The sequence below is a fragment of the Anoplopoma fimbria genome, chromosome 11, assembly GCF_027596085.1.
Source record: "Anoplopoma fimbria isolate UVic2021 breed Golden Eagle Sablefish chromosome 11, Afim_UVic_2022, whole genome shotgun sequence".
Classification (NCBI taxonomy): Eukaryota; Metazoa; Chordata; class Actinopteri; order Perciformes; family Anoplopomatidae; genus Anoplopoma; species Anoplopoma fimbria.
In genome coordinates, this window is record NC_072459.1 from 8,171,106 (window position 1) to 8,243,040 (window position 71,935).

General features: G+C 39.5%; 1 protein-coding gene across 1 annotated transcript; it reads left to right on the forward strand.

The window, feature by feature from the left end:
• The first annotated feature begins 11,342 nt into the window (after positions 1-11,342).
• On the forward strand, positions 11,343-60,320 carry grin2ca (glutamate receptor, ionotropic, N-methyl D-aspartate 2Ca). The gene is made up of 12 exons (XM_054607855.1): positions 11,343-11,777; positions 25,226-25,827; positions 29,865-29,979; positions 37,075-37,286; positions 46,619-46,787; positions 49,111-49,264; positions 49,747-49,872; positions 51,498-51,727; positions 54,410-54,570; positions 54,679-54,866; positions 56,922-57,154; positions 58,704-60,320. Exons 1-12 carry the CDS (start codon positions 11,343-11,345, stop codon positions 60,318-60,320), a joined length of 4,242 nt encoding a protein of 1,413 aa, XP_054463830.1.
• Positions 60,321-71,935: the final 11,615 nt, after the last annotated feature.

Sequence of the window (71,935 nt, forward strand, 5' to 3'; positions counted from 1 at the left end):
ATAAAGCACAAACGACACAGCTTTCCATCTGCTGTGGCATTTAAAACCCGCTGATCGCAGCCCCTCTGCTATGGCGCAGTCGGGAAAATCCAACTGCTCAGTTCGGCTCCGCTTCTCGGCTGAATATTTAAATCCTTTAATGCATACACAGAGACACCAGCCAAAGCCTGAATACCCTTCAATTGATTCCTGTTGCAGTATGTGACATTTTACAAGACATTTGAGGCCCGCTTCACTTCTAAACCCCCTATAGTGCAGCCGTCATCCAGAGAGCAGTTACAATCCGATCAGATTTATTGGGATTTCCCTCGCAGAGGTTTTCCTCCTGTGGCAGATTAACTACATTTTGTGTGTAGGTAATGTAGAGGCATGCATGCTTTAAAATATGTCTGCAGTGTGGAGGCCAGAAGTGAAGGCAGGGGGTTTGTGACAGAAACCAATATCACTGAGTGAATCTGTTAGATGTGCCTGTGTGTCAGAGGTCAGCATATATCACATGGTGGTTTGGAGTGAGGAAACGCTGCAGGACACTAGCTCGCCCTTATATATTTTTTTTTATGACAGCGGAAGGCGACAATTTATCATGCGGCCATGATACAGAAACCATACCATAAAGAATAGAGCATTAAATCAACGGACAGGTTTAGAGATGGCCAACGGGAGGAACTTTCTCAGGCTCACTGCAGGAAGTAGGAATCCTGACACCTCGACCTTCAGAAAAATGGAGCAACCAAAGATGTTTTGTCCAAAATGAGTCCAAAAAACGGAGACAAGTGATCCATGTTAGTGATAGCTGGCGTGTTAGCGTGATGGGTGGGCTACATGCCGAGCCACCACTTCACACTACACCCTTTACTTTCCACCCCGTCGCATCACAGCCACATTACCTCGTGCAGAGGCATTAAATGTTGGAATTCAACGTTCTCAACTCCCAGTTTTACTCGGTTGTTCTAAATTAAGCAGATTTTATTCGGTGTATAACATGAATCACGTTTAACTACAAGAATAAATAATAAGACTGATCTCATCCAGCATTCCTTGCAAAAGATATAAAAGAAAGTGCGCCGTAATTAGTAGATATCTCACGAAATCTTTTTTCTATGTAATTAACGTAGTCATGAACAAGGAACTAAAAAGATCGCTGAGGCACAAACAGAGTGGGCGGGAGTGGAGTTGGATTGGTTCAACAAAGAGTGATCTTTCAGTCATTAGACCGCAGTTTGTTCCCTGTGTAAAACGAGAAGCCAACATTGATGTTTTTGTCATGTAACTGTAATGTGTACTTCAGTTACGGCACGTAGGTATTTTAGCCCAAACAACGATCTTTTCTAAACCTAACTAAGTAGTTTTTGTAGACTAAACCTAACGGAGTTTCCTGTGAAGACAGAAGTTTATTTGAAAAGACTGTAGGCATGTTACGAGTAGAAATTGACATGTGTTGCTGGAAAACGCATGGAAAGAGGGAGAAACTTTATGTGAGAATACGTTGTCCTGAGAGAACGCGCTCAAAAGAATAGGATGGACATAAGGTCACAATTTATCAGTTGATCATTGAGTCTAGATGGACGTTTGTGCCAAAAAAAGCTTTGTTATACCAATAATGACAGAGGTGTGATATTTTATAAATAAGTTTTATTGTACAAAGGTTTAAAAGTTGATTAAGATATTCAACAGCATTTTCCTTGAAACATCTGTCCACCACCATCTAAAGATAAATATCTTACCAGCTGTTACTTGCTCGTCTATTTGACTACTTGTTTTAGAATGTTGCCAACAGAAGTTTATGTTTTATACCTAGTGAATGACGGAAAATGAAGAGAACCATCCCAGAACTCAAACAGCTTGATTGATCTATATGAAGGTCAGTACAAGACTTTAAAAGCAGAAGAACCTGTCCCAACCGCTATCAGATTAAGACTAAAATAAACATCACTTGCGAGGTTCTGGGATTATAAACAGCATATACAGAGGAGTGCCATTTTTCATTCATTGATATTTGATTAGATATTTGCAAACGTAATGGCATGAATGCAGGAGTTGTTTTTGCACTCAGCTGTCCCGTAGAGGTTTGCTAAATTCAGCTTTGGCCTCAGTATTTGTTTCCTAAATGTCTCGTCATCAGAATGAGTTGCTGACATGCAACTTTATGTCACGTACATGCCAAGGCCGGATGAAAAATGTGAAGGTTAATCATTGTTTACCTACGAAAACATACAGATTATCTATGAATTGCGTAGCATTACTTTTGCTGGATGAGACCAGTCTGCATTAATACATGAAACAAAAATATATTGCTTTTAACTGTTTGAGGTTCAACTGGCGTTCTTAAAATTACTTGCGCCCTCTCCTTCTGTAGAGATCTAATGGTTCTACTACTCAAGAATTGGCACCATCGACTGATTATCTCCATCAACCAACTCCTAATAATCACATGACGGTATTGGATGGGAACGGGCATTCATTTTTGTATGGAAACCTTGCTTCTGTCTCCAGTATCTTATGTCTATAGGTGAATGTTTATCTGCCTTTCTTAATATTACCATTACATTTATTCAATCATTATTTTACGTGGTATGTTGTCACCCGTCAAAGTGTAGGATGTAGAAATGTTGCCCTATTTGTTGCAATAGATAAAAAGTCAAGGTCAAAGGACCCCATGACACTTATCTGGATTTTTCACTGCTATTTTAGGTGTTAAACTGAAAGAATTGACCTTGGACTGACCTCGAACCAACCAAACGACAGACATAAGTGTCACACAAGTGGTTAGAAAATCCAAAGTATTGTAATAGCATTTAGTTCTTGTTATGTAACTTTAAACCAACATTGTTTTGGCCGTTTGTCTCTGTGACTTGTATAATTGTGGTGTAATGTTTGTTATCTGGACTACTGAGAAACTGCTCTTGCCCTGTTAATTAACTCCATTTCCATTACTCAGCGCCAAGCCATGTGGAGCTGAGCCAGACTCATGAATATAAAGACCCGTTATTGTCTTAATGTGTTTGAATAGAACACTAACAAAGCCAACAGGATGCTTGATGCGTTTCTGTGATCCTTTAGTGGCCTATAACTAATGTTAGAAGCTGTTCAAATGTTTTAGAGGAGCAGCCAAACCAATCACAGAGACATTATACACCGAGGACTAGACTTGGCGTTTCAATTTGTCTTGTGGCTTTTGCATTCTGAACAAATGTCCAAAGATCAGGTGGAGATAACAGCGACAGCAGGAGAGGTGGCTTTATTTATGATGATCTGGATTAAGATCCAGTCAGGACCTGCAGGGGAGGGTCAGAGATATCCATGATTTTGGCTCCAGATATTGTTTTTGTTTATCGGAGATGAGTCACGAGATACGCAAGAGAAATCACATTTAGCTGAGAAAAGCTTTGGGTGAACTACAGAGCGAATACACAAAATACTTTTGATTTTACATTGACTCAAACCTGTGGCGACACGCCAACTATGTCAAACTGTGGGTATTTTTGGCTCGTCACCTCTCTCTGCTGTCACTGTACTTATTCAGCTGATGAATCTACAGATTAGTTAAACGGCTGTGGATTTAAGGAGATTAGCATGGCTATATTTTTTTTTCCATCAGAGCCGAGCTAAACATATTCATACAGGTGGAAGCAAAGAGAGACATGACGGTTTTAATTATGTGGTGATGAATGAGTCCTCACTTTGTAATAGTGGAGGTTAAATATCCATCAAGCTCAGAAAGCATTAATTCTAATTCCGAGGTAACTTTCGCTGAGGTAAAATATTCATACACAGTCCGGGGTTCAACAGTAAAGGTTGCCGTGTTGCCATTGTCAATTATGGTGAGAAGTTGGCAACCAATTGATGGTGTTTGGTTGCCATCAGTGGCATCATCATTATCATAAAAAGAGAGACAAGAAACAGCCAAACATGCACCTTAAAATAAATACATTTTTAATATCTATAGCAATTGTAAAAGTCAAGTAGAATCAGAAACAGACAAGGCAGGATGTGCGTTGGTGCGTTTACAAACAAGCAAATTGATTAAATTGACAAATAACCAGATTAATCTGAACGCAAAAAAAGGAAATAGATCAAAGCAAAGCAAAGTGTCCAGCAAACTTTGAGTTGGATGGAAAATTATACTGCGGAGCATGTACAACATACACATGACTCGTCACAGTTTCATTATTAAAGGTATACATCACCCACAAAATGACCATTTGTATATAATTTACTCGGTAATTGATATACTCACGTTTTTCTCTCATGCCCCCACGGGGTATAAAGAATAAAAAAAACAAAAGACGATGGCAATCATATTATAAGTTTTGGAAACCAGAAGCTGATTCCTGTTTGCCAACAACCACTTTTAAAAGTTGCAGTCAAACACCCAATGCATGCTGGGATATGTTACAGCCCCCTAAAACCCTGAACTGTCCCACTGAACTGCGGGCAACAGGAGAAGGACCCAAAAGGCCTACAATGCAGGCAGATTGTAGAGTAGAACAATTTAATGAAGGTTGAACTTACAACTCCAAGAGTCCAATAAGAGGCAGGAAAAACAAATCTACATCCAAAGGAGGGGGACAGGTAGAAAACGATTCTTTGAAAATGTGACCCATCCCCAGGTTTGGTTATGTTAAGGTAAAAAACAACTTAGGGTTAGAGAAAGAGTGTTGACGATCAGTTGACGGTTGATATGAGACAGAAAGAAGCAACGACCATCCATCCACATGAACTGCTTCTGTTAAGTTATAGAGGATATGGAGTCTCTGGAGTCTTTTTTTGTTTAGTATTTTCAAGGGATGTTGTTGTTTATCTTAGAAAGACGGCCATGAAGCAGGACAGAGTCACGACACGCTTCAATTCACAAGTCAAGTTAATATTGATGAAGCATTATCATGGAATAATTCGGTATGATGATGCAGCAGACGGAGGTCCCTGTTGGTTCTATGCTCTAATTAGCTGCCTTACTTATTTATATACTCTCTTGTGACTGTGCTTTTATAGAAGTGGATGGGAGATATATGTTGAGGTGGTAGGCTGGTTTATGGAAAAGTTTATAACAGTTTTCCAATAGAGGTCAATAAAAGTGATAAATGACTAAATGGCTCTCGGAGCGTGGCGTAATATTGTCCTTGAAGGAGCTGCCGTTTGAATGGTCAGCAGTTTAACTGACTGCGTCCACAGAGGAGGACGAGTTTATCGGCAGGTGAAGCCGCAGACGCAGCGGGCTGCAGATGCACGGCTGAGCGTATTGATCATATAGCAGAAGACGCGACAGGTGCACGTTGTATAACAGCTGCAGCAGAGGCGTCATGCCCAGAATATAAAAGATTGTCATTAAGCACCGCCGCTGACGAGACCTCACTTCTCAGCCAGATATATTTACCGTTGCGTCCTCGCGTTAATGAGCTGGATCAGAAATCAGTTGGATGACTCCGCAGCTCAGCGGAAACACATACATTTTTATCTGACTTCACGATTCATATGGTCAATATCAGGAAATAGAGTGGAACTTTAGTTTACATGATATAATAAGATGAGATTGGAAAAAAGCATTGTGAGAAATTCACAATGGCAGTTATTGACACAGCAAAGAAGTGTGAAATAATAAATAACAACCCACAGTTAACACAAATAATGTGCAGGATTTCTTTGACAGAAACCAAAAAATGCAGTAGGAAATCAAAAAAATAAATGAAAGGTAATTATACTATGGAGAAAAACCAATATGTGAGAACACAATACACGTAACGCGCTGTACCAGGTGTGTATCAAACCGTGCTCATATTCTCATCACTGCGTCTGCGAAGGCCATACATATTGAGCAGGAAGTGTTAACGTGTGCAGAAAATTCTATTCACCCTTATCAACAAATATTCAACATATAGGGAGAGATAACATATGTGCAGGCTTAACATGCAGATGTACTATTTGCATTATTGCCAGAGCAGTGTGAAGGCACCGCGGGATGAACCACAAGGAAAGGAAACTATGTGATAATGTGATAAAGCCTCAGAGAATTATTTTGAATTCACTTCTTGAATGGCAGATGAAAGAAAAACTGAGTCACCCACTAGAGGGGGATAAGCACTTCTTAAATGTTTGTTAGTCCAACAACCCTGAAGATAGAAAATACAAAGGTAGTCAGTGAGGAACCACTGCAGGTTTTTCTTTGAAAATGAAATCTCACATTAAGTATTGTTGAATCAAATGGCTTATTAGAATAATCTTACATCATCAGAGGAACAGGCAATAGGAGAGCGGTTGAAATATTTAGTTACATTTCTAAATCTTTTGTTCTAATACTGATTTTGGCAAGAGCACACCAAGAGAGGTTGTAAAAACAACTTCAGCTAAAATAATTTGCCATTGTGGGATAGGACTATGCTGTGTGTGTGTGTGTGTGTGTGTGTGTGTGTGTGTGTGTGTGTGTGTGTGTGTGTGTGTGTGTGTGTGTGTGTGTGTGTGTGTGTGTGTGTGTGTGTGTTTGTGTGTGTTTATATTAATTACCTTGCGGGGACATATATCTGTTCAGTGACATTATGGGGACTGACCTCCAGACCTGTCAAACGAGGCGAAGACTGAGCGACTACCTGCTATCTCCGCTATCTCTTTTCTTCAATGCCTATAAATAACCCAAATAATTTGTACACATTTACTTGGTGAATGTTTGTGGTTCAATTTAGGAGACAAATGGACGCTCCCCACCATTAAATGTTTAAAACTTGGCTTGGACAGCAAACTAATGTCCCATGCCTCCTACAACAGGTGTGGATGACTCGTAAATTGTGTCCATAAATAAAAAAAATATATAAAAAATTTGGTGAAAGATTTTAACTGCTCCTAAATCAACCCGACAAGCAACTTAAGAATGAATCCGCCTTACGAGTGGTTCTTGCATGATGTCCAATGTCTGACAGTTGATTTTTCACACATGTAGCACACACCGACTAGAAATACTCCAATTGGTTTAGATGAGATGTGGCACCTTGTGTGAGTGTGCAAAACAATGCAGCCACATAATCGGTTTGTAATTTTGCCAGAAACAGCTAAGTCTCTTCCCGTTCCTGAATTTGTCAGATGATTTCGACATTGGCCCTTATCGACAGGAGTTACCAAATGTCATCGTCTCTCCAGTTAGACATTTTTGTTGGCGTCGTTGTGAAGTGTAAATTCCTCCCGTTTCACGTCAAGCCACATTAAAAATGGCATCAACACGCCCACTCGCTTGTGGTAAATTATTTTGACAATGGCCCTTCACACATGGGCTCAGTCGGATATGACACAGACTTTGTAACAGGGAGCTGGCATGGTAAAGTCCATTTAATGCACAGTCCAACTGATTTTAACATTTGGTATTCTCAGATACAGCTCCTCCAGGTCATGTCTAGATATGGTCAGGGTTGCAATGCATGTGTGAAAGTCATGAATGTTTTTCATTCAATTCCGTTTTCCTTATTTGTCTTTTCGCAGTTTTAAACATTCACACAGGAGTTTTCCAGTACAATCACACTAATACTATATATACACATAGCCACTTAAATATCAGACGCTCAGTAAAAGTGCAAATGCTTGCATAAAGGATTTCAGATGGATCGTTATCTGAGTGCTCACCACTTGTGCAGCTGGTCTGATGATTTCTAGCCATGTTAAAAATGCATCTTTACAGTTACCAGCAGTTATGTTGAAATAGCCATTTCCAGTTGTGCACCTATGTGATTAAGGCAATTGATGACAGTGAAATGATCTAAATCACTAGAATTATTGCCACATCATTTTCCAGTCCTACAATGAGAGTTTTTTGAGTGAATTTCTGAAGACATACGGATAGTCTAAGATGCTGTATTAATCTGTATAGATGTATAAGCCCTGTCAATACTTGAAGAAAAACACAACATACAAAAATACATACTGTGCAGAATATCAGTAGGTAAGTGTCCATTCACTCCATTTTTTTTACGAGAGTTTGTTTAAGTCATCTCAGTGAGGGGAAACAGCGCTGAAGTGGCCCAGAAAGAAAAACAACAGAGAAAACGGAAAAGTCTCTGGTTGCAATTAGGTGAACGTGTGTACTGAAGACAAATTAGTGGCTTTATATTTGTTGAAGATAAGCTGGCAAAAATAATTGACAACTCTGAAAGTCTCTGTACATTTGTAATATAGCATGTTATTCTATCATGAACAATGTCTTGAACAGGCAGACATTTCCGGTTCTGCGGAGTGAAGTCAATGCGGAAAACTTGCCTTCTCTCTACTGACCATCAGGGGGCGACTTCTCTGGTAGAAAAAGAAGTCAGATTGTATAGAAGTCTATGAGAAAATGACTCTACTTCTCACTTGATTTATTCCCTCAGTAAACATTGTAAACATTCGTTTATGGTCTCAATCACTAGTTTCAAGTATTCTTCAATACAGCATGATGTTCATTTAGTAAATGATGGTCCATTTAGAGTCAACTAGACCATAAAGCAGGGTATGCTTTAGGGCAGGGCTACACAGTGATTGACAGGTCTCTACCAGAGCTGTATACGGCGTCTCTAAGTAACTCCGCATTCCAAATATAGTCACTTCTGTTCATTGGTTGCACAAGATGGCGATGACCGTGTTCCAAGATGGCGGCGGCAAAATCCCCAGACTAGAGGCTTCATTACGGCAGTCCACAAACCAATGGGTGACATCACAATGATTACGTCCACTTTGTATATACAGTCTATGGTCTTTAATTGATATTATGTAACATCATGATTAATTAATTACATAACAAAAAAACAGCTTTTTAACTACATGTTTAGGATCTGTTATAATAGATAATGCCTACTTCATACCAGCATGTCCATATGTAACATAAGGATATCAGGGTTTTAGTAGTAAATAATATCACTCCCACTGTCACTAGGTACAGTATGACTCATGATGAATCCAGTTAGTAGCAGCGTCATGACGCAAACAGCAACCTGTTCACCGCTCAGACTACAGTATGTATCTGTTACAACTAGGCTTCAGAGCCAAATAGACTGCGTGTCATAATAATTCACGTTGGATGTACCGAGTCATGCATTCTCCACACACCGTGACTTTTGATCCCCGACATCAGAGTGAAGCCTTCAGCTCTTGTAAACACACAGGAACGTTGTGTCGGAGGATTTAGCCAAAGCACAGATGAAAAGCCTCTTTCTGTATCTGTGCAGTTTACAGGTTCGACCGACTTTTAGTTTCAGGGGTCTAAGACTAGAAAATCTACAGAAACAATCTGTAATTCAGCTGCATCACAAAGCTTAGCTGAAATGTCAAAGGGATATTTTTGGAGGGTTTGAAGTGGGGTTGTATGAGGTACTTTTCCATAGTCAGTGTATTACTACAGTAGATGAAGTTTGGAGAAACAGAGTACCAGCACGGGAGCAAAGCAATGTTCATCTGACATATATCTATATATATGTATATTCTATACATCGTACACTTACTGATATTGATTCATTTAGGTGTTTAATACTTCTACGGCAGTACATTGCTTCGCTCCCGTGTTGGTACTCATGTCTGTTTCTCCAAACTCCACCTACTGTAAGTAATAAACTAACTATGAAGAAGAACCTCACACCACCACACTTCAAAATATCCGTACAATCCCTTTAAATACGTTCCATTGGAAGTTCCTCTTTGCCAAAGTAGGTCCCTGTTGATATTTCCTTGCCTTGGTATTAGAAAGCATGTTGACAATTCAAAGCCCTGTCACAAAGTTATTGATGTTTCATTTCCCGTTTGCTTTAATTCTACATCCACCACAACCGGGATTCGACCTTCATATATCTGCCTCAGCTGTTTCCCTGCCTTGATTAAAAACATGGGAGGTCGAAGCTCTTAAGCATTTTGAACACGTACGTTTCTCCCCATCAAAGACATTAACCCTAAACTATCCTGCTGCTGTCATTGAAAGGAATGTGGCAGATACCCTCTGCACAGTGGGGACTAATCAATTTATAACGTGATTTATGAGCCAACTCCTAGCTGTAGAATTACATGTAGGACATAGCATGTACGCATCTGTACGCATCTGTGATGTCATTGATGTGGATTTCAGCACAAGACATGACTGGAAAAACAATCCAATGATAACTATTCTGGAGATGGACCAAGCTCCTCCAAAGCCCATCTGTTTATCTGCCAGTTTACAATGTTTTCTAGGGGGAACTCTCGGCTCCAAACAGGAAGCAGAACATGGGGAGAACTGCGCCACACAGGCTCATGCAGTCGCCAAATCTCTTGATAAATTTATACACTACAATCAAGCCGAAAGGCCATGACGCCTGGCAGGGATTACCAAGGGATTACAATATATTCACCCCACTGGGATTCCATCACATGGTGGATCAGATCTCTGTGACAGGGGACCAGTGTGCAGCGATCCCTCAGGGCCACAAACACAACTGTGACAGATTTGACAAAGAGCCTAAGTCTGTCTGACAGCTCAACACAAACCGCTGTCTGGCTACAATGTGAATGTTAAACCAACAGGGTTTTGACGTCGTGGAGCTCTGCCACCGCGTTTCTCTCCTATTTATACCTTCCAGAGGGCAGGAAGCAAAGCAATTAGGGTTTTGGATGAAATTAAGACAGTTTGGCCAAGAGTTACTGGTTGCAATCCAGTCCATTATATCACACAGAGAAACTTTTTCTTCAAAAGCTGACTTGGGACTTTCAATCCCTGTGTAAATATAGACTTTTGCTGTTTGAATAATTCATATGTCAGTTTCAAAATTAGAAAAAGAAAAACTCTCTGAAAAAGCTTACAAATCCTAATAATGACACTCTGGACATCAGTTCATCAGCATAGACAAACGCATACATGCAGAACTTTGGCAGATTAAGTGCAACAGCTTCAAAAAGCAACAGCTTCAAAAGCAATGTCATGAGAGGGAAAGAAAAAGATAAATCCTCTTGTTCTCCATTTGTTGCATTAAACACTGGACACCATCTGTTGGGTTGGACGGCGGTATACAACAGCAGCAGGGTGGCAGCTGCCTCCCTAAGACGCAACAGCCTGGCCACAACCTCATGTTGCACGCCGACACACTCTAAAAACACTATTCTGGGCTCCGTTAATGGGCTCTTTCACTGTCTTAGTTACGGCGGGCAGACCGGTACACTGAGCAGAGATGAAGCTAAAAGGTCATTAATCAAAAAGTGAGCCAACTCCAAACAAGAGGCAGTTTTGGTTGCCTGGCCAGCGTGGATTACTGCGTATTATCACAACATTTCAGGAAGAAAGACAGCAACTGGTCCTGTGTATCTGACATGTCAATCCCTCTGCTGACCCCTCCCTAAACTCTGACCCCTCCCCCAGGCAGTAGGTGACTGAGATGGGCGTTCGTCTAGGCTGCTTGAGCGACTCCCCCTGGTGGCCGCCGCCGCTGCTGCTGCTGCTGTTGCTGATCTGCGCCGTCCCCTCTTGCTCAGGCCGGCCCTTTGGGGTCCCCACGCCCTCCGTGAACGTGGCGGTGGTGTTCAGCGGCTCGGCCTACCAGACGGAGATCAAGGGGCGGTTGAGCCGGGAGAACTTCATGGACCTGCCTCTGGAGGTGAACCCCATCACCGTGCTGGTCAACAACACCAACCCACGGGCGCTGCTCACCCGCATCTGCGACACCCTCTCCACCAACCGCGTCCATGGCGTGGTGTTCGAGGACAACGTCGGCTCGGAGGCCGTGGCGCAGATCTTGGACTTCATCTCCACTCAGACGGCCGTGCCCATCGTGGGCATCAGTGGGGGATCCGCGGTAGTCCTGCCATACAAGGTCAGTGTGGGGGTCGAATCAGGGTTGGGGAAGGGACCAGTACAGATCTGGTCGAGGCTTTACTTGTGGGACATTTGCAGAACACAGCAAACCATAGCATTTTAATGAATTTCAACAACTATTTCAGGCGCTCATGCAGCACTGAAGTCTAAATCCCCAAAATTGCACATCGCTACTTATAAGTCTGAGGAGCCTCACTTAGTCTTCAGGCAATTTCTTGATTGATATCATTCACAGTCAGCAACTAAGATAAGATACCGCTGAAAGCTGAATAAAGTAATGAACACAATAAGTGACAGGATGAATACTGATAATCAGGGTAATGAATAGCAGCAGTAGAGATGCCACCAGCAGCAGTCCACCTCTAGGTTGTAAAGTTCAATTATTCACATGCTAACGGGGGGAAACAATGGCTTTTCATCATTTATTGCCATCATCCTGGTTTGTAACTGCTATAAATTCCCAGCTTTAGGAGATGCAGGACGGTGTGGCTCAACAGAGGCAGGTTATAGAATTACCAGACGGATCAATCTGAGTGAAAGTATTGTTATACAGATACATTAATCACACATCCATGATGAAGCAGGTCCCTCTCTTAGTCTTAACCAGTCTTGTGTAAAAATTATTCAGATCTTTCAAGATATTAACCGATCCAACCTTTTCAGTACAGATACCATTACAGATACCAGTGCTTGGGTTATCGGCCGATACTGAGTACCGATCAGATACCAGTGTTTGATCAATTAGCCTCACTGAGTGCAAGAGACTGGGATCATTATTATGTGTTTCAGTGTAACATTACCTTACTTTATAAAACAAAATGTAACAAATAAAAAAAGAATGTAAATTTACTGAATTGCAACTTTCTGCAATTTCTTCTATATGATGCTTCTGAAGGTCCTTGATTAAGTTGGTTGAGTTATATTTTGCAGTGCTACTGCCATCACCTAGAAACATTGGTGTTGGAGAACCTGCAATCAGCCTACGAAGTTGTTGGTTAAGCTTACGTAAAAAAAAATTAAAACAATTGACATGTTTGCTATTAGCTCCCTGAACTATGCGGTCTACCCGCAAGCTGCTGATGCATGACGTGAGAATCACAAGATCTGATTTTTACTTGTTCTTTTAACTAGAGCAACCATAATACTAAGTTGCCCATTTGTCGTCAGTTGTCTAGTGCTCCATACTATTACTGAAGTTGGATGGATTGGTCTATATTTTAGATATTCAATCATTCGGTTGAAAGACAGCCTGCAGCAGAGTCTTTGGAAATTTCAAAACCTCCGAGCAAAAATGAAACCATTTTAATTACAATTCCACTCAAGGTACAGATTTATTTTCCAGAGAGCAGTCAAATAATCACACAGAGGGCCACACATACAGTCACTTTAGTGCTAATTACATCAGCCATTATCAGCATTAGATTGATGGACAGCCACAATATATGACTTGATGATTAATAAATATCAGAAATACCAATTTGCGCAGGAATGCATTACACTTGCACTATGATCAAGAAGCAAGAAATATATTAGGAAACTTTCTCAAGGTCAAACACAAAACAGGAATCCCCACAATTCCCGTTCATTGTAACGGATACAGTGAGGTTTGAATCGGTCACTGTATATAATCAGTGGCCTCCAAAGACTGATGAATCATTATAAGTACTGTATTAGAACTGTTTGCAGCTACTGTAACTCTCAGGTGAGCTAAACAGCTTGTGGGACGCTTCTGACACATACAAGCTATTAAACTACTTTTAGAATTGAAGCTGGACAGTTTAGCAGCAATGATCCATCTATAGGAGCACGATCAGCCACCACAATGGGCTCAGCCACAGAGACCAACTGTAATCCTTTCAGAATGGTTTTTTTTCTGTTGGCATTTTAGAGCCTTCTGCGGAAGACGTCACAGAGGTTGACGTCACAAAAATCACATGGAGAAAAAATACAGTTTGAAGCCCTGCTACAAGATTCTGCCAATTTATGATCTTAAAATATTCATGGCAAAGTAAACTTTCCACATTATATTAATTAAACTATTAAAATAAATTATTCAAATGCTTAATGTTGCACTTGGAAGACATTACACAAACAGAAGACCACCTACAAAGTATATCTAATTCAAAAAGTGCTGGAGAAATAAGTGTGACTGAAACAAGCTAGTATTGTCAGTTAAAAGGTATGAAACAGAAGGGGTCCAAGAATAGATCCCTGTGGGACACCACAAGAATCTCACATCCCACCAGATGTCAACTCACTTATTCTACAAATTAAATTTGTGATTTAATTGTATCACCATTCGTACTTAAGTTCATTGAGGCCATAATGATATAAATCAATAAGCAAATCCTTACGATGAAACTACAACACAGTCATTCATTTTTTTTCAAAGCAGTTGAACAAGATTGATTATCTTAATAACATAATCAATCTTAAATGATCTTAATAAGGCTATGTGTATTGAATAAGAATATAGCTATATCTTTTCTTGCTTTTTGAATCTTGAGGTATTTTCTGTTTTGTGAGTAAAACAAGGAGACAAAAGTAAGACTCCTGTAATTCCCTTAATTCATAAGGCTTTGTAGACAGCTCCCCTGCATCTATTTCCATAAAACATGGGTAATCTTTCCATCAGCATGGCTTCTCCAGGGTAATCAAAAACATGTCACTCAGCAGTTAATGCCGCCTGCCGCTCATCTACAGCAACTCAATCATACTAAATCACAAAATAAACACATTTAATAAGAAATACGCGTAATGACGGAAAAAGTCAGCTGCTAAAATAAATGACTGCTTTTCATTGACAAACATTGAGATTATTAACATATGCTGCATAGAGGATTCTTAAAGGTGCCTTACAGAATAGCGAGTACATGCATTATTAATATTGATTGTCCCAATCGTAATTTTCTGCTACCCACTGAGACACCAGGCCTCTGACTGACACGAACGCCTCCCTGCCTCACCTGATGATTTGATACTTTTTAGGTAAATAACAATTTCTCATGGTCTTGGGTCCCCATACAATCGATGTTCCATAATTTGTCATCACCTTTAATATAATCCTTTATTTTGAAATTCTCACAGCGCTTCTGTGTCACCATTTCCCTCCAAGCCATCCCTCTTTCCTACAGAGCCGAGTAATGAAATTGTCAAATCATACTTTTAGTTGTTTTTAGACAGTGATGAAACTGAAACTGATTTTGTTAAATAGACGTATGATACCCTCTCATGTTGATTTCAGGCCACTGAATTTAATCAAAACGAAAATTATATAATGGCAGACCTGTAAAATAAGAAAATAACGTATCGTCAAAAGAATCTATACTTTATCATATCGTGATGAAACTTGTGATTTGAACCCCTTTTTAGAAAGTCACCTTTTATTCTTTAAGTTGTCCTTCATCCATATTGAATTGCTTTGAATGTATCAATGTGCACATGACAGTTACCTTATTTACCAGGTACTCAGAGATGAGTTTGTTCCAACCCTCTTTGAGTAGTCTTCTAAAACAATCAGTGACGCCGCCCCGTCGATTGATTTATGGGACGCTGTCAAAGGTAGTCAACAAGGCAAAGGAGCTGATTCATTTTCCATCTGCTCTGCGTGAGAGCCCAGGGGTTTGATCTTTCTGAAAGTGACAGCATAAAATTAGGTGATAAACTGATTCCTGTCCTCGGGACATTTTAACAAACCAGCTTGATGATCGGCAGCTTCATCCTGTTTATTTTCTATCCCAATGAGGACAGAAAGGAACTAATGTGAAGATGAAGACATGAAGTATTAAGCAAAGTTAACTCTACTAAGAACATTATTTATTAATGCATCTATAGCGTTAGAACTCAAGTGGCCATAATGTCAGATGGACATAAAATCAAAGTTACATTAACTATTGCCAGCAGATCAATCTGTTCTCACAGTCTGCTCAATGTGCAAACAGTGGATAAATCAAAATCTGTAATCACGGCTGACAGAAATTACTGAAACGACCGTGAAGCCCAAAAAACTGGAGCTTCACCTGCTTTAAAAGTGAAAATATAGCTGCTTCTTTGCCAGCAACACAAGAGCACAGAGCTCCAACAAATCCTCCAACTCAATGACAACGTAGACAGTTTGTCATTGCTTTCCAAAACAAGCCATAATATTTACAACAAAGATTAATTTAATCTGCTACCTACTATATGGTAAACATTTGACTAGGTTTAGCCGTTTAAAACTATTTTGGGAAATATTGGAGAGAAGTTATTTTATTAAAGAAGCTGAAGGTGCTGGAACTGACATTAAACTAAGTTTTGATTAATCACTCACTGCAGCATGAAAAAGGGGACACCAAAATGGACTATTAGGGTGATTACATAGCATATCTGTAAGACAAAGGGCTGAAGTTTTAACTGAAAACCCTATCTGCTGTAGTCCACATCAGTACTTTTGTGATAGTGTGATTAAAAAAAACTCTGAACAAATAAACTCATGTAGTGATGTCCTTCAGGAGTAGTCACACACTGTGACCGCTTCATTCCTGAACAACCATAGATAAAAAAAATCTACTTGTTCTATCATTATGCATTTAGCTCACAATCCTGACCTAAAATTCAAAGCATCCTTTGAAGCCTTCATCGTGCGGTCTGACAGATCACATCCTCCGAGCCACAGCCCTGTACAGTGGATAGAAAATGTAAAATGTAAGTCAGACAGCAGCAGAACCCTGATTGTCTTTGCAGGAACATGAGCCCAAGGCTTTTTACTCAAAACTAGAGCAGCTCGTTTTTTTCCTCTGTCTGCCATCACTGACGTCCTGAACTCGCTTGTCTCTTCCTCCACCTCCCGCTGCATTTTAAAACCACTGGCACAGTTATAGTTTAACCTGTCTAGAACGAAGCAGAGCAGACAGAGCAGAAATATAAAGCAGCCAGAGGCGAGCGGGGAGTCACAGCATATGTATATGCAGCGCGAGTTAAACCACTCAGATGTCAGGTGTTAAAGTGCAGTGTTAAAGGGGCAAGCAGCAATTTTGAGTGGTTTCAAGTGAGGCAAGTGGAGGAAGTCCTTGACTTAACTGAGTGAAGTGAGTGCCTAAATATGTCAATTAAATCGTTTTCTCACTGGTTGATTAAAAAAAAACGTATCTTGGCAGCATTACGTTTCCTCAAAATTGTATTTGTTGTTGTGAATTAGTTGTATATAAATGTAATATCTAGAAGTAGACCCAGAAATCAGTCTCTAAATGCTTAGCTCAACTGGAAACTGAAGACAATCTCCCTGGTTTTGTTGCGGGAATTAGGATAAAACAAAAAACAAATCCAAAGGCTTTAGGGCGGCCGTTCATACAGGAGGGTTGACGTGCAGAAGTTGTGTGCTTGTCATCACTGTTTTACCAGAAACAACTGCACAGAACTGTTGTTGCTACAGCTGCTCTGCTAACATGCTCCCACGGTGCTGCGTCCTGGATGACCTCGACCAATAACAGCAGGTCATCAACATGTTGCAACCCCAAAAGTCCTGAAACATGTATCGAAAAAGTTGTGATTGTCCTCTGCGAATCCAAGACTGAGGGTGGGTTTGTTAGTCGTCATTCTAGCAACATTCAGTAATCTACAGATGATCAGTATGTCGAGGTCGTCTGGTATCAAGAGGTTAGTTTAGGTGCAACACTGGACAGCTAGAAGATTCTATTATCAATGTTAAGAGTAAACCTAGTCTGAATCTCAGATGTCAAATGTTTTCATATTAGCCAGAAGGATTTGTCTTGTTTTAGGTCATGCAGTTGGACTTTGGAGAACCATTTATCAGATTCTTACAACTAAAGCTGAAAACAATAATAATAAAAGTACTAATGTGATTACATTCAGAAGGTTTAGCAGCTCCAGAGTTCCAAAAAATACTAATCATATGAAGGCCTGCATGGGAAAAAGAAGTTCTCTATTGTTTGTCATGATAATCATGTGAGAGTACCACCTTTTTGGGGAAACATCTACTGAAATATAGCAGATGTCCATCTTTGTTAATACTGTTTTCACAGTTAGATTAGCCAAAGCGTAGCTGTTAATTGTTGCAATTGTTTTGTCATTACTGATTTTTTTTTTCTACATCATTTAATCATGGTGATTAAAATAAAAATATGCGTAAGAAACAAGATATTTTAATTACTTGGACCATGATGATTAACTAAAAGTGGCTCAATATTCAGTGAGTTTTCTTAATTTCTTGTGTCAAATACAGACAGAACTCTCATGTTCATTTGCCTTCTATTTCAGTCTTGCTTTGGACCATCTACATGGTGTCATGATGTTGTTGTTTTTTTTAAAGAGGCAAATGGCCAGCTAGTTGTGTGTCTGTTCCTGGTTGCCGTGCAGGATCTGTGTGACGTCAGCAGCACAGGAAGGCGACGCCGGGGCGTTTCCTGCTGCGCGGCGGAGGCAGACATATGTCACTGCAAAGAGCAAAGCCAGAGAGAGAGAGAGAGAGAGAGAGATGGCTGCAGTTCAGTCATGTGACCTGGGGGAACCATACACCTCTTTGTCTTCCATATCTTCAGTTCTGATTTCACCCACTTCCACAACACATTTACCTCAATACATCATCTCACTGTGGCTTCAGCCCCTTTAGAGACAGGTGGCTTCAGTCTCTTTGTGTCCTCCAGATGTTTTGATGCATTACACGTCTATCGTTAGGCATTCACATACTATTTACACTATTTACATGTCAAGGGATTATACAAATATGCTGATTCGTTTTTAAATGCTTTAGAAACAGGAGGTCTTAAAATCTTCACTTAAGTAAATATTTTGCAGCCAATTCAAATTGTTTACAGGATATTTTTTTGTTTCTTTCATTTCATATTTGAATTTTTTTCTTTACAGGGCTTGTAGAAAGGCTATAAAGTAGTGCATGAATATGAGATATGAGTTTACAGATTCAACAATCCCTCCTCAGCATTGTGGAGGTTAATTTATGGCCTTTTGCTGGTTACAACCACGTATCTATGGGTTACACTTGTTGTCTTTTTGATTCCTCACAGTTCATTTTGTTTGTACGCCCTCTCGCGTTTCGGAGAATAATGCAGTTCACAGCGCACAGAGTATAAACGTGTCAATACAGGACTTATTAACAAAGCTTTAGTCCTGTGTTGGTTGAAGTGAAGTACAAACAGCTGTGGTTCAGAGATAATCACTCTCATCTTCCTCCAACTCAGACCGGCTCCAAAGAAACAAAAAACGAATCTTCTGGCTCCAAAGCTGGTCCAATATTTTGAGCTTGACAAAATGTTTAAAGGGTTAAAAAAGTAAAAGTTGACTGCGAAGATAAAATGTGGCGTTTCTTCATCTGTGTGTGTAAACAGATATGCGTTCTTGTGTATATTTTACTCTGCTGGATGTAATCTCAGCCGTGAGGAGCTAAGCTCTCCACTCAATGGCTGTAATCTTCTTTGGGACTGTGGACTATTACTGTGAGCTTCTGTGGACAACGCTGTGGAAGTACAGCTTACTGAACAGAGTCATGGTTGATACCCATTTACATCTACCCGGGTCATAATCTAACACACATTATCCATAGTATTGGGCAATATGATCATACATCGTGTGATTACAGAGAGATTTCACTTAACTGTTTCTCTCATCTGCTATGTTTGGATTAGATCCGTGGTCATTTTGGATTGCATTATTGTGGTGCAGTACCTTGAGTTTTTAGTATCTATTGTGATATGAAATTACAAATATCATAGACAATTTCATCATGATCGCCCACCCGTTGACATATGAATCATCTTTCTGTGTTTCCTGCAGCAATTTGAAGTTCAGGCTCGCTACCTAACCAGTAATAAGGAGTACTTTCACTTACGTCAGGATTAATTATTACATTTTTATAAACACAATAGGCTTATTATGTACTCCATCACAGTTTTAATAAGTAAGGCAAATATTTAAAACATAATTTAGTAACGACAGATCCTGACAAATTATAGACCAAAGACCAAAATCTTCTTGGACGACACATCTGCAAGAATCTAAAGTGAAGTCGCCTTTGACTAAGCACGTCTAGATTTAATGTGCATCTTTGTTTCCACTGTCCAACGGTGAGGAACCGGCTGAAGATGGCACCTGAACGCTAAAACACATTCTAGAATTGATCATCAAATTATTTGCATACATAGAAAAAACTTGAGTACATTTAGCCGACTTAAGGCCTTCAGACACTGGGAGCGTGACGAATAAATGACACAAAAATACTAACTAGCCAAGTTTTTGAATCAAAACTATTCCATAGTCATATTAATCCATAATCCAAAATCTTCTGAGTGAATTTGAGTTCTCTCTGGTAAACTGTTATGCATTGTATATGTCTAGAGCTTTTATTGTGAAATGTAAGAACAGATGGAGTTGATCTTGTCTGTGTAACCTTCGTCAAGGTTGAAAGGGAGGAATAAAGTTTGCTATATTGGTCCGGGCTACGTGTCCTTTTTACACAACATGATTGATTGATGCCTTTATTTGCGGTGCAAATCTAAAAAAAATCCACCTCATTCAAGAAAAAGAATTACGTTGTAAGTTGTTGTAAGTACTCGTGACTAAATCAACAGTTCTGTCAAAAATAATTGACGTGTGAATTAATCACACAGATAAAACACCTTTCACACAGTTTACACACCTGGGTGGACACGGTCTGAAGACTGGACTGTGTAAAATATATATATTTTTTTATTTAATACCCTCTACGGTTGACGTCTGTTGCACCTTTAACCAATACCAACAGTGATGTCACAGTGCACTTACACACCCTGCAGTACACCATGACATTTTACAAGTATGTAGACCACTGGAGTTCAGCAAAAACAAGAGATTCCGCTGCTTAGTGTTTCTTTAAGTACATGGAGGTTTGTGACTTAAGCATGTGAAAGGTTCATCATGTTGATTCTACAAAGACAGGAAGCAGACAGAACTCTTGGATGGAGATCAGGGAAGAAGTGGGATGCGGCCCGGAGGAGGCTCTGATTGAAGGCTCTTTTGCCCCACTTTTCCAGTGTGGCGGTTGGAACGGGTACAAACATGTCTGCCTTCAGATGTGTCTGGATCAAACATCACAGAAGCCTACTGGACTCTTTAGTTCTGCGTTTGGCTCCTAAAAAAGTACTGGTGGGGAATTCACATTACATTCTGCGTAACCGACTGTGGCAGTTTCATTTCCTTCCAGCATATGCTCTGGACAGTAACCGCACATGCTCTGCACACTGACAGGGCAGTCGTGACTCTGGGCTTTGAGCCTCAGCTGAGCCGGCGGTAATGCCCCGGGCTCATTTGGACCTCGCTATCAGTCTGCTCTCCGCTAATTGAGCTGTTGAGATTGTGGTTTCGCAGGGCGCTTCACTCTTACCGAGCCTTGGGCTGCTAAGTATGTACGAGGTATAAACACACTCTCACATCGGCACATGCACATTCTGACACCTCGGCACCTGTCGGGGGACAACGAACTTGATGTGAACCGTTGCAGACGCAGGAATGAGGCAATAACGCTGACAGATTTGCTGTGGGACAGTGAGGGGAAGGAGAAAATGAGTAGATTTATAGGATCTTCTCAAGCTGCTCTGTGACTAACCTGCATAAGAGTCCTGCAACTAGTGAGGATGTATGCAGCTGGCCGGCCTCCTCTGCAGACTAATCCATCTTAGTCCACAGCAGGTCCCTAACACTGAGCTGAAACCAACTTCTAGTAAAGACGCTGATGACTGTATGTCTTTAATGTGAATATTAACAGTAACATATGAGACCAGGCGTTTTGAAAGGAAAGTTAGGAACACTGTTTTTTAATTTAATGAATTCAAAAGGCCAACTATATCATAACAACTGTCCCACTTACAGTGTTTTTACAATATACTATTTCTTTATTGTTTTCATAATAGTTGACACTAAAACCCAAAGTGTTTTTTTGCTCGTGTCCCATTTAAATCTCTGTGGCCTCTTTTTTTTAACTGCAATATAAAAGTCCTGCTCCTCTATGGAAACAGGGCAATCATGACTAGAAGTAGAGAGAACTCAAACATGTTTTTTGTGCAGAATAACGTTCTCTTATAAGTTATAATGCTATAAATCATAAAAAAGAAAAAGACCCAAGTTGATTTTATTTGACAAAAGTTGGAACCCAGTGGAAACTTTACATTCAACATCTTTCCAAGTACCAACAAGTGTTACGAATTTTGAAAAAAAAGGAGGATCCACATAATATATATATTGAAGAATCTACATTTTTACAGCCTCTCCTCTCCTCTCTGCTCTGTGTTCAGCAGCCTGCAGTTCAGTCAAAGTTTAACAGAATTTTTGTGACGTCACTGTTGGTCTCAGACGAGTCAGTAATGGCTTCCTAGTTGCGTTGAGGAGCTCAGAATTTAATTAATTTTTTTACAGGATCTTGTTAACGTAAATGGTTTATTTGGGACAAACGGTTTTAAGCTTTAATTTGGTTGCCTTTTTCTGACAGAATAGTTGGTCACACATGATGTGTTCGAGGACCTGAAATTGGCTACTGTTTAAATAAACCACACTTCCCAATCCCTGCATGACAAAACCCCTATCATATAAAGCTCCCTAACTGTTTGAGGATTTGAGAAGAGAAACAAGAGCAAACAAGAGCTGAGACAAGTGAAACGAGGCAAGAGGAAAAAGAAAATGTTTTCAGGGGCACAAAGTCAGTGGATTCAGCTGTGACGTCTGAAATGGTAAGATGCTCATACATCACAGGACCACTAAGCTTCCTTCAAGGACAGAAAGGAGACAGGCTGAATGAGATCACAGGCCGGTTGGCAGTCTCTGGATACCTGAACCCTCCAGTCCTCGTCTAAGAGAGCCCCGGCGCTCAGGGTGGAGTGGTTTTTCCACAGAGACGGAGAAAGGTCAGGAGGGGGCCAAGGAACATATCAGTCCGACTGAGCAAGAGAAAGAGCTTCTACAACAACATCCCCCAGAGTCAAAACATATATCTCTACTTAAGAAAGATCAGAGGCATGTTACAAAGCATAAAGTCCTCTTATAGAATAACAAACCCCAAGTCCGCAACGTAATCTAACATTAATGTCGTGCTACTACAAACGAGTCAGGGTTTAATGGTGATGTTTGTTTTGCAGAGCAACAGTGATGATGAGGCATAGTAATTGGAATCTGCTGAATGATCAATAATCTCTGCTGAAACTAATGGCTGCACATGTAGAGTCGCAATCAATCCATCACTTCACATTAATTGCGATACCTTTGTGTAATTAGTGTAAAGAGACGAGACAGACGGCTGGACGGCGTCATAAGATAAAATAATCCTTTATTAGTCCACACTGCTATGAATATGTATATATGATTTTAAATGAAAGGCTAACAACTGATCCTAATTAGTGACCTGACCGTCACTAATTAGGATCGTTTGTTTTTTGGCTTTATTAAAGCTTTACAGCTCAGTCAAAAGGAATCAATAAGACATTCTGCCTCCCATGAAAAATCCTTTAGATGTTATTTTTATGGTTTGATTTGATGTAGAAAATTAAAAAAAAAATAACTTTTGCTGATGGCTTGTTAAAAAGAAGGAAACACATAATCCATCATTGAAGTAAACGAATATCAAAATATCAAAATAGTTTAATAATTTAATAAGATTTATTATTGTTTATCTGGCATTAAACAACTTTACTTTTTACTACCTTGACGTTAAAGAAAGCACCCTATAATAGGCCAACTACTATTTGTGGATGAAAGCATAACATTGTTCATAAGACAAATATTTATGATAATAAATGTTATGTCTCTTATCCATCAGCACATCTCGGAGCTTTGGCTTCATTTAATCTAAAAGAACGACAATTTCTGTATTTTTGTGCTTTAAGTCTCCGTGCTTGAGGGGATTCAGCTTTTTTCCCATCAAATGTAAAGGTATCACAAGAGGCAAAGTAAAGTGCACTGGCCAGGTTTTCTTGCCTTTTCGATTCAGTGGTGATTCATTGATTTTAAAATGTTACAGACGGCACCTTTAAAGGTTAACTCAATACTAAATCACAGGCGAGAAAACTGCTGCTGCACCGTTTTTCCTCCTGGGATCTTTCAGGCACCTTTGACCACACCCCCAATCAGTGATGTCGCAGCAGGTGTAAAGTCTCTGAAAAAAGGAAAAAAACTCTACAACTGAGTCTAAATTTGAGCTTAACTGCTGTTTTGAAAGAAGCATCACACACTATAGATGCTACTAAGTATTTTTTCCCCCCTCTACACATAAAAACATCATTCCTCTCTCAAGGTCATTGCATTTGCAGAAAAGACAGATGAAACGCAGAGTGCAGCGCTGTCCACAGTGATGGCACCATCCCTCTGAATTTGCAAGTGTGGATGACGGCCAGTGTTTGCGAGGCAAAAGTAAGACATGTGAGTTTAAGTGATGAATGGGTCTGCAGCTCCTGGACGAGCAAAATAAAGCAGAGCCACTTAACTCCTGTCAAAACCGCACTGGTTGGGCAACCCGCTTCTCTCTGTGTGGTTTGTATGAATTCTTTGTGCCCTCGGGAAAAAACAGGGCCCTCCAAAGCTCCATCATACAAATGGAATTAAGATGCGTTAACTCTTTTGCAGTTTTGTGGCATTCTTTGCTCCTTACTGTCCGTGTCTTTGAAATTCACTGTAATATAAAAGTCCTTCACCTCTGTGGAAAAAGCACAATCGTGGCAAGAAGTAGAGGGAACTCAAAAATGTCTCGTGTAGAATAACGTAGCAATAATGCCATAAATCATAAAGTTGAATTTCTTTGATAACTTATTTTACAAAAATTGGAAAACGCTGGAATCTAAATAAAATACAACATCGTTCCAGATGCCTACAAGCGTAACCGATGTTGGGAAACATATTGGAGGCTTTATGTGCTATATGTTTGAAATATTTACATTTTAAAAGACCTTCCGGCCTCCTCCTCTCTGCTCTGCTCTGTGTTATGCAGCTTGCAGTTCAGTCAAAGTTTCTCAGAATTCTTTTCACGAGACTATTTGTCTCAGACATCAATCTTGGCTTCCTATTTGAGAAGAAAAGCTCGCAATTTAATGTTTTTACAGGATCTTGTAAAAGCAAAAGGTTTATTTGGGACAAGATTTTAAACAACACATGTAGAATAAAATGTTTTTAATAAAATATCAACATTTTAGGCTTCGTTTTAGCTGTATTTTCTGACAGAAGCATTCGTCACACCTTATGTGTTCGGAGACCATCCGAAAGATGAAAATCTGACAATAATAACGTTTTTTACAAACGTCTGGCTTTGTTAAACGGTGTAGTTTTGGTGTTTAAAAAACAAACATGCTTTTCAATCCTGCCAGTGGGTTTTGGTTTTTTATGCTTGTTGGTCCGGAGCCAATTGCGTGCAGATGGTTAAGTAGCCGTAAAGGTCTTCACATATTTTAATCTCCTCATGATGATGTTTTCCTCTTCATACAGGGTGAGGGCTCCAACTTCCTCCAGCTGGGCTCCTCCATCGAGCAGCAGATCAACGGCATGTTCAAGGTGATGGAGGAGTACAACTGGGACAGCTTCGTGGTCATAACCAGCCTGTACCCCGGATACGAGACCTACGTGGATTACGTTAAGTCCTTCACCGACACCAGCTACTTCATATGGGATCTGCAGGACGTGCTGACCTTTGACATGTCCGCCGATGGCATGAACGACGTCCGGGCGCGGAGGCTGCTGCAGCAGATCGACGCCCAGGTGCTGTTGGTCTACTGCTCCCACGAGGAGGCTCAGTACCTGTTCAGCATGGCGGCCGAGTCCAGACTGGTGGGGCCGGGCTACATCTGGATTATCCCCAGCCTGGCGGTGGGGAACCCGGACATCCCCCCACCTGAGAGCTTCCCCGTGGGGCTCATCAGCATCATCACGGACCGATGGAGGATGAGCCTGAGGAAGCGGGTGCGGGACGGCGTGGCCATCGTGGTGAAAGGCGTGCAGAGCTTCAGGAAACAGAGGGGCTTTGTTCCCGAGGGCCAGAGTGACTGTCACAACCCCGTCAAGCCAGCTGCTACTAACGACTCTCTGTTCAGGTAGGCTTTATTTATGATAATCATTGTTTTCATAAATTTATTTCATTATATTTTAGTAGGAAGCTAACTTGTTTCCTGTTGCTGTTGATTCTGATTGTTGTAAAATGTAAATTACCCATTAAATTGATGAATTCAGTATTATTTCCACAGCACAAATTTGCCCCCCAAAAAATGAGTGCTTTGGAAATGAGCATTAAAAAAATAAAATTTGCAAACAATTTCCAGTCTCTTCCACTTTGATAATTTTCCAATCGTTGTTCAGCACAACAGCTTCCCCTAAGCCTGTCATAACAATTCATTATTGACTAATTGTACGATTATATGAACACAAACTCGATAACCTTTTAAGTTATAGGTTTATCATATATTATATAGACATGACCATGATCATTTTTACATTATAAACTCATCGCACGATATATATAGACATGACCTTGATAATTCTAACATTATAAACTCAACGTACGATAAATGATCAAGATGTCCATCACTTTAATGTTATCGACTTATCGTACGATACATGGACAAGACATTGATCCTCTTAAAATAGGAGACATATCGTTTTATATATGAGACCTCAATCATTTTTAAGTTATCAACTTATCGTACGATATATGGTCAAGACGATGATATTTCCCATTGTGTTCACATGTGTGTTTGTTTACATTAGAATGTCACCAACATTTTGGTTAACATGATGCCAGAATAAACAGCAGGGTTTTCCCGACCATTAGAAGACTTGGACGTTTGTCAAACAATGCACATTCTTGTTCATGGATCCCGAAAGTCCAGCAACAAAGGAACATTTGGAACAACTAACTTAATCAGACACGTAGACGTATTATATTGTTATTCATTCTCATGCATGTTGCTCAGAGTACTCGCATGGACAGGCTCCTCATTTTTAAAGGCCTACATTTTCCATTTTAGACAACTAAATTAAAAGCTATCGGGCAAGTGGCTAAAAAAAGACTTATGTGAAACCCTTCAACATGTTGTCCAATGAAAGTAGTAATATCGTGACAGGACAGCACAGATGTTTCATATTTAAAGCCATCAGGCAGCTCCAAGGGCACCATCCCTCTCTTTCCTACTAAGCTTTTTATTTAGAAATAGAAAAAGCATTGGAAAAAAAATCACTTCATTATAATAGTTTAGTATAAAAAATAGAAAATTAAATCACTTTGGTAGTAAAGAGAAAAAAAATGGCGAGTTTGACTGAGTACTGTCAGCTATTACAATAGACATAATTCCACCGCTTCAATACATTTTCCCCAGCATTTTCAGAGATTGGCCTTTATTTATATTGCTTTTAATTTTGAATACCACTGTTTATTCAGGGATTCACGATACATTGTTCCTGTGGAATTCTTCAAAGTATTTTGATTGTGTGAATGCCTGTCTTTATAAAGGGTTTTCCATGTTTGATAGCAGAGAGGGACATTCATTTATTTGTATTTCTACATGCATCGGCACACACAGGAACACAATGCATGATGTATGTTAAAAGAAGAGAAGAAGAGCTAGTGGCCAGTGATGGTTCTCTTGGCAAAGACTCACACACATTTAGAAAAATGGCCGCTGGGGCCACTTGAAGTCATTGCTCATAAATGACAGGAGTGAGTTACAGAGTGGAGGCTCCTACCACAGAGACAACTCTGCAGTGACTTGCTGTTAATGGTGCTAATGGTGAACATGAGATATGAACCCCTCTGGCTTTAGACTTTCTCATGTGTACTTTATGGTGCCTCGTTTGTGGTGTTTAAAGATAAACTAGACACTAAGGATAATACTTTCATTTTAAATTGAACCCCCAAGTATAATTAGAAAGCACTCAATGTGACCGACTGTTACTGCAGCTGTTAAAGATGATACGATTCCAACAAAAGATGATATTTTAGAGCTGATCCATTATGGCAAAAATCAAAGCATGATTATTCTGGTCATTATTAAGACCATGATTATTTAACTTGTTACTAAGTGACTTTGGAAACATCATGCAGTTACTGAACCCTAATCTAAAACTTTAGATTTGTTTGAAATTTAAACAAAGTCTCTCTCAGACAGACATCAGTTGAACATCTACTAGAGGTAATTTCTCCGAAAAACATAATCAAAGATTGTTTGAAGTGTTTGAGTCTTCTTTTAGTGTCTCGATTTATATATTTTATTTGCATAACTTTGTTTGGGACAAGTAGACTTTTGTATGATGGTCAGGTATCATACGGGAATAGCTATTTACATCTGTGGAAGCTGCACAAAGAGGTCAAGAGATGATTATTTATGCATGACTTCCCATCTGTTTGGTGATGTGAAAACGTTTTATAGCGACTGTCACACTTTCCCAAACTGTGTCCTCTGGCATCCTCCTCCTCGTGTCCTCAGCACTGTATCTCTTGGAAACCGCGATGTAATTTAGCGGTGGGGGTCGGCTGGTATGTGACGACGGATGAGGGCGGGGCTTCTCCTGGCTCAAAACATGCCCAAAAGAGCAATCTGACACCATCTGTGCCACTGAGCAAATCCTATTTTGTTAGAAAAATGTTTTAATCAGCAAAGGGAAGAGCCAGAAAAAGAAAAGAAAACTGCTTATATGAACCAAGGTCATTCAGGGAGATTGGGTTGGTGTTGTGTGTAAATGTGTGTTGCCGGACACAAGCATCGTCGGACACTTATCTTGCATTATGAAACATCACTCTCTCCCTCTCCTGTCAGAAGTAATTTCTCTTTCGGAGTCTTCAGAGCCGTAGGGGAGACAACTTTTCCTTTTGTAAACCCGAACAAACCATGAAAAAGTGGAAATGGCGAACATTATCTCGGGCTTTGATACTGTACAACCCCCTTTCCTCTTGGACTTTCTAAAACCCAGCAGGCATGATTTGAGCAGCAGCGGCGTTCGTCGGCAACATGAATGTCGGCAAGATAGAACAAAGCACTTTCCATTAACTTTATAGTCAGTCGTTTCTTCTCTTTCCAGATCAAACGTTAACATCCTCCGCGGTTCTCAGATTTGTCCTCATTTGATTGGAGACTTTTTTCTTTCTTTTTTTTCAAACGAGCTTCTGATAATGAGTCAGCTCACCTGTTAATGGGATTATTGCAGATTACAAGATTAAATAGGCTTTTCACACAGACAGATCCGAAGGCTATTCTCCTCCCAGCGGGCTTTCATCACCTCAACTGGAGTGTCGGCTGAGGTGAGAGAGGAAGCGCTGCAGGTCTGATATAACAGGATGTGAGTGATGACACGGTGGGATCAGAGGAAATAGCTGGTCTCTCACACTGCAGGAGCTGTCAGCAAACCTTGTGTCTCTGTTGCAGCTTTCTGTCCGATGACGAGGCATTTTGTAACATGAGCCAATCTGTTTAAATGGTTTCATATGACTCAGACATAATTAATTAATACAACACATCAGAAATGGAAAAATGAAAAAAAAAAAAGCCTTGTTTTCCTAAAGATTTGCAAGTTGTAAATGAGGTTAAAATGGAAAGACACATAGGGAGATCCAGGTAAAATAGGGCAATTTGGTGCATTCTGGCAATAATTGTTATCCCTGCTTATGGCACCAATTTATGCATGAAAAGTATACCGTTTGAGTTTGAATTTTTGAGCATTTTTTTGTTCTATTTTCATAGTATAACTTACACACTGCCATGTGCATAAAATCTGAGACACAATTGTTGTATGCGGTCAGAACAGTTGGATCTGCATCTGCATTCATCACAATCCCTTTAACATCCAACACCTTTTGTGCAATCTGAGCCACTATGTGAATCTAGGCATGTGAATTATTAATTAGTAAGTGAAAGTGTATTGATATTTTCTTACACTTCTATTATGTGATAGTAAGGTAAAAATGACGACTTTTGCATTGTTGTTCACACAAAACAAACACTTTATGCCTTTGTGATGGGCATTTTTTAATGATTTTGGACAGAACTTCAGTAAAGAGTGGTTTGATTACACTGCAAATATGTTTTTATTTTCAAGTTAAAGTCACTGATGATCTTTCTTTTTTGACTTTCTTTCTCTGCAGGCACATGTTGAATGTAACCTGGGAACACAACGACTTCTCCTTCAACAGCAACGGCTACCTGGTGAATCCAGCTATGATCATTATCACTCTGGACCGAGAGAGGCAGTGGGACAAGGTGAGCTTTTCACAACATGGGGAACCCAAGTTTCACTAGACAAAATCAGTTTTTTTACACACCAAGGCTTCATCCACACTACGACGTCTCCATTTTGAAACCCATAGATTTTGCTACGTTCAGGCCTTGGGTCCACACTATTACGGAGTTTCGGAGCACCTGAAACAAAGGAGATTGAAAACGCTAACAATGTCGCGTAATTTTGGAAACTGTGGGTTACCTTGTAGTGTGGACAAATGCTGACATGGAGACCTACGAAAACAATGACGTAGACAACTGCGTTCGCTACTTGATTGGGTCTTAGCATTCATGACGTGTCCTTCCCTGATTCGTCACGCCGCCGGTCAAAAACAAACAACAGCTTAACAACCAGGTTGATTCAACATAGATAACAGATTGCAGGCTTGCCTGATCTTGTTGTCGATACAAGCAGCTGTTGTGCAGTTAAATCCTGCATTTTATAATTCTACTACTGTCAACATGGAGAAAGCAGCTGTTATTGAAGCAATATGCGAGCGGCATGTCCAGCGGCATTATTAGACCTAGTCTGCAGTCACGTTTTGTGGCTTTGAGGAGGGCGATGGATACAAGGACTTTCCTTTTCTTATCAATGCTTATTTTGTTCTGCACAACTATTGTGAAGTTCACAAAGAAACTGTAAACGAACAAAAGAATAAATGCTCTCCAGAATGACAGCAACTTAAGCCACACAGCAGAGCTACAAGTGAGAGAACAGAAACCAAGCAGAAAGAAGGGAGAGACATGTGTTGACTAAAATTACTAACCCATAATCTAGTAAACTTGGATTTGTAAGTGTTCATATTAAAGTAAATTTGGTGTGTGGTGAGAAAGGTAAATAAAGACCTGCTGCCTTGTAACTAAGTTTGAAAAATAAAACTTAAAACTTGTTTTTCACAAAATTTGTCCGTTTGAGTTTATAGTGGAAGATTATAGAGGAAGATCTTCAGTATCAACCACAACCTTTTATTATTTATGTGTACTATAATAGTATGTCATATTTTGTGTAACTAAGCAGCCAATCTTTTTCCTGTTTACAACAGCATCGCATGCCCAGTGTACGTGAAAAGTTATGTGATATTCGTTTTTAAGCGTGAAAGTATTGACGGAAATCCTTTCAATAACGATGCTGAATTGCCCATGTGGACAGAGATCATTTTCGTTTTAAAACCCAGTTTTCAAATGGAAGACGTATTAGTGTGAATGTAGATTAAATCTATTTAGTGAAAGCATAACACCATGATGTACCTTGTAGAATGAGAAAACAGAAGAGCTTTTCTTCAGTAACAGCGGGTATTCCTCTGCATAAAGTGATTTCATACATCACTGGTCTCTTTGTAAAGAGTCCACCGATACCAGGTGAACTATTTAATGAAGTATCGTTTCCTGATCACACCCACAGTACTACCTTTCAAAAATACCTCTGTCACTTACTCCCCCATCTCTTCAAAAATATATTAAAAGAAAGCCCACGCACACACATTTATCTGGTTACTTTGCTGCAGCAGTGTGCCACCTCATTGAATTGTCTGGAGATTGAAACATTAATTTAACCACAGGAAGCAAATGTTGTGGACTTCAGACTGGAGGGAGTTGACTTCCTCCACTGGTTTGATAAAAGGTGTTTAGTAAAACATCACGCTCAAAGTAAACAGCCCGAGGCGTTTCAAAGCTAATTATGTTATATTTATGTTTACGGGTGCGACTCTCTAAATTTCCAATATACTGTCAAGGCTATGAGCTAATGGGAAGTTATTTGGTTATGGAAGCAGCCAGAAGCCATTGTGTGTATGAATTAATACAGCAGCTGGTCCAATTGTACTGGTATTTTGGTACATTTATTTGCAGTCAATGTTATGCCAGTTTGTCATATTTTTGTAAAATATAATTTTATGCTGAATCGGACCGATTTGAACTTTGTCCCACCATTTGTAGAACAGGGATCACAAAGCCACCGTGGTTTCCATCAAAATGTAGTTTAAAAGTTAATTTCAAGCTAAATAAAGGGTGAATCGGTGTGTTTCCTGTTTACACATCATGTCACTCTGTCTTTCAGTATCAACATTCACTCTCTTCAGTAAACCCAGCTGTCATTGCCAAACTCTGCTGTTTCAACAAAGCTGCTCAGCTACTGTTGTTTTTGGCTGACTTTGTAATACGACAGCTACCTGTGTTCTGCACTGAAGGCTGTTTTGTAGCCCGGCGTTTCGTTTGCGAGTGTTAGCAGGAACGTTATCGCGGTGATCATAGTGTTTGTTCAGTTTATTTGTCTGTAAATTAATGCTGCAACTCCCAAAAACCCAAACTAAGTTCCTGTTTCTTGCTTGTCACTTTCTAAATTAAGTGGCTCTCTTAATTAAGGTGGGCTGACCTTTAAGGTGGACCAGCTATTCTTCTTCAAGTGACACTCCATTCCTCTGATTTATTATAACTGTTTAACTGATTAATCAGTACAAATTATTACGTCAGTTAACAGCTAAATGATTAATTATTAACATTCCTAAATAAAATGGATGAGAAGAAAGATGAAGAGCAACATGTCGAGCAACTAAATCAACTACTGATGAGGATTTCGGTTTAACTTAACCATGATTCTGCAGATGTAAGACCTTTCACAAAAGAGTAATTAGTTCATTTGACTGTTCATTAGTCTTTCATACAATCGTTTAGTTTTTACTGACAAAAATTGCATTGCATGATTATACATCAAATCATGGTTTCTGTTTCCAAAGGTAACTTCTTATCTAATCTTGTTTTTTTTTTTAATTTTTTATATGTTGTCTATCTATCACTTGAAAAAAATAATTGGTTAGTCCATAAAAAATGTCACAGAAAAGAGTGTCTTGTTTTGTCAGACCAAAAGTCCAAAAACCAAATATATTTTAGCTTGCAATACTAAACAGAGAAAAGTAGCACACTTGAACCAGAAACTGCTAAAAATGAATAATTCCTGTTTTACAAATTAAAAATTTTGGAGAAACTATCGACATTTTTTTCTTTCTGCCAACGATAGTGCAGTGTCCTTCTGGGTGATGCTTTGCATACATCAGCAGCAACGACGTGGCATCAACAATGGAGACAATTTTGAATCAATCAATCAACTGCAACAACAGGTTCTTTCTCCGATCTTTGTATCCCTGATGAGCTGCTTTTTCTTTTATAACACAGACAAAAGCAGCCGTATCTATTCGCTTTTCTGTTGGACGACGTAGTAGTTGAAGGGCATTTTCCTCAAACGCAACACTCCCAGTGGATTAGGGAGGTTTCTAACTATCTTAATATCCTCAGTAGCTTCAAATACAAACAGGGCCGTTGGCTCTGGACACACGGTAGAAGTTTAACACAGTCTCCTCCAAAGGGCTGAAATTAAATTCAGTGACGGTAACATGGACTGGATTCGTCAATGTCTAATAAAAAGGTTTACTTATACAGCCAAAGGCTTTGGTTGAGGTTAGCGTTAGGCAAACCCGGTTCTAAACGGGAACCGATTCTAAATTAGTAAAACCTGGAGAATATATAAGGTCTGGAGTTAACGGTTTTCTTTTTGTACTTTTGAAGTTCTGGAGCGAGATGTCCTCGTCTCAAACGTCCTCTCTCTGTCTCTTTGTCTTTGTGCTTTACTCTGACACACCACACACATACATACTGTACACCCACAGCCACTCCGGCTCAGTACAGCGAGACACACATCATGGCAGATAGAACACAAGGATCCAAAGTGAGGCTACATTTTACTCCAGTAGATGCTGAGAACTCTCGTCTCAAACTCAATAAAACCCTCACAAGTTAAGGGAGGAAACAGCAGCAGTTTATCACAACATCTGGACAACAAGCAGAACATCAGTCTGCAGAAATGATCAGTTTTCTACTGTTCGGAGATCAGCCGTCCATCCTCGTCCACTGCAGGTAACGTTAGTTAGATCAGAAGAACAGGATCATCAATGAAAGATCATCACTGAGATAATTGTTCAGCTGCAAATGTATTTTGGAACTTCTTGTATTGCTGCTCAAGAAAAACTATTTGTTTACAAATATAAATCAATGTAGATTATTTTCTTAGTTTATTGTATTTTCTTTTCAATATAATCAAAAAGAACAGATAAGAGTATCGATAAGGAACCGAACCGATAAGCAGAATCCCTAAGAGTACTAGTACTGTTAAAATCCTAACGATACCCATCCCTAGTTGTTAAACCAGAAACACTTTGAGCCCAGAGTTGAAGGTATACGTGTCCTCTCTTTCACCCTCTACACACATTTCCACCAAGCTGACCTTTAAATAAACCTTTCATGGGAGGAAACTGTATTTTTCTCACACCTTTTAGAGCTCAACGTTGTGCTCATTTCAGAAAAAATGTTGTGTTAGGCGATAGCTTTTCTGTGCTTAACTTTCTCTTGCCTCTGGCTTCTTTTTCTCTGAGAGCTGAAAATCAATTCCATCTTCTGATTGCCTTTTTTTGCCAGCGTTCTCATTGTACACATTTGCGGATCAGCCTCTCTGTTACCTTCATACATCACCTATGTAGCCTGACACCGTATGGCCCTATACCTGTTTATTAAACTTAAACCATTTCAATGCTCTTATCTAACGCAGTCTTGTAATGTGCTACTTCCCGAGAGTTATCATTTAGCTGGTTCTCCGACTTCTACCACAGATCTTAAAGTCAAGGTAACTCTTGGAGATGGAGGGAGAGCGTGACAAAAGAGAGTAACGGCAGAGAGAAGGAAGCAATGGGAGGAGGAGGACGGGGAGTCATTGCTGTTATATGGCAGGGTGATATGCGAGCTGCTGTTTTCTGGCTGTATATCCGTGACACGCACAAACCCTGAAATTACAGTCTTGCCGGCTGGTTTGTACACCAAAAAAAAATCAAATTTAAGTATTTTCCCAATGGGTTTTTGTAATGTACCAACTCTGCTACTTGAGTGGCAGTCATTGTATATTTAATTTTCATTTGAAAAAGCTATACAATAATGTTTTTGGGGGGCGCATTTTTCAATATGAATGAACAATGAAGATGTTCACAGTCGGAGCAGCCACAGGGACATGAGGGTTTTTCATCTCAGTATATTTCCCTGGAATTTGAAATTCTGATTGACTTCACTAAAAGCCCACGAGTGTTGGCGACAGATAAACAGCAGGACTGATCAATATGACTGGCAGGAGAGAGGAACAACTGAAAAGTCCAGAGAGAATTGGGATATTTGCTCTCCTACTCCCCCCTACTTCCACCACTTTCAGTTTTTTCATTTCATTGTGACAAGCTGTACTGACTGGCGTGATCAGACAGGATTGTCCCCATTCCTGCATAAACAGCAGAGATTATGTGGGAGGGAAAAACATTTTGTCCAGACTGACACTTTTTTTTTTGAGCCCTCCAGGAAAAAGAAGCACACTCGAATGTTTGTGAAATAAACAGACAAATGTATAAATGTTAGTCAGCTCACACTTGCACTGGCTACCTCACTACTGGAAGTAAATTCTAAGTGTAATTGATTTATCTACAGTAAAATTAGATAACTGTGACACATCTGTTCCCTCATGGTAAATTGTGCAGACAACAGATTAGTTAATGGGAGTGACTGATCTGAAACAGTGTTATTGATTTATAAAGGATTCTAGAGATCATATTCAAACTGCTTTATTGTATCCCCTAACAAAATAATCAAAATTTGGCCTTTTAGAGTTATGAGACTACAGGTTACATAAAGTCATTTTTGTATATACGAATCAGACGGCAGCTTTGTGTGTTATGCCATCTAGCGACGCTGCCATACTGCGGTGGTAAGTCGTAGTGTCTGCTGACCGTGTTCACTGACGACCTTTCGCCAAATGCTTCTGTGGTTGCTCCGAGTAAATCACGTAAAAGGTTGCATTTAAAATTTATTGAAGATTTTTAAGAGGACACCTTCATGTTCTGTTCTTGTTTTCAACAGCTGCAGACACCAAAACACCAATGATTTAGCACACTATTTAGCACAGGAACAGAGCTTGAGAAAACTAACGATGTGTTGGTGGGAATGGAAACCGTAACAAATAGGTACAAACAAACCAACTCCTTGTTTACATTTAGCTTTGTTTTATTGCCAGAGTGAAATGAATAATTAACCACATGTTTTGTTATTCATAGTTGACGATTTAATTCATTTTTGTTAATTACTCCCATGTTAATGGAAGTATTTTTTTGTGCATAATCAATCTTAGTGATATCATTTCAGCCTTAATTAGTTACAGGGTCTTGCCATTGCAAAGCATGTGATAAAATCGTTTAAAATAAAATGCAGTGAAGTGATACTCATTATGTTAAATCATACCACATCAGAACTGCCGAGTGTTTTTTGATGAATCACCTCTTTTTGTTCATCCATGTAACATGAAAACATATTAAAAACTGACTGTAGCTGCTTCTCATTACTGTCTGGATGCTTACAAATGTAAAACATTTTTAATTAATTTCTGAATTGTGGTAACCAAAGCATCATAAAATAGGCCCATCCGATTCAGCATAAAGTCAAAAGTCACTGGGATGAGTTGGTGTTTTAGCTAATTGGGATCCAATTGGTCCTCTGGGACCGTTATTCCTTCGTTTCCCTGCGTGGTTCAAGCAGTGGAACGTGGTCCTAAACAGGTCACAGCTTTTTTTCAGATAAATGTTTAATTTCAGATCTTGATTATGTATTAGGCTCGCTTGAACGCTCATTTCCCCACAACATCCAATTAAAATTAGCTTGCTGGTAATATAGCAGAGGGTGGAATTGCTTTCGTTGCACTAGACATGAAATTGCACTCTTTACATCCCCAGCGACCCAAAAAACAATTTTCTCTAAACTGAAATCCTCCTCGCTGCACCAGGTCTTGATGCACAAATCACAAGGACACGTGATAACAATGTGTACAGTTAGAGACTCGAAGACAACTGTATTAAGATTGGAAGTTGAGATAGACACTGTTATGCAGTCGTGTCCTCGGTTTCATCTGAGATATATGAGACGCAGTGTGGTAAGCATATGGAGTTTGATACAGAGATTTATCAATGTCTCGCTGTGATTCACCCCCATCTCTCTCGAATCCTTCAGGTGGGGACCTTTGAGATGGGGATCATGCAAATGAGATACCCGGTGTGGCCGCGGTACGGCTCCTACCTGGAGCCGGTGTCGGACTACAGACATCTGACGGTCGCCACGTTGGAGGAGAGGCCCTTTGTCATTGTGGAGGCAGTGGACCCGGCGACCGGTACATGTGTCAGCAACACCGTACCCTGCCGACGACAGTCCAACAAGACGGAGACGTAAGTAACAAGACTGAATAGTCTCTCCTTAACAGAACAGCCAAGAAAAGCACATACACACTTCAAACTTTGGTGTCAGTTCAGCTAAACTTAAGGGTTGTTCAATAGCAATTTATCAAATCAGCTGAATCACCTTATTGTACTGAAGAATTTTGTATTTCCATAAAGTATGATCAGGTTAAGCTGACATACTGAAACTAGAATTACTGCCTCTGTCAAGTCAAGTTACAGTTTACAGACGTATGAACGTAGAGACGTCCGGAGGGACAACCCGAGCTGTCGTCGGCCTAAAGACAGCTATAGCCTTGTTACTTTGATTATTTTTCAAGAGACATTTTATCTTGGGCTTCAAGGATTAAAACCTTTTTGAGATTCTCTCCATGTTTACTTCATCAGTATTTCTTTCACTGTACAGTCCCACATGCACTCTCACATGTTAACATCTTAATTGATTATGTATCTAACTGGAGAGCGCCATTAGGTATGAGATTAAGAGGCTCTTCCCCTGCCATTAGCCGAAGCATGACTTCTTATCACTCAATGAGGTGAGATACTCATTTGGCTGCTCGGCCAGAGTGTAATATCCCCAAGATCACCCTGTGACCCAATCAGGGAAATATATATGTGTTGCATGGTGGGGTATCAATTAGATGGGACGATTAGGCCATGTCATCAATCCTGAACACCTAGAGACTGATATTGGTGTTCATTAGTGGGGGGGGGAGGCGCTGGCCATTATCCATTACTGACAATTGCGTTAACGAGATGAGGGGAACGCGAGATGAGGATCATGTCCCCTTCAGTGTTATGGAGGACTCTAGTGCTTTATGGCTCATGCTGACCGAATCGTCCTGCTGGTATAGAAAATGCATTACTCCCCTGTTCGGACTATTGCACATTTTTATGGTGCTGCTGAAAAACAAATCAAAGGCAGAAGGAGATAAAGTCAATAAGAGGTTCAGTTAGGTAATCGGCATTTTGATCAGCTGAAGGAGAAACACTGACCAATGAACGTTGCAATAAAGGGTGAAAAGGTAGATGCTTCACCATGCTTCAAACAGTTATACTGAAGATAGATCTCTGGTCATAGTGAGCATCTATAGATTACTTTCATTAATTATTACAATATTGATTGAGCTTAGGTTTAATTGATTCTTTAGTCTGTTAAATGGTAGAAAATTGTGAAAAAGCCCATCAAAATCACCCAGACCCCATAGTGACCTCTTCAAATTGATTATTTTGTGCACCTAAAAGTCCAAAACCAAATAATATGCAATTTACAATTATATAAAAATACAACAAAGCATCAGATCCTTACATTTAAGAAGTTGGAACCAGTACATTTTCTGGGATTATTGACCAAAACAACTGATAGATTTTGGTTACTTTTTTTTACCGATGTTAATTTGATTGAAAGATTCTTTGAAAAATGCAAGTGTTAGTGCTTTCTGGCAGACAAATATGAAACGACATAACTTGCGCTAGCGCAGAGTGTAATGTTAGCCAGAAATAGCAAAATTTAAACAATTTGGCAGTATTTTACACTGGAAATTTCCACTAACGTGAGAGAGCAGGTTGTCTTCCAATCGGAAGATCGGCAGCTCGATCCAGTCCACATGCTGGAGTGTCCTTGGGCAAGATACTGAACCCCAAGGTGCCAACGAAGGCAGTGCTATTCGTGTATGAATGTGAGTGAATGTGAATTAGTTTAGGTTCCTCATAGGCAAGTCAGAGGACCGGAAAGGCACTACATAAATGCAAGTCCATTTACCATTTAAAGCATTAATATACATTCTGTGTTCTGTATAGGCCGACACAAAGTTCAGGTACTGGAACCTGGAAAGAACATTTTTTACCAAAACATCTCAACATGTGTTTCCTAACTTGCTGCTGGGTCACCTTTATTTATGACCCCCACAGCTCTTCAACATGGCCACAGATCAGACCCACATCGGTACTTTCTAAATAGGGATTCATCGGTCAGTGGTTCCATTTCAATCCCTCTGCCCCCTTCAATCCCCTGCATTCAGCCAGCCTGGCATACCATCTGTGTAGTTCCCTCATTTGTCCTCAGAGAGGCCTGACAAACAGCCAACAGAGCCCCAAAGCAGTTAACACAAGCTTTTCCCTTTGGGTCATACGTGTTCTCAAGCGGCATCAGAAAATGATCAAGCTCCTCACTGCTTTATTACTGAGGACAGACTCTGAGATTTATTCAGAGGTAATGCCCCGGTGAAGGGTGGTATTGACCTGGGAAGATAATGTCATCATACATTAACTGTGTTTAATGGGAGCTAGATCATAAGTTGATTTAATTAAAGCTGAGACTGAGTGAAGGGGTAGATGAGCTCCCCAGAGCCTCAGAGAAAAAAGACCAAGAAAAACACACCAGAAAGCTACACCAAACAACTTCACACAGCGATGCTAATGTTTGAGAACTGTAGTGACTTTGAAATGTGTTAAGTGAGGATACTGCATATACTCTGTACAGATGGTGTAGTATTCCTCGGTGTACCAGCCCACTGGTTAGTCACACTTTGGACAGATAATTTACTACTCACTGCTGATAAGTAAAGCTGTTCCCAAACCTTTCAGTTGGCTACCAGTGAGCCCTGGACATGAAATGATTACCCAAGGGGTCTTGGTCGGAGACTGTGAGTGAAGTGTGAGGTTTTAAGTAGGGTGTTTGGGTTTTCATTGAGTTGAAGTTCAGCATTAACACCATCCAATATGGCCCCTACTAATCTCATAAAAGAAATCATAAAACTTTACCTCTGTGCAGACTGGTAAAGACAATGCAGAGGCCTTTAAGGCATCTATGTCCAGAGCGCTAGTTGTTATTTTATAATCTACCAATGCATGTCAACGTTCATAAGCGGAGCATTTTGACTAAAAAGAGATGTTTCCTCTCATATTGTTTCATTTCAATAGTTTTATGAGCCCTAAAGAAGCAAAACTTTACAAAAAAGAAGCAGCTTATCTCACGAACTTGAGACTAGAAGTAATAGAAAAAAAATACCACAACTGAGATGCCATTGAGCAAGGCATACAACTGATATCTGCTCCAGTGGAAAGACCAACAGAAACTACACGTAGGGGCGTGTTGGTGACCAATTGGTTGGTCATAACGTGGTTGCAAAATCCAGAGTTCAATTCCAGCTATCGACCTTTGTTGCCTGCCATTCCTCCTCACTCTCCCCTCATTTCCTGTCACGTCACAACTGTCTGCTATCGAATGAATGCCCAAATATACTTTTTAAAAAAGAGAGGAACTACAACTAGACTAAACATCCTGCTTGCACTGTGATGCTGGGTGGTGTCAAAAGGCCAGCAGACTTTAACTGTACTTTTCAAACTTTTGAAGGTCAATGCAGTAGTACTATAGTACTTTAACACAGTGATGTTTTAATCAAGAATAAATTATCTATTTAATAATTTTGTGTATTGGAAATGTTGCTTTTCTTCTAATCATTTACCAACCCTACTAATACATTTTGTGACCTCTTCTGGTCCCGGCAGTTGGGATAGGTTTCTATTTTCTGCAGCATCACAGCTGGAATGGAGTGGCACTTTGCAGCCATTGAGTTTATTTACATGAAAAATGTAACCTGGTGCAGCTTCATTACTTCTTTAAGAGGTCAATACTTCCAGAGCGTCTCAGTGAGAGCTTTGTATTTTCCTCGAGAAGGGATGTAACCCATTCATAAAGCAGCTTCCAAACACTTCTCTAAAAACGTCCACACTTTGATAAATAACATTACTCATACGTTTGCAACAATTCCCAAAGAGCCATTTAAATGCAACTGGCAGCCGACGTAAAGCCGAGCCTTGAACCTTGGCATCTGGTGAGACTGGGGATGTTGGGACCGCCGTGTTTACTCGAGGTCTGCTGTGGCAGCTTTGTTTTCCTCTAAAGTGTTCATTTGTTGCAGTTTGTTGTGGCTCGGCATCGCCCCACTCGCCGCCTCGCCACCTCGCCTGTTCGTCTCATTGCCTCCAGGTCCTGATGTGTGGGCTCAGACTCCATTAGACTGAAGGTCTGGGGGAGGTTAAGGGGTGACGTGTCATTAGTGCTCTCTGCATCGCACCCATGGCTCACTAGTTCGCTGCCGCATCTCCTCACACTGCCCACCTTATGCGCTATAGAGGTCTGTCTGTTTTGGTTCCTCTGAAAGCAAAAAAACGTTTAATGTTGGACCATAACCTCTCTGTGGATGAATAAAAACTGAAGAAATGGATCATCAAGTTTATCTAAAATCATCCTTCCAAGATGAAGGAGAGGCAGCCACTCTGACAATTTTAAAGTTTTAGAAATACATTCCTCTCACACAGCTGTGCCTCACCATGAAATGTTTAACTACAACGAATGGTTAGGATGTCAACGGTTAACCATTATTGGGTTTGTGGTGGAAATTTCCAATACAATTTACTATACTAATACCCAATTTGTACTAGTACTATGTACTGGAGGGGGTATGAAGAACAAAAGGGGTGATCAAAGAAAAGGAAGTAAAACAAAGGAGAGGAAGAAGATCAAAAGGTGGATATGAGTCTCAGGTAGGGAGGAAGGTCAAAGGTGTGAGAGGGCCAAAAGGTGGGGGCATGAATGACAAAGAGGTGAAGGGACATAAGGGGGGGGTAACATCTCCACACAGTGTAACTTAACATACAGAGAGACGAGGTTCTCGACCTTTAGAGTACACATTATAGTACATTTCATTCAAAACCTTTAGAGTAAAATCTTCACATCATAGTACATTTCATTCAAAACCTTTACACTATATACTTCCAACATACACTAATATAATTTTCCATTACAGGTTGACCACAAGAGCATTTTTGACCAATTTGTCTGTCTATAAAGTAATTTAAGGTCTATTTTTTAGTTTGATATGTGTGTTTAACATGTGTGCCACGATCTTCATATGGCTCGTATGATGTCTTACGAAACAGTCGTTCCTCTTTTTCGTTCGTTTTCCTAAGAACGTCAAGCAATGGGTCAATTTCCGCTCATTACAAGAATACAGTCTTTTCAAAACAAACTCCGCCTTCACAGGAACAACTTAGTTAAGTGTAGGCAACAAAACTACTGAGTAAGGTTTATGAAAAGGTCGTTTAATAATTAGTGAGGTTAAGGAGATGTAGTGGTTTGGGTTAAAACTAACTATGGAAGGGGCGTTACTTAAGAACCAAAGTTAAATTACTAATGAGTGAGTTTTTGCGGACTTAATGTTTCCTGGTTAACGATTATGTGGATTGCATACGACTTCATTTCATCAAATATCCACAAATTAGGGTGCATTGATTTTTGGTAGGTGTAGCAACTACGAGGACTGCAAGACCTGATCACCTGCGTCAATAAAAGTCACAAATTTCACAAAAAAATCATATTATTTCAAATTGAATGTATATAGAGGTTCAAGATCGGAGCCAAAGCCCATTCAGTCCACGGCACGCGACAGTAAAAGGAAAACACCTCTTGTATTTCACGTTATTTCGCCATTTTTCTTAAAAAATAAACCAGTTCGTTACCAGTTAATGGGTGTAGGGCTATCAAAAGAAAGATTGACTGAAACTGTCATTCCTACTAATGATTGATTTCATCACGAAAAAAGACAATTCAAATTTTTCAGATTAAGTAATTGCTCACAAAGTAGAAACATATGGACAAAACCTGCCACCAGTGCAGAAATGCATATCTTGTCACACAAAGAACATAAAAAACTAAAATCATCACCTAGATTTCTGATATCAATGTAGACTTTCCTTAAAACCAATCATCACATGCAATCAAAATCTCTGAATTGAATGCCTCAAATTTCATTTAATTTGCAAAATCAGGGTACGAATAAAATCTTTCAATTCGGATGGCGGGATTTAACTGCACCATAAGAGGCAAACCCAGAAGGAGTCATCTCAACAATAAATATATAAACCAATTATAAAAACTTTTTCTGTTCAAAGTATGTTTTTAGAAGAGACTTAAAAGACGGCGTCTGTTTGGCTTAACAATGGCCCGCCTCACAAAAGGCCCTGTTCATCATAAAACTGACATGGGAGAAAAGTACAAAAAAGCTGAAGTACTGTGACAGTCTGGTGGTTGACTACTGTCAACCACCAGACTGCTGAAAGGGGAGGGAGTCTGAGGACAGGCCATCAAGTCATCGACAGAGCGAAGCAGCAACTGGCTCTGGCTGAAAAGAAAGGATAACAACCATAGACTGTATATGAGAAGTCGATGTAGTCGTAGGGACTCATTGGTTTTTGGAGGCCTTGATTTTGCCGTTTTTGCCCACCGCCATACTGGCTTTTTGCAAGTGACGTGCAACCATACAATCATACATAGACTTCCATACAATCAGACTTCTTTTTGCAACGTCTGGTTCTGGAGAGTGCAGCCAAAGGGTAACAGTCATAAACTTGCATTCTCTCTACTGTCCATCAGGGGGCGACTCCTCTGGTTGTATAGAAGTCTATGAGAAAATGACTCTACTTCTCTCTTGATTTATTCCCTCAGTAAACATTGTAAACATGAGTTTATGGTCTCAATCTCTAGTTTCAAGTCTTCTTCAATACAGCATGATATTCATTTAGTAAATGATGCTCCATTTAGAGTCAACTAGACCATAAAGCAGGGAATGCTTTAGGGCGGGGCTGAAAAGTGATTGACAGGTCTCTACCAGAGCCCTATACAGCGTCTCTACGTCACTCCTCCTCAGTCCAAATATGATCACTTCCCTTTCACTGGTTGCAAAAAAGCCCAAAATGGCAGCGGCCGTAATCCATGATGTGGACGGCCAAAACGCCGAACTGGAGTCTTCAGAGCGGCACTCCACAAACCAATAGGTGACGTCATGGTAACTTCAAGTCCACATCTTATATACAGTCTGTTTGCAACCAGAGGAGTCACTCGCTGATGGACTTCCAGTAGGCAGAATGTTAGTTTAAGACACTTTCTCATTGGCTTAACTCTTCCGAACTGGAGGTTGAGGGGGGAATGCAAAGTGTCAATTTTGAGCCCTCTGGAGGTGTCTTGGGTTTATCAATGAAACACCAAGCAAGGAGGGCGCCCCGCTGATGACCCCAGTGTGGAAACTGCGTTATAAAGAAAAAAGTTGAAAATCCTCAATAACCATACAACATAAAAGATAACTTTTTCTCAAATTTAGAGCTTAATACAGGATGTTTCACAGGACTGTGCTCTCTTCCTGATTCACATCACTTGCGTCATCTTATTACTGTGAAACTGAAGGACATTTACATCCCCACGTTCCTGGTAATCCTGCTGATAAGTAAGGGGAATTGATTTCAGCCGTTACGTCAGCCTCTTTCACTTGGTATGCTGATCTTGAAACTGTCTGTTTAGCTTTTGCTGCGTGCTCCGTCTAAAGATGAGTACTGTATGCGAGCCGGCATGCTGTGTCTCTTTTTTTTGGGGTTACTTAGGCAGCTTGGCATGTGGTAGGTTATTACACAGACGCATGTCCTCATTAAAACTGTAGTACACCACAACACATCCAAGTCTGGGTCAAACTGTCTGGTGTTTGGAAGAGAGGGAAATGTGAGGGAAAACAAGTGTTAGTGAGTTTAAAGTGACATACTTAAAAAGATCTGTAGCATTTTAAAAGCAATAAGAGATACGCAGCCGCAGATACAATAACTACTATAACAGGTGAGAGTTTGAGCTGCAGTACTATTTTGGATATGATAATCTAGGGGGCTGCTGCATGGCATGAAATTAGGAAGAAGCTTCTGTAAGTAGGGCAGTTATAGTTGGAAGGCCTAATGAGCATTTATTCACATCAGTAAAGTGAGTAAGCCTGTTGGGTTTATGGTGGGTTTATGGGTAATGTGGTCTCCATCATCTCCAAGGAGTGTATGTTGAAGTACATGGTTTTTTTAACCAAGGTATCGTATTTGGTTTCAGGAAATGTCGAATTGCACTGGTATTAATATTAATTACAAAATTTCTGCCTAAGAGTGTTTGTTTTTACCAGACACACCAAGTTACATATAAAATAAAAACCACTACTGTGAAGCATCGCTGCATCCCTCAAGACGCATTGCTCCAACCAAATTTTATATAAAAGTCCACTGGATAAAAACGGAAAGTCATAATTTAAACATTAAATGGCTGAACTACATGTTTAAGCCTTTAATCTAGCAATGACATATCAAAGTGGTAACTGTCCTTCAGGTAACATTTTGAAACGTGAGCCTTTGGCCATGTAGCCATTATTCATTCCAAACAATCCAGCAATGAGTTTCAATCTTGTCTGCCTTTGTTTGCTCGTGATTAATTCATGTTGGATTTGTTTTGGTTCGCCCAGCTGTCCGTCCATCTGTCGGGGCCGTGACATTACGCGCCAGCCTGTGGAGCAGCTCCAACTGTCCCCCCAACACCCCCCTCTATTACCTGACGTAATAGCTGCTCCTCTCTTCACCACCTTCAGCTCCACTATCATGCCTTACGTTTATTTCTCAGTCTCTCCTGTCTTTTATAGTCATGTATATGTGCTGGTACCAGAAAAATAGAAACCCCCTTGTGTTTGAACATATTTCACTATTTGAGATCGTTGGTTTATGTGGTTTGATAGCTTCCAATATTTCTCAATATTGGAAGCTATCAGAAAAAGTTTTTTTGTATATGACCAAAACTGAGGTATTGTTTCAGCACAATCATTAAAGTGCACCCAAATAAAGTGGTTTAAATTATCTGATTAAACGGTTGGTCTAACCAAATCATCAATATACAATTTTGATTAGTTATGAATATAATTTAAAATGGTTTCCAAAAATATGAAGAAAAGACTTTAAACCAGAATTATGCTGCATTGCATTACATTATATTATATAGGTATTTCTGATAACCTGAAGATGCATGTTTTGTAAAATAGCGGTGTCTTTACTCGACTGTAATGGACTGTTGAAGGTTATAATTTCTCTTTTCTGCAGATATCGACCCTACATATCTAAATACTGCTCAATATTTCACATTACGCGGTTTTATCCATTTTAAAAATGAGCTTTGATTTAACTGGTATTTCCATATAATACAAACAACGTATTGGATATAATAATTGGTGATTTCCCTTCAATTGATAATGTAAAATGAGACTTTAATAGCATCATTTATAACAATGAGAACTGAGCACACTAGATGAGCAGAAACCAATAATGTAAAGAAACAAGTTCTCACAGAGACAGAGCAGGAAAAACACTGACCTCCACGAGAAACCTTGAAGATTAAGTTTTACCTAAAGAATTTATGTTGTTGTTAGCGATCACCGGAACCATCACATTCTCTGTTTCTGTTTCTCTTTGCCTTTTAGCATTGTGGGGCACACCGAGCCGTACACCAAACTGTGCTGTAAAGGCTTCTGCATAGACATCCTGAAGAAGTTGTCCCGCACCATAAAGTTCTCCTACGACCTCTACCTGGTCACCAACGGAAAGCACGGCAAGCTGGTCCGAGGCATTTGGAACGGGATGATTGGAGAGGTAAGAAGCAACGTTACCAGTAACTAGTTTTAGAGGGACACTTTACTCCACAGTGACATCAATGGTAATATTTAACGTAAAGTAAATCTTTAAAAAATGTCATGGAAAGAACATTGTATGATGACTTATTTCCGAAGATACATACAGGATGGCACGGGAAAAAACAAACAAACAGTCCTACGGAATGGCAGGATGACAAAACAAAAATGCATGACACTATGTTGCTATTGTGATAGAATAAAATATATACTAAATAAAAGTCTACTTTTGTTGTAATAATTCTAGTAATTCTTGTATCTATACAATGCAGCCAAACACCATTTTTCTTGTATGAGGAAGCTATGTTACCTCCAGTTGTAAATTCCTTTGCTGCAAAACAGCAAAAACTAAAAAAACAACAACTTTGGACGTTAATGCCTGCTACTGTTAACGGTATTCTCTGTCTTCCTCAACAAATTTTATCAAACTGCTCTTGTCCACTAACATGGTATCTGGTTTGCCATCTGTCTTCTGCACATTTTCCACTATCGATATCAAGGCAATATTAACAATCAAAACTAAAATGCTGTAAAAAAATAAAAGATCTCTAGAATCTTAGCTCTGTTGAGCATTGAGAGATGTTTCTGGTGGAGCGAATTAAATTAAAATACTAAAAACAAACCAGTTTGTCAGTGAAGTAACTCGCCCCTGGATGTCGGATCTCGAGAAAACAAGATTGAACAATATGAAAATAGAAACCTCAGCACTACCAAGGTACATTGTAAAGAAGAATGGTGACTTTTTATCTCTAGAATGGGTCAAAGTCCAAATAAGCTTGTTAATCGTTGATTGGCCAGTTTAAAGTAGCAACATATCACCCTCACAAAAGGCTAAATATTCAGGAGCAAAACAGAGAGATCATAAAAACCTTCTTAGGGAAAAAGAAGATGAAAGCCATTTTGATGCTGCTGTTTACAACTTTAATGATTTTGATCTTTCATCATGTCTTAATCGTGTTATTATCAATGCAATCAAAAACCCTTTAAATTAAAAAAGCAAAACAAATCTTTATCTAAGCTTTGATTGATTATATTTGTTTATTACTTGTTTATGTTACCCAAGTAAACCCCACTGATTGACCGAATTGTGGTATTAAGCTTAAAAAGCAATCATGAAAAGCTGTATCATTTTCTTTGATTATTAGCAAAACATAGTGTGTGCCAACACACAGATAAGATAAAAGTGAAATCAGAGTGAAAGCCTCAGACAAGGCTTTATTCTTAAGACAATTCCATTATTAAGTCAAGAGTGAATTGGTACCAAAGTCATTGCGGTGGATGAGGGAAAAGAAAAGAGGAGTAGGTGACCTTGTGAATAAGCTCTGTAGCCGGAGTCCCCTGTCCTCTTGAGGAGTTTGAGGATACAACATTAGCTGGCCTGTATTTTTCCCCCTTTTTCAAAAACAGGAAGGCCATCATGCTCAATGAGGCATCGCCTCTCCGTAGAAGAGCTAATGGCTTGAATGAGGTGGAGTGTCTGGACTGTAAATCTACAGGCTCTCCATCAGTATAATAAGCACTGGTATGTTATGGCAGAAAAAGGCCAAAGAAGCAGTCAGAGGGGTTTTAGAACTGTAAAGGTTTGGTCAGAGCCCCGGGGACCTTAGCCTGCTTTGATTAATTCCACTTCATGCTTGTAATATTTGTCATTAGATGCCTTATTTTTCTATTAATTTATTAATTTCACTATTTATCTATTCATCTATTATCTAATTATTTATCTATTTATCTATGTATTTACTTACTTAATTATTTATTTGTTGTTAATTATTTTTGTTATGTATTATTTATTATATTTTTAAAACAAAGTAAACAGGTATGTTATGGCAGAAAAAGGCTGGAGAAACTGTCACAGGGGCTTTTGAACTGTAGAGGTTTGGTCAGAGTAATACCATTGTAATATTTGTCATTAGACGCCTTATGCAATAGGCATTATGCTATATGCAGCAATACCTTATAATGCATTAGTGATGGATGAGATTACACAATGTATTGGTGGACAAAAGGCTGGATAACATTAGATAAAGGCTTTTGAGTCGCGTCCAGCTGGCTGCCGAGTGGCCGCTTGAAGAACCAGACAGTAGATCATCCTCAGGGACGGAGGCCGAGTGTGTTGGCTGATGGATGAGATTTATCTCAAAGGTCAGCACATAATGCTGGACGTCCACTGTCCAGCATTACGTTGGACGCTACTACACAGTGTCAGATTTATGACGACGTGGGACAAACTCTGCATTCGAGTGTTCATGACATCTACAATATATATCTCTATTGACGTCCCTCAGGTGTTCTACAAGCGGGCGGACATGGCCATCGGCTCGCTGACCATAAACGAAGAGCGCTCTGAGATTATCGACTTCTCGGTGCCGTTTGTGGAGACGGGGATCAGCGTGATGGTGGCCAGGAGCAACGGGACTGTCTCACCATCTGCCTTTTTAGGTGAGAGACTCTTCTGTGCTGCCCTGAAGTAATGAAGACGTATGGATGTGGAGACGTGACGTAGGCTGTGATCAAAATAGCAGCAGTTCCTTCACCTCATTCCTGTCACCTCTGGTTACTCTTTAAACTTGTACTGTTTGAAATTGAAATGAATTAAATCAAAACAAATTATGCTTATATATTTTGGAAATGTTTAATCTGGGTAATTTCTTTTTTTAATTATTTTAATTATTTATTTATTTTTTGTGTTTTTTTATTTCAATTTAATTTTTTTGTATTCTTTATATAGTATCATATTTTACTAGATTTATATATAGCTTCCTTAAATTCTGATATGACATAAATATATAATAGTAGTAGAATTATTAGTATTTGTTTCAGTTTGTCCAGTTCTCTGTATCACCAGCAGCAGATGAAGTTTGAGTGTCGAACTGTGCTCGTCCTTTCGCTTCACTGTGTCCTTTGTCCTCTGTCCCCTGTAGAACCATACAGTCCGGCGGTCTGGGTAATGATGTTCGTCATGTGTCTGACTGTCGTGGCCATCACGGTCTTCGTCTTTGAATACTGCAGTCCGGTTGGGTACAACCGTAGCCTGGTCAGCGCCAAAGGTGAGTCTCGCCTCCCTCTGTCGTCCATCTGCTGATCCTCTCTTCAGAGCCACGACAACAAGGCTTGAAGATCACAGTATGGCTGCTTGAAAGGCGATGTTTGTTGTTTTTTAAGTGCATGTACATATAAAGAATCTGATGCTGTATTGTCATTGTACACGGGGATTTGGTGTCTATAAACTGTAGAAGGCAGAATCTGTCCTTTAGGGTTTTGCTAAAAAACAGCAACAGTCTCTTAAAAGACAAGTCAATACATTGACCATTCTGTGGCAAAAGAACACTTTAGATGGTAGTTAATGAGATCAGAGAGGATTTTTGTTTAGATAGGAGTCTATGTGAAAGTACAGTGAGCTCTAAATTTAAGTCTAAACCTAAGCTTTCATAAATTATAGAGAACGACGCACTGGAAGAGATGTAAGATAATATACTGTATGTTTTCATTTATTTTTCAGTTTTAGTAACCACTTAACATGTTTCAAAATACAAATTCAATGTCTTTTTAACATTAAATTGATTCATTATGGCAGGGCAGTCTTAATTTTGAAACAGCAGATAAGATGCATTTTCAAACATTAAAATGAAAAGAATATCATTAAAATAAACAGCATATTTTTATTTATCGAACTTTTTTTATTTATTTTTATTTTTATTTATTGAACTTTATTTAATTAATTTTTTTTTTTTTATTTTTATTATCTATTCCTATCTATTTTTAATTTTTAATTTTGCTTAAATTAATTTATTTAATATTTTCATCTCTGAACTTCCATATACAGAGATGACAAGCACTGGAGTAGTCAGGTATCGAGTGGATTTAGAGAACATGTGAAATCAAAGCCTATTTACAGCGGCCACATATTGGATCGATGCCTGGAAAATTGAGATGCTGCAGTTTCATTTGCGAGCTGTGTGTTCCATAAAATATCTTGTAATGGATGAAGGCCAGAGGGACTACCCTCATGCCGCTGCTACTCGTCTTTGGTTTTATGTATTTAAGGGTGTTTTGCATACAATATACCAACATTTATAGCACTCACGGCAGGAACAACATAAATAGGTTTACATCTAAGTTAACACATGTAACTGGTTCATCTTTCAGACATCTAAACAAGACAGCTGCTTTCCTTCTGTTGTGTGTTATTGTCTTCTATAAGTCAGTCTGCTGACATTTGACATTTTATTTCAGGTTAAGAATGTAAGATCGCTTCATCGTAATGGCAACACTGACAGTTTCCCATTTGAATTGAAATACTACACCAATAACACCTGCGTACCTGACAAGCGCTGGGAAAAAATCTCAATCTAGCTTTTGTCAAAATTTTAACAGCTTGATTTGTGGAAACAACAACACACAGCACTGGTTCTCAGAAAGTCACCTCAATGTAGTCAAAGATAATTTATCTTTAGGGATAGGAACCGAGAATCAGTTCCTGTTGATTTTCCCTTAAACTCTTAAGTTTTCCAAGGAGGCAATACATCAAACTCTTTTTGTCACTTTTTTGTGGAAAAGACATATTTGCCAACCACTATTTTGCCTTTTAGGTAAGAAAGCTATTGTACAGTGATGACTGTATTTCTTATAACGTTGTCAACCATGTATTGATTGATGCTGATTCCTGCTCTAGAACCTGGTGGTCCCACCTTCACCATTGGGAAGTCTGTGTGGCTGCTGTGGGGAATCGTCTTCAACAACTCGGTCCCCATCGAGAACCCAAAGGGCACCACCAGTAAGATCATGGTCCTGGTCTGGGCTTTCTTCGCCGTCATCTTCCTGGCCTCCTACACAGCCAACCTGGCAGCCTTCATGATCCAGGAGCAATACATCGACACCGTCTCCGGACTGAGTGACAAAAAGGTGCCGAGCTCTGTCATTGATAGTCCTTTGTGTGTGTGTTGTGTTTGATGTACAGCTTAGGAAAACCACAAAGTGATCTATTTCTAGTGTGTAAACAGCGTGAGGTAGAGCTATGAAATGCAAATGTACAGAAGTGTCAATGTTATGGCTGTGACTTTTACCCACAAAACACAAAAAGAGTTATCACGGAGTAAGTGGTGAAATTGAATTACATCCCGCGACAGAGTTGTAATGTAATACATAAGTGGATTTTCTCGGGGAGACGCAGATTATACATTTTGGTATTATCTTATGCATATTTGTCTGGCCTGAGGATGTGTTTTATAGTAGTATTGACAAGGAAATCCATGTCAAACCCACCAGCACAAGAAATGGTTTCTAGAATCTTTGCTCGCAGGCAACTGAAGGGATTAAAGAGGCATTTGAGGAAAAGCCCAAGCTGTCCACTGCTCATTAGGATTCTGGCAAAGTCGTTTACAATTCTCATGTCATAATACATTAACTCCGCCACGCAGAGAAAAGAAACCAGAGTCGTTTTGACAGCGACTCCATAGATTATTGAACAGCATTCTGCACGGGGGCATGGAGGGAATGCTGGGTTGAACTGCTGTTTGTCCAGCTGTGCAGAACCCCTTCAGGTTAAGTAAATGTAAATGAGGTACAAGATGAAGCCGCGGAGAGTGACCTTGTATCAGAGGAGAGGGAGTGATGAAGACGAGCAGAGCGGCTCTAAGGACACTGCGCCGTGTTAAGGGAAGATGATTACCTCATCCCTACAGAATGGACACTTCGCTTATAAGTCCTTGTGATGGGGTAACACATCATGTTGTCTCTGACATCGGTCCAACCTCTTTCAATCAGACGTCATATTACATCTCTGTCCTGTGTAGCAATATAGCAAGGTAGCTTCATATATAGGCAAGATGGATTACCTTGTTTAAAGTGTTTGTGGTCTTGCAAATGAGTATTGTTCCCTCTAAGACGTTAAGGTCAAAGTGTTGTTGCAGCAATGCAAGGGCAGAGGTTATAGCACGCTGTTGGTTGTACAAAGGGACTTTGACACCACAGACGATGGTTTGAATCCTGTTTTCTACCATCAATCAACACTGATTTCTGTCCCTTATTCCAACTAAGTAGTTTTAGTTGCTTGAATCGAGCGTTAACGATGTTGAAGCATTCCTATACCTTTATACTTTGGGATGGGAAACAAGAGTCGGTTCCAGTTGAGAGCTGGTTCATCTTATCGATGTTTTTTTGTTTGAGAACGGAAAAAAATGCTCAAAGTGCGGCGCTATGAACCTGTGGGGAAACACAAACTTTCCCCAATAATGCCACAATGTGAACAACATATCTGAGTTGAAGTCTTAAGAAGGCGAACCAGGTAACGTTAGCTGTTAGCATTCGGTGGGCAGCACAGTCCTGCTTAGCTATATTACAGTGCTTACAGCTAAACAGAAAGCTAGCGAGAAACTTGAATATCTACAGTTGTTTGAAGGGGATATTTTCACAGCAATATAAGATAGATATTAAAAAGTAGTAATTATTACTAAATTTACTAACACAGACTAATCTGTCATTTTGATCGTAGCCGTTGAAGATTTTTTTTTAGATGATTAAAAGTTAAAATTAGCGCTTTTGTATGGTTCTTTGTGTGGAATTTACTTTATATAAATCTGTTGATTAAATCAACTATCGATTAGTCGACAAAAATGTGTGAGTGATAGTCAACTAAGAATTAATTAGGTTGAGGAAAGCCCTTTCTCACACTAGCGCTTAGCCGTTTATAATACAAAATCAAAACTACTAATCCCAAGATTATTTTTAATCAAAGCAACTATTCAAATAAAAAAAATAATTATTTATTTCCTAACTAATTTAATTCTGTGCTTTTATGCAGATATTTGATGATTTACACTGACTTTAGTACAGCAAGTCTGGAGCCTCGCCTGCATGTAATCTTTTTAAACCCAACATTTATCAGAAGACCATAAGGGAATCGCTAAAAGAATTGAGCCGCTAAGGCGATAATATAATCAGTATCGATTAAAACATATCAATTGCCATTCAGATCACACAAATATAAACTTGACCTTGAGAGATTGCTCAAGGCTTGATACCAGAATACAGGAGAGGTTTGCCTAATTTACAAGTCCATTGTCCAGATATGATTTTGTCCCTTTTTCTCATACAAAAACTTTAGCTCAAAATGTCCCTCTGCTAATGTATTGAGAACATATTTGCATAAGGTTAATTAAAAAGAGCAGTTTTGTCGATTGCATTTCCACCCTGTCTCACTCTCTGTCCTCACTGCTAATTAAATGCATTTGCTACTCCCAAAGCAAAAGGATGAAATGTTAATTTCTTACTGCAGAAAAGGATATTTGGACACAGTGTCTAAGTGTTTGGTCTTTGAATTATAGAGGTAGATGTGTAAATTAATAGAGCAAGAGGCCAGCAGGATAAGTAGCACAAAGCACTTGGGAGTTGAGGCAGAAATCACAAAAAAGTGGTGAATGTCATTGTATTAACATCTCAGAGCTTGTTTTTATCGCGTCCTTATGACAGAAAAGAGCACTGTAATGAAACAATCATCTTGGCAATGGGACAAACTGAATATGTAATAAATCAATATCACGGATCATTTTTTGTCATTATCAATCATTTCTCTACCTCTCCCGACAGTTTCAAAAGCCACAGGAGCAGTACCCTCCGTTCCGCTTTGGTACGGTCCCAAATGGCAGCACAGAGCGCAACATAAGGAGTAACTACCCTGAGATGCACTCCCACATGGTCAAATACAACCAGAAGGGAGTGGAGGATGCCCTTAACAGCCTCAAAACAGGGTAGGTGTCAGCCAAGGCTCGTACAAAATATATTTTGAGAGCCGAAGCGGAGCCAAACAGTAATATAATGGCTGTTTGAGTAAAAACTCATTTCCTTTATCCTGCTAGGAAACTGGATGCCTTTATCTACGATGCTGCTGTGCTGAATTACATGGCTGGCAAAGACGAGGGCTGCAAGCTGGTGACCATTGGCAGCGGGAAAGTATTTGCCACCACTGGTTATGGCATCGCCCTGCAGAAGGATTCACGCTGGAAACGACACATCGACCTGGCCCTGCTACAGTTCCTGGCTGATGGTAAAAATCTTTATATATATTGCCAGTAATGATGTTAGGGAATGCTTCTTTTGAATATCTTTTTCTGACCAAAAATGTAAACATCTACTACATGTCGTAGGTACCACATCTATCGGGGCCTTTTAGGTGGACCAGCGCTTTTCTTCTTTAAGTTTTGCTCAGCTTTGTTTATTTATTTATAACTGTTTATAACCGATATCATTAGTCAGTCAAAATACTTATCATGGGTTAACGGTTAAAAGGTAAATTATTAACATGCCTAAATGCTATAGTAACTGGATTTGTACTTTGTCCATGGACTTGAATAAATGGATAAAAAGAGAAGAAAAAACTGTCCATAATGTACTGTGATGATACAATAAAGGCTTCCATACACATACAAAAACAAGAAAGCAGCAAGGGGGAAATGGGGATGATTATAGGGTATATAATATTATTATAGTAACGACTCTTTCAAATGAGAGACAAGTCATAAATGCATGTCATAAAGACCAAGTTTCAAGAGGTGATTTAAAATGTGACACTTATTCTACTGACCACAGCTCCTAGTTATTTAATCACCTTTGGCGAAAAGCCTGGTGACTTTTTGTAGAAATATGTAATAGATGGTAAGAGGAATACTGCAGCACCCTGAATAATAATAAAACTGAGAGGCAATAGACACAATGCTGCCATAGTATTACTTCTCAAAGAGACTATCAGCTGCATAATCATGTTATTTAGACTGAAACCTAGTTTATTTTTGAGCAACAAAGAATGTGACACCGGCTGGAATACACACAAAAAAACCTAAAATATTTACTATTCCTAATATCACCTGGGACATCTAGTGATTAAATAACTAAGCACAGCATCAGAGGCTTTGTCCTGTGTAACACGCAGGCGGCAACCGTCAGGTCTGGAAGATGAAGCCCAAGTGTCATAACCTGCATTCTCTCTACTGTCCATCAGGGGGCGACTCCTCTGGTTGTATAGAAGTCTATGAGAAAATGACTCTACTTCTCTCTTGATTTATTCCCTCAGTAAACATTGTAAACATGAGTTTATGGTCTCAATCTCTAGTTTCAAGTCTTCTTCAATACAGCATGATGTTCATTTAGTAAATGATGGTCCATTTAGAGTCAAATAGAACATAAAACAGGGAATGAAGTGCAGGATTTTGAAATCAGAGACAAGGATCAAGGCAGACTTTTTCTGTATTAAACAGAGATCATGAGCTTTTCCTTAAACCACACTTAACTAAACTTAAACCAAGTGCCGTTAATACCTAACAAAACCATTTTAGAGTTTAATAACACTGTATTCTGTATGATTGGATAGTATTGCAAGATCAGGCATATGAAATATGGTTGGTGATTGATGGGTTCGTTGAAACCATTTTTCCAATAATGTTAGTAGAAAACATAATAGGGCTGAAATTAGGTCCAAAACTGCTGCTTTACAAAGCTGTTGTGTTTTTAGATTGAATTAATTAGTTTCACCTCTCTCTTGAAATGGTCACAACCGCTGCAAAAAAAAGATATTTATTTAATCGTCAAATTTCTGACTCAAGGACTCTTGGACATGCGGACAGAAGAAGCTGGGGATCAAATCGCCAACTTGTAATTTAAGGACACACTACTATACCTACTGAAGCCCCCCTTAAAAGCCAGATCCCATACCGAGGGCGTTCCCGGGAACCAGGAATCTTGACTGCTAGACCATGTGAGAGTACATGGCCAATATAGTGGCAAAGAGTGACTGTTTTAAGGGGTACTAAGATGGGAACCATTGCCTTAAACCATGTTTTTTTTAATTTGTAGCAGCCATTACCTTCTTTCGTTCTTCTAGTAGAACAAGTAATGTCTACTTTAAAAAAGTCAGGATTGGTTTTAGAATCACTAAATCACAAGCACAAGAACTGTACAACCTTGCTGGGATGCTGGTTATATGAGAATATTTCATTATCCCATGCAAATTAATTTCAAGAGAGGCCCGAGGCTGTTTCATTACTCTCTCAAGTCCCCAAATAATGCTAGTGTTTTTCAAATAAGTGTGTATCCTCCCAACTCACAGGTGACACACAGAAGCTGCAGACCGTCTGGCTCACAGGCATCTGCCGCAATGAGAAGAAAGAGGTGATGAGCAGCAAGCTGGACATCGACAACATGGCGGGGGTCTTCTACATGCTGCTTGTAGCCATGGGCCTGAGCCTGCTGGTTTTCGCTTGGGAACATCTGCTCTACTGGAAACTACGACATTCAGTCCGCAAAGCAGAGCGACTAAACTTCCTTCTAGCCATCAGTAGAGTAAGTAACTCGTAAACACGAAATGCTGCGGACGTGTTGCAGCTGCAACACGGGCAGTACAACTTGTGTCATTTTGTAAACGCTTGGCGTATTTTCCATTTTAAAAAAGCTGTAGTTGTAGAAGTTATGTAATATCAGTACAGTACAAGGTTAAGGTCTCATTTTATAGCATCCACTGACATGTTTTGCACACAGAAGTTGCAGAGAATGTAACGTATATAAGACGTCCTTACTACAAGGTTGTAAATCCTTGCTGCATCCTTTTGAGGTATCCTTCAAGACATAGGTCAAGAAATATTGGGCAATGCAGCAAGTCAAATGAGTACACAGCCAGCCATAGGTCAAGGGCAGCAACAATAAAAACAGATAATAAAATCAAATGAGTTGAAAGCAATAAAAGGACTTCATGGATACTGAAATATTGTGACGGCCGTGATCCAAGGGAGATATTGAATTTAAATTGCCCCATTAAAGAAACCTTCATCTGTGTGTTGACAGAGGTGAGAGTATTCCAAACAGATACACAATTTGAAAGTAAAATAAAGCTGGTAGGAAAATCAAAAGGAGAAACTAATACATGGCAGGTGCATGATCAGCAACTCATTCATGTATTTGTCTGAGCTGTGTGCAAACAACATTTCAACAACAACATAAAACGACCAGAATCAACAATGAATCGCTTTCTGCAATGACATGTTTCCATATAATTGTTTTATCTCATTGGCTCAGTAAGTTAATAGAATTTTTTCAAACACGATTGAAAGCCTTTGGGAGTTCGGTAGCTTGTTGGTTCATTCTGGTTTCTGTTGAGGCTAAACCCTGGGATCCCCAAAACACGCCGGCGGGATTGAAAAGCATGTTTGCTTTAAACAATGGCCAAAATTATAGAGGATTTTGTAGCCAGAAGCTTAAAAAATGTTTCATTTTTGATTTTCATCATTCCAACGGTCCTCAAACACAAAATATGCCACGAAAGCTTCGCTTTCTAGTTGTGCTGCACTCCTCAGCACAACTAGGAAGCTATGATTGATTTGTCTGAGACCAACAGTCACGTGACAAAAATTATGTAAAACTTCGACTGAACTTCAGGCTGCTGAACACAGAGCAGAGAGGATAGGAGAGGCTGTAAGTGGAGGTTGTAAAAATGTAAATAGTTGAATAAACATAGCATGTAGAGCCTCTGTTCATGCTATATACATTGAACTCTTTACATTGTTTCCCCCAAAACTGATAACACTTGGGAACACTGGGAGTCATGTTGGATATGTAGAATCCAGTGTTTTCCAATTACTACTCAAAGAAATGTAACTTGCCTTGTTTTCTTTTTCATGATTTATGGCATTGTAACTGTGTAGTACTGCACAAAATACATTTTATTTACGAGTTATTTCTGCTTCTAGCCATGGTTGTTCTGTTTCCATAGAGGTGCAGGATTTATATATTACAGTAAAAATCATGGCCACAGAGATAAAAACATGACAGGACCAAAAAAAAAGAAAAAACCTGTTTTGGGTTCAGATCATAATTTCACCTTTTTCTCTCTCTGCAGGGCATCTACAGCTGCTTTAATGGCGTAGAGCATACTGACCACAGCGACAGCATGCCAAGTCCGGATGTCACTACCAACTACACACAGGCCAATATGCTAAAGATGCTGAAGACGGCCAAGGACATGGTGTCCTCTGCCAGAGTGGAGAACTCTCTAGACAATGCTACCAAGACAATAGAGAACTGGAGCAGGCGGGGGGTCGACAATGTGCGGGTTGGCCTGCCACCCAGAGTGACGACCACAGACATGACTCATGGCCGTCTGCCCTACATCTCCAGCATCTCGGACAACCACTCGCCGTACCCTCAGAGGGCCCTCACACCCACCTTCCCGATTCATTATGGGGACGCCACCACCCAGCCCCTCCTGGAGAAGCCCCGCGTGGTGACACGACCCACCCTGCTCCGCTACACGCTGCCCACCCGCAACAGCCAGCACGTCTTAGAGAGGACTCTGCCCATCTCCAGCCTCAGCAGTCCTCACATCGCCATGCGGGACCCCGTTCCAGCCGCCACTTCGAACCCCCACCACAGCAGCAGGCTGTATGTGGAGAACCCGCCCCGGCACCCAATGTCCCCGTTTGTTCCTTACAGGGAGTTCCAGGTGCCCGACATCTACGTGGAGCACAAAGGGCCACTGAGGAGGAAGTTTAGCTACCCACCCGACTGCATAAGAAGAAGGCGCTCTCATAGCTATGTGTATGACGCTGCAGACCCAAGAGTGAGGGGCGACTACGATGAACCTCGATCCTGCCTTGCTGAGTTGAGGGCCAACCACCTCCTGAACAACCACGCACCCGTTGCTGCTGCCATGTCATGCACTCCGGGACACTACTCAGGCGCCAGCGCGAGCTGCAACTCCTGCATGAAGTCCTATCTGGAGCCTGAAATGGACGACGTACCGCTCCTGGGGAAGGACAAACTCAACCGTCGCGCTTCATTCCTTAAAGCCACGTGGGGCAATGACAGGATCCATCAGGTTGATGAAACAAAGCCCTCCACATCCAAATCCTCCGGCCGCATGGACATGCCTGACCTGTTTCCTCGGGTGGTGGTGGCCAACCCAAAGCCCAACAAGCTCTACGGCAGTCTGGGACACAATCTGTCCTGCTACCCCTTGGCCGCTGAGCCCGCATACTTGGACCCGGCCCACATGGGCTCCTACCCCTACAAGCAGAAGCTCAAGTACTCTGAGTCCACCCGGCTGCCCTCTTACAGGGAAGCCATCCTGCAGAACGCCGCTGCACTGCGTCGTTCCTCCTCTACGGTGGTGCACAGACACTACTCCACCTACCTGAACTCGTACACAGACTTACCGGTGTACGTTGGGCCGCTTGCTCAGAGACCCTCCCAGTTCTACGACAGCTCCAAGGACGTGTGCCACTTGTTTCCCTGTACAAGCCACTGCCCGGATAACGCTGGGATGCTGCCTCGTATGGGTGACAGGCAGGTGGTGTACCACAACAATATGTTTGGGAACTATGATGGCACAGGAAAGAGGGAAGACCCAGGCTCTGGGAACAGAGAACGGAGGCAGGTGTTGGTGGCCCGCAGATCCAACAGTCCCTATGTGCCAAAGCCCTGGGGCAGGGTATCCAGCCTGGAGTCTGAGGTCTGAGCCCCAATCCTTACTGGACCTCTACTGGGCTCTCAAACGAAGCCCCTCTAACGAGGGGCATGCCTGGGGGTTCTCCCCTCAGCCTCTGGTTATAGCAAAAATCTAACTCTACACCAATAGTGTATTTGAGAGTGTTGACTCTCAATTATCAGTGCAATAATATCTTGGGCAGCGAACATGCAAAGGAGAAGACACTGACGAGCAAAATACTGCTGGGACTTTGTAAGCCAAACTTAAAATACTAATAAAAAGAAAAAGGCAATGTTGAAAAGTATTTAATACATAAGAATTTAACCTGTTGATTGTTATTTAAAGGATTTTTAAATGCTGTGTTGCTATGTGAAAGATTTCTGGGAGACAATATACTGTAGCCTCTCAATCTAAGACTTGAGACATTTCTTTTTCTCTTTCTTTTTCGTCAAAATCATTTCAGTACCCACCATTTCAATTGAGAGATAAATTATTAAGATCATTTTGTGATCAAACCACTGACATGTCGTCCAGGAATTTTCTAAGTCCACCACCTCTGAGGCTTTGTGCTTCATTGGTCATTCATGTAATTTGACTGGGATTTCAAAAAAAAGGGAAAACCATAAAAAAGTATTACGTGTATTTCCATTGTTACACTACCCTTTAATAAAGAACAAGGTCCTGTCAAGGGCCTTTTGGAATCATCTGTCATCTCAATCTATATGTTAAACATGCCCTTACATCACACAGTGATATAATGAATTTGACTCTCTCTTCTGTACACACTACAATCTATTATTTCAATCTGCCAACTCTCACCGAACGGATGATCATGTGAATACGGTTTATGTTCTCAGTTGATATTGAGACCTTTGGCACTATGTGCTCCAACAAAGTGCTTCTAGCCATTAGAAAGGAACCACCTATATTAAATTAACCAACCAATTCACTTGACATGCAGCGGAAAAGCTAGGCAGCAGACAATTATTAAGATAAGTATATTGAAATAACAAAAATACCATTTTTATTGAATATGATGTGGTGCTGATGGGCAGCCGATGATCATTAGTACTTGCTATGAGCTTCAGATTTGCAGCAGAGCAGCAGTGTGATATGATAAACAGTAAATCAAGCTGTCACATAAACACACTAATTTGAGTTGAAATATTTCTCTAATGATTAGGATTGAAGTGAGAAGATATGAGTGTGATGAGTTTTTTAGTGAAGCCAGATAATGATTATATAAATGAGTCTTTTTCCAAGACAAGACAAAACATGTAGGTCTGTCCTGATAAATACTATTGTCCCGGAAATAATTGCGCTAAACGATGTAATTGTCATTTTAAGACCATTTTATACCACTTATATTATGATAATATAATAGTATAGCAATGCAAGTACACCCTTTCAATGAACATTGAACTTTTTATCCTTAAGAATATTCTGACATTGGAATTGAAATGTTTAAAAAAATTGAAATACTCAAAATAAATAATAATTGGGTTTTAATAATTTAATTAATAATTTTTTTTTAAATAACTATGTGGCAACAACACAATTGTTACGACCGTGGAGCCAAAATAGATTATTACCTTTAGCCTCAGGCCTGGTTACAAAAACAACAACAAACTGGAGGGGAAAACAATGCAAAGCCAATCCAGCCCATAATACTCAGACATCCTTCATCATAATTGATCACAGCGAAAATAAACAGCAAAAAAAGTCATAATACACGTGCCAAACCACAGCCAGAGGAAAATAAGTTAATTCACAACAACAAACTAATAAAGAAGACCCTTACCTTGCTGAAGAGTCATTGATTGTCAGGGTGTCAATGGAGAATCAATTCTGGAAGGAACCGCCATGCCTCCAATCTGCATGGCGAGGAAGTAAATATTATAGAAAATAATTAAGTGAACTCATCTGGCGGTGATAACATTTTTAAAGCCAGTATGTAATATCATCCTAAGCTTCAGGACGGTTTACAGTGAGCTGAGAAGAAACATAACAATCACCTGGCCCAAAACACTCATTAGTCAAACATCAGCATCTATTCATCACGGCACAAATGAACAGCATGAAAGCATCATAATACACGACCCCTGCCAAACAACAACCTCCAAAAAATAAATAGCTCAGCCACAACAAGGCATGCTGATCACAATTTATACCACTACAAACTCTGCACATCAATCTAAAACCGCGGTGTGGGAGCAAATATTATCATCCAGCAGAAGCAAGAGACATAAAACACGAGCAGCTGGATAGCAAACAGTGTGGGCAGCTATATTTCCCAAGCACATAAAGAGAAACAGAGCCAAGACATAAACTCACAATATGAATGTCTGTTACCTTGCTGAAGGAAAACAGGCGCTGACAGGAAACTTTGGGAAGGAATGTGGTTCCAAACTACATTTTGGCAGGAAAATCCAGCTTGATGTCTTCTCCAGCCAGCAGGTGGTAAGAGGCATCACGAAGCATCTGTAGCACACCACAAAAAAATGTGTAATGAAGCAACATAATGGGACTGTTGATTTGCAAACTTAGTTATCAAATGCTACGTAAGACACATGAAACTGTACGGTTGCAAAAGGGTTTGTGTGATTGAACTGCTAAGTTGTGAGGTGTAGCAGCCATTCTAGTATCTAGATGTCTGGACTAAATCAAGTTATTTGAATTTTATTTATATAACCTAAAGTCCCAAATAACAAATGTGCCTTAAGAGAATTTGCAATTTTTATAGCATAAACCCTCTCTCCTTAGACACTCAATGTAGATAAGAAAACACTAATAATAAAACTAACCTAATATAAACTACAGTGGGGTAGAAAATGAAAGAACTCTCCTTAAAGCTACAGATTCCATAATATAGTTTTTGTGTGTAAAGAATATATCAACATGAAATTACAATTGGCCATCAAGAGGACATAATTATTACTTTGTAAACATAAATGAAGATGTCAGCTTCCTCAAAGTAATGTTTTTAATTTAAATAATATGTTTAAAGCAACCAAAAGCAGTATTACATAATAAATCATAATATTTAAAATAATAACAACAGCTATATTTGCCCTACAGCCCTGTGTTTTTTGTCAACACATCACAGACATGAATACTGTGGATGCAGCTAACATTTAATGTTACACTCTTGTGTAATAAATTAAGCTCAAACCAACCGTTTATTCCAATAACAGCAGAATTAAATATGTTTATCACAGCCAACATAGTGCTAACTAGCTTTTACAGAGCTTATATGGCAGACCGGAAACGCAATTTGGGCTATACCATTGTTGGCCGGGAGGGGGCGCTGATGTTACAGACCAGTCCAAGTGCGAAACTAAATAAAAATAAACACAAAATAAAATATATCATAATTATCAAATATATACATGACTAATAAATAAGTTGTAAATTGGAATAATCAGCTGTTCTTCACATGACATCATAATAACTACATGGATGTATTTACAAAATACACAATGAATGAGTCCTTTTTTTCTTCTTAAATGCCTCTATTCCTCAAAAATCCTGTTTCCCTCATATACTTTCCCTGGAAAAGCTTCACAGTAAAACAGTACATCACACTAGTATCACATATATTCTGCATAACATAATATGATCAGCTGTCAAATCAGTCTATGTTCACAGTATTCAAACCCAAGACTCACATATTTTTTATGGTTGCATCATTTCATCAAATGGAAATATTTATAATATATCATTTTAAACACATTTTTCCAAACTTTTAGATCTCCCTTGGAACTTGAAATAGAGTTATGTGGGTTTAATCTACGTTTGGCTGCACAGCGAGTTAATACTCTCTGGCCCGTCGGTGAGGCTGAAGATGTTTAAAGTAAAAAATTCAGGATAAAAACATCTAGAAAAGGTGATGAAACCTCTGTTTATTTTATGAAGTCTGACTCGCCGTCAAACACACTTTAAAACCCCGACAATAAATGAGAATTTATCTTCGCTCTGACATTGTTCCCATAAGACAAATGTTAACTCCAATTGCTGAGTGGAGCTGAAACCCAATTCTTCATCCAAAAAAAAATCACCCAGTAGTGAGAAACAATATTATATTCAGTTATAAAAAACAAACATAGCAGCCTTAAAACTCTACTGTATCAGCAATTATCCACCTTGAGACGTTTGTAATATTACAGCTCAGTGCTTGAGTCAACATAAATGTCATTTTAAATCACACATTTTAGAGGACAGAGTTCAACACCGATGCACCTCACATAGAACAAAAAACCACAGCTGCAATAATGTGATCAGTGATCCATGCAGCTGTGAAACCCATGTCTCTGATTCTCGTGCCTCATGGGCTCCTGTGTGTTTTCAGGTAGTCCACGAGACAAACGGGGACACGATGGTGCAGCGATGAGGCTTTTATGTATTCTGCTCTCCTCTCTGAGACCTGCAGAATTGATGGGAGGGCCGGCTGATTGCAGTGCGGATGATGAATGATTCTACACATGCGGATAAAATATCACCGGCCATTTGCGATGTCCTAAATATCCACAGCCTCACTCCGTGCTGTTGTGTTGCTTGACTGCGTGCTGATGCTGATGATAAGGTCGTTTCACACAAAAAAAAAAAAAAAAAGCTGTATTTGGAGCTCTCTGGGACTCTTGGAAAATAAAACTATTAACTTTGATTAATTACTACACATCAGCAGCCAAGTTAAAACTCAGGTCAGGGACAATATCCTAATGTGAAATCCAGAAATCCATTTGGTTAACATACAGTAAAATAATTTAAGTGGAGATAAAGTTTACTTGTCAAATGAAGACAAGTGGTGTCAAGTGATTCATGCAGCTTTGGGAGAAGCTTGATACAATAAACTATGGGGTTAAGTTATGGGATCAAATAGCCAGTCGAAGCTAGAATCAATCATCTCCCATATTTAATCTCATGTCTTTCATGAAACAGTCAGATGGGACACATTTTAATGATCTTTCAATATATCTCTTGTTACTTCACGTGTTAATAATTCTATTCTATATCTTTATTTATCCAGCGTAATCCCATTTAGATTGGTTATCTCTTTAACAAAGGGGTCAGGGGCCAAAATTGTATCTTAAACGTTACTCCACATAAAAAATACAGATAAGAAAACAGCAAAAAGTTTAAAACAAGATAAACGAATAAAAAACATTTCACATAAAAGAAGTTTGTTCCCCATGAGTTGTTTTGTTGCCTAAATCTAACTGAGTAGTTTCATGTGAAGATGGAAGTTTATTTTGAAAAGACTATTCCTGTAACGAGCGTAAAACACCTGATGCTGGACTTTTGTAAGAAATGCACAAAATATTATCAGTAACTTTTGGTAAGATATCACAAGAACCGTTGTACGAGGACACGTTGAACCTTTTCACATTCTGCTGATGATTTAAGTTAATTTTTTCACCTTTAAATATATATCTATACAATTAATTTCCTATGTAACTGCCCATCTTTTCTTTTCTAAGGACATCTTAAAGAGCTTTTCTAATAATTTGAAGGTGATTCTGGGTTAAATGCTCTGAGTAGCTCCTTCTCAGCATGATGCACCCACCACTCACTGAGACATATCACTCTTCACTGAAGCCGAGTATCGTATAGAAACGTGACCCCTCGTTGAACAAAGACAGATTAATGCCACAAGCACTTAATACGTGTGAGAACTGACTCTTAGCTGAATAAACTAATTACTGGAACCCTATAAAGTAAATCCCTGTGGATGAATATATGAACTCTTTCACTATATGCTCACTGACCAGACCAATCTTGATTCATTTCACACAATAATTAGAGACTAATTCTGCGATGTGTGTGCTTTGTAACGTGACTAATTCATTCCCTCACTCCTCTTTACGATGGATGAATTCACAGAAGGTGGGGATACAAAGACGAGCCATGCGAGACAATTCATTCCCCAGTTTTACCACATAAATACTGGACGAGATTATATCTGGCGTCGGAGAAGAGTTTATGAATATGATTTCACTCTTGATTCCCTCAGCATATTTGAAATATATTAAAGATAAAGTCAGAGGTACATCTGAGTTGCTGACGCGAATCTGCAGTCAGAAAGTTAGCGACAAGCCTCGGGCATTCACTTTGGGAGTTTTCTTTTTAAAAAAGATGCTGTCCAGCATCCCATTAAATGAGAAACTCATTATCAAACTGCTTTTGCATCTTTCTCTTTAATTAAGTAAGATGCAAAGAACTTTGAACTTCAAAAAACAATGTGTTCTGGAGCAGATTAAACACAGCAGACTCAACCTGATGCACGATCAACATGATGAGCTGTCATTACTTTAAGATCAGCTGTGCAGTGCAGATCCAAATTCGAACTGCCACAATGACAGTTTGTTGAGTGATTTTCCACTCAATTTTAAAGCAGCACGCAAAAACTGTACAAGTCACTTATGCTAACTAGGATTGACGGAAGTTACAACCATCACAAATGCTAAGCTAACTGCTCATAGCAACTGCTACCAAAGCTTTAATGCTGACTGAAAACGGCCAACACTGAGTCTCAGTCATGTAAAAGTCATGAGCCAAGATTGTGAAGGTCATACTTTATAGTTGTACGAAATCTAAAACACTCAGGCCTTTACACACCGGTTGCGTGATGAATAAAAGATGAATAAAATGAATGAATAAAAGATATATATATATATATATATATATATATATATATAATATAGCATCACAATTATTCATACCAACAGCAATGCAAAGCTGCAAACCTTTATCAATAAAAAGGTTTGAATAGGCAGAGGACCGACTACAGCCACTGTAAGCTATTTTATTGAGGTTCATTTTTGCAAAATTCTCTGAGTGTGTTTTCCCTCTGGTAAAGTTACACAGTGTATAACGGAAGGTGTTGGTCTGGTCTGAGCTGCCTTTGTCAAGGTTGGAAGGAGTTATAAAGTTTGCGGTCCTGGTTCGGACCCTGTGTTGTTGTACACTATGGGTTATGTTTTGAATATGTCCGTTTCACACAACATGATTGGTTGATGCCTTTATTTGCGATAGGAAAGCTCAGAAAAATCATCCTTGTTCCACAAAAGTTACACTGATAAAGTATATTGATGTCCAAATTAATCGCACGTAAAAAAATACACGAACGGAGTGTAAAGGCATTGAGATTTATGTCCCAGGTGGCTGTCATCTCATATTGTAGGTCAACATATCTTCATACAATGCTTCGTATGATAACTTATGAAAAGGTATTTTGTCATTTGTCCTATGAACTGGTTTGGTTCAGGAAAATATTGTGGTTTGGGATGAAATAACCACAGACGTAGCATAACTTTAGTACGGAAGTTACATAACAAATATGACAATGTCGATTTTCGGTATCATAAAGGACACAAACAGCGGTTTCCTGGGTGAAAGTCCCTTTGTGGAGTTTGTCTCTCTTACTACCTGTTGTCCTGGCTCACAATAACCTGGATTATATTCACATGCACAAAGTGATTCTGCTACTCAACATGTGCAGAGTTGATAAATAATAATAATAATAATAATAATAATAATAATAATAATAATAATCATAACTTTATTTATATAGCACCTTTTAAAAACAAAGTTTACAAAGTGCTTTGACAGACCAGCCAGCAAGACAGTGCATAAGAAACAAAATGAAATAACAAGTGACAATCAAATAAACAAATAAACAAACAAAATAAATAAAATAAATAAAATAAATAAAATAAATAAAATAAATAAAATAAATAAAATAAATAAAATAATAAAATAATGAAAAGTTAAAAGAAAAAAGTGAGCAGGACTCACACCGAACATCTTTAAAAAAGATGCAAGTAGAAGATGTAGTTCATTAGACCCAAAGAGAGTCAGCACCGCTCAGAGGGAGGTGACGTAACGGTTTAATATGAACTGTAAATTACCAGATTAGCTTCTGGTGAGAGATTTAGTGTGGACTATCTGCTCTGTGTCGACTTTACCCTTCACTCTGTCTCCCAGACCCGCCTGCTTAACCCACAGACAATGTGTTAGTGATGTGTTTAATCAAACCACCTGGAGTTGGAAGAGATCCAGACTTCACTCTATCACACACACACACACACAAACCCATCGAGGACCTTCTCATTAGCTCAGTCATGATGTGTGGACCCGGGCTGACCAGCTGAGCGTAGTCTCTGCAGAGAACCAGGCCTGCTGTTTATTTGATGAATCCTTGAACTCCCCTTCCACTGCAGCGAGGACAGCTCTGCAGACGGAAACGCAAAAGCCGCAGTAGAGAGGGTAGGTGGAGGAAAAACGTAAACGGCACATGAAAAAGATTAACTTATATCTAAGTAACTAAATCACAGATACAAAGGCAGCAAAAGAGAGAAGTCGAACATGTCAAGCAAACAGTTGGTGCTGCAGATCAGCTGTATCTGTCAAACAAAGACTAACTCAAACAGCTTGGCATTCCACATCCAGATGATGAGTAATTCAAGACGACTTTACTCAGAAAAAATACTATTTTAAAGATAGTATTCAGACAAGAAGATCACAACAAAAAAAGAAAAAGAAAACTGTCAATTTTAGACTTGTTCTACACAGATTTCTACTCTAAATAAAGCAAAACCAAAGCCATGGAGTAGAACAAAAATGATAGGCCGAGCACTTAACAACAGAATAATTTGCTACCTTAGGTTTTTGTAGTATTTTGTATATACAAAACATCTGTTTTCTGTAAAAAACAACATCTCTTTTAAGGACATTTTCTATGTCTATATATGCACTTCAAGCGTTTTTCATTTAACATCATTCTTCTCCCCAACGTGTCACATACGGACGCAAAAGTTTTTAATAGCATGGTTAAAGTTGTGAATTCAAACAAAGGTAGATGGTAATATTTAGGAAAAGATCACAGTTTTGCTTAAAAAAAGTATGCTTGTTATGTAAATTCAGTTGACTTGCCAATGTTAATAATTCAGTGGTTGACTTTTTGTTTCACAGCGGTCTCCTGGGTGGGTTTGTTCTTTCTCGCTCTTTTTCCTAACGTCACCTGACCTCTGGAGCACTTTCTCTTGGCGTCTAATATTGCTGTCGTATTGTAATTTTCAAACGTCATTTGAGACGTAAGGCTCATGACGATGTAGTTCTGATGAATTAACTGGATCCATTTTTAATCAGGATATTTGTTTTTTTTATTAACTGTATGAAGCCCAGAATGGAAGGAGGGGGGAGGTGGGCTGTTGACATGATAAGGCTAATGGAAGTATGAATTAATGCAGCAAAGCAGACTGTTATGGATTAAATCAACAGTGTCGACCGTTCAATGTTGCTTATTCTGAAATGCAGAGGGGAAATATAAATGCAGAGGGGAAATATCAATATTCCAATCTGTATATGACCATTTCTCCACAGCAACCCAGTGCATTTCTATCTTCTTTAGTCATGTCAAAAACAACATGACAAGTGCTTTTATCTTATGCACAATATGAACTAGATTGTGAACATTAAATTGATTGTATTGTAACTATTCACATTAAACCATGAAATATTTTGGTTAGTAAGATAAAAAAAATGGAGACTTAGTTGGCTGTTCAGATATAAAACATAAAATGTGTCATTTTATCAGCTCCTTTATTATATACAAAACATATGCTTGTTGTAAAAGTAATTTATTTGTTTATTCTTATGCATAACAAGCCCTTTTGTTCTGTGTAAATTAAACTAAAACAGATTCTTTGCGAGGTAAAAAGTGCTTCTGCTGAAAAACACAATCTTGATGCATGAATTTGAATCATAGATGAAAGTGTTATGAGTCAGGATCCCACCGGGGACCTTCCTCTGAACTGCTCAGGAAAACGGTGGTGGGCCACATGTGAGGGTCTGTGGTCCCAGGGCAGCTCGGGAATGAGAGAACCTAATCAGATATAGTGCTGGTGCCTCACACGTACATTAAGATATGATGCTGGATTTTGGGCTCCCGTTATGTAATCATTTGTATCTACTCTTAGAGGGCTCTTCATAGTAAGAGTTCAGGCTTAAACAAAGCTTAAGTCTGAACGCTTAGGTCCAGGCTTACGTTTTGTTTGTACTCTTGCGTGGCTCTGAGCACAGAAGGGTTTATGCTCAATGCGCTGTTCAATGCATTGTTCTCCGAAACCCGTGCAGACAAAATGTACTGTGAAGAAGCAAGAAAACAACGAGATTAACTGGCAAAAAACCTTTCTTTTCACAATTAACGCTTAAAATAATGAAGGCACTTGCAAATTATTAGGTAGTACGAATCGAAAACCATACTTTGGCATTTTATTTTTACCTCTTAATTTAAGGTTTCATTAAACTTAACTAAACACAATGTACCATAACACCTACAATGATAGTGTGTATATTGGCTGCATCTTGCTGATTGCAGGTGTTATTCATCTGTAGCTGGTTCACAGTGCAATGATTGACAACCCAGGACTTTTAGGATTGCTTTTAATGCTTTACATTTTCTTTTAAAAGCACTCAGACATTTAGAATTTCCATATAAGCTCTGCAGCCTCCATCACTTTTTTTGTCTACCATAGCTTTTAATGCTTGATGCAGCCTGTCCTTGTTTATAATGTATATAATGCTTTTTGTTGTTTTTGCAGGGCACTTTGCCAAATTATGAGACAAACATATAAACAAATATATCCCTCTAGGCTCTTTCCACAAAAGCAAGTCATCTTGCTTCCGAACAGAAAAAAAGGTCAATATATACCTCATGATTGACCTCTTTGCAATGGTATGCGACATGTGTGCCCTTGATCATTCCCTAGCAAACACGACCATATGGCCTTACCTCTAAAATCCCAGGCAGGTTAACAATTAAGCTTTAATCAGTCACTTTCTCCAGCCACAATTTGCCATCTGGCCGAGTCATTCAAACCAGTGACCTGCTGTTCACACACACTTCTCCACGCTGTGACGGCGGTGATGACACACCATCGGCTCCATGCGGAAAAATTAAATGACCGCAACTTATTCAGACCCTGACAGCTGAGCGGAGAGTGGAGGGAAGTTGTGATTTAAAAGTGCACACTTTTAAATATCTCACTTTTCCAAGTCCGCCTCTCTGAGCTCTTTTGTCACCATTAAACCCTCTGGTATGGTTTTAAATGTCACCATGTGAATCCTCATTCTCTTTCTGATGGGGAGTTGACTTAGTGACCTTGATGACAATTCATTCTCTCTTTAAGTGGCACGCCATTAATTAAGACGCAGTTTGATCAATTAACACAGAAGGCAGCGACTCGAGACCATTTAGAAACACAACAGATTTTCTGACCTCCTCTGGTTCTCCTCCCTCCTCCTTTAAGTCATATTCATATCACTAATGTCACGCCACTCACCTGCTCTTCAGCACACACAGCTCGCATTTAAAAACATTTTATTCTCGGCTTATTGCACCTAATACTTCAAACATTTAAGATAGCAAAAAGGGCGCTGGTTTTTGTGGTAAAGGCAAAGAACTCTGCAAACTTTCCTTCTTCTCTTTATGCATTCTGATAACGGGAATCTTAATATAAACACGCACTAGCACACCGGCTGGTATCACTCTACTGGCCTCCTGAGCCTCGAGTTTCATCCACAAAGCGGCTCCATAACTGAAGTCTCGGGACATCCACATGTTGAATAAATTGCCTCACACTCCA

What these genes read in the sequence shown, in the direction of transcription:
- grin2ca (XM_054607855.1), top strand. Translation starts at nt 11,343, where the DNA reads ATGGGCGTTCGTCTAGGCTGCTTGAGCGACTCCCCCTGGTGGCCGCCG. An exon ending in CCGGACTGAGTGACAAAAAG is followed by an intron (nt 51,728 to 54,409) that starts GTGCCGAGCTCT and finishes CTCTCCCGACAG; the next exon opens with TTTCAAAAGCCACAGGAGCA. An exon ending in GCTACAGTTCCTGGCTGATG is followed by an intron (nt 54,867 to 56,921) that starts GTAAAAATCTTT and finishes CCCAACTCACAG; the next exon opens with GTGACACACAGAAGCTGCAG.